The sequence below is a fragment of the Cygnus olor genome, chromosome 5, assembly GCF_009769625.2.
Source record: "Cygnus olor isolate bCygOlo1 chromosome 5, bCygOlo1.pri.v2, whole genome shotgun sequence".
Classification (NCBI taxonomy): Eukaryota; Metazoa; Chordata; class Aves; order Anseriformes; family Anatidae; genus Cygnus; species Cygnus olor.
The window spans coordinates 17034647-17096188 of NC_049173.1; the positions used below are offsets into that span (position 1 = coordinate 17034647).

General features: G+C 42.3%; 1 protein-coding gene across 2 annotated transcripts; it reads left to right on the top strand.

Moving 5' to 3' along the window:
• The first annotated feature begins 441 nt into the window (after window positions 1-441).
• On the top strand, window positions 442-50106 carry FBLN5 (fibulin 5). 2 transcript variants are annotated; one of them, XM_040558907.1, is made up of 11 exons: window positions 442-895; window positions 3042-3096; window positions 5560-5611; window positions 6755-6997; window positions 33220-33342; window positions 37365-37481; window positions 38480-38599; window positions 41171-41293; window positions 41816-41942; window positions 45095-45290; window positions 46800-50106. In XM_040558907.1, the coding sequence occupies exons 1-11, from the start codon at window positions 879-881 to the stop codon at window positions 46959-46961; spliced, it is 1335 nt and encodes a 444-aa protein (XP_040414841.1). In that variant the 5' UTR covers window positions 442-878; the 3' UTR covers window positions 46962-50106. The 2 variants fall into 2 exon arrangements, with proteins under 2 accessions (XP_040414841.1, XP_040414842.1); XM_040558908.1 differs by lacking the exons at window positions 442-895; window positions 3042-3096; window positions 5560-5611 and adding an exon at window positions 5405-5493.
• The last annotated feature ends 11436 nt before the right edge of the window (window positions 50107-61542 follow it).

A 61542-nucleotide genomic window follows, 5' to 3' on the forward strand; every position in this document is an offset into this window, starting at 1 on the left:
ATTTCCTTCCTCTTCAGTCATAACTGGAGATCTGCAGGAATTGTCTTTCCTGAGAAATTTCATTTCACAAGCTCCCTTAAGCACGGGGTCAACTTAAAAAGGGCCAGTGTTTATAGACAAACCATTTGCTTTTGTTTGAATGTTTAATTTGTTTATTCCTGTTTTCAAGTAATCCCTAAGCAATATAGTTCCTGTAGTTGTGATGGTTATGAATTCAAGTTATTCACCTCCCAGAGGGTCAGAACTTTCATCGCTATGCCATTGGCATGAAGCAGCGAGTGTTGCATATTTATCGTCCGAGACACCGGCTAGAGGGCCTCAAAAAAGCCTGACTTTTTTGTTCTCAGAACAAGGAAAACAATCCCTTCCCTTCTCCGGTCCCTTGATAAGAGTTTCTGTCCAATAACGGTGCTCTCTGCTCTGAGGCACATTTAACTGTGAAGTTTGCAGCGGGAGAGGTTTTCCTTCAAGCTGTTAGTGTTTTATCCTGGCAGGCTCCTCGAGATTGTTGTGAGGAGTCTAGCCAGTTGGTGAGCTTTGTAATCTAAACCAGCTGTCCCAGGCTGAGGCCCCCATTTGCATTGTTTAACATACTTAGAAAATGAAGTGTTCATTTTTAACATTCCTCCTCCAATTGGTTTAATGCTGAATTACAGAAGAGAACTAAGCAAAACCAGGTGCTTTCTCTGTATTCTCTCCAGTGTCTGAGGACGTACAGACTGCTCCCGATCTTCTCCATTACTTGCTATTTCATTCTTTGGACTATAAATGACTGAGGAACTGAAGTGCTAGCAGAGGGTAATGTTTGGAAACACTTTCTAGTTATTCATCAGCACAGGCTCTGGTTTTTTTTCCACCTTTCCCCAACGGTTTTGGACATGCAAGGATTAAAAAGGTAAGTGCTATGCATGAAACTTCTTTACTTACCGAAGGGAAACCTACTTGTGGAAAATATCTGTGGCAAGGATTCAGTATGCCAATCCACTTGCTAAAGCCATTTGCAAAGAGACGGGATCTCGATGGTCAGAGCTGGGGAAAGACAATCTGTCTGTTATTAAAGCTGTGCTGTCTCTGACGATTTTCTTCTTAATCTGTGCTTATATCCTACACTTTAAGAACCCCGATATCGGTGGGAGTGCTGAATTGCAACAGCAAACAAGCCCCCTGGCTGCAGTGATTGATTTGAAGCTAATTAGTTACTATTGCAGAAGTTAATTACTAGTTTAAAATCCTCTGCCTGCTGGATGAGCTACTGTGACCAGCTGAATAAAGCATTGATAGGCTGTGTTGTATGTCTGCTAATAATCCTTGAGCAGATTTGAGATCTCAAATAACGGGCAAACTGCGATGGTGGCTGCAGACAGAACACATATGAGGCAATAAGGTCACCCCCACCCCAGGAGGGAAGAATATATCATCTCGTAACAGCAGAAACTAAAGACCGCCTAGAAAAGTACGAGTTCTGTCTGACTGATTTTATGGCAGATTTTGCTAGTGTGTGCTGCTCTGCAACAGTGTGAAGTGCACCCGTGTTGCTACATATGTTAACATGCAGCTATAACCTGTTGTATTTCCTTCTAGTGCTGCTCTTGCTATGCACAAAGCGAGTGTGCAGACTTTATACCCAGTGCCTGCTTTAAAACATCTTCAAAAAGATTTAAAGAATCAATAGGTGAAGTGCAAGCCTAAATGGATAACGCTGCACTTTGAATGCTTTGCATCCGACTCTTAAGGAAAAGTCTGTGTAGAATTTGCTTTTCCTTGTCACTCAGAAGCTGCCAACAAACACGATCTGTCTCCTCAGCACTACGAACAACCATTTTAGGGTTTGTGTTTACTTTTCAGAGCTTGTGCCTGTTTCCACAATTCAAGCAAATGTGTCCAAATGTGTCGGTCTCTGCTTGTGCATGGTTTTGTGTGATGCATTTGTAGGTCTTGTTCAGCGGCTCAGTTTGCACTGGAAATCAAAGACAGCTCTAAGAGAGAAAGTTGGCAGCTTAGTGGAGTAGCAGAACTGAGACTACCTAAAATATCCTGCGTTTCCTGCGCTGGTTTTGTGGGAAATGTATACAATTGCCATTCAGAACTAGAATCCAAGCTAAGCAAGGTGGGGTTTTAATAGTCTTGAGAAGAAATTTTCTATAAGGCAGAGGCAAAACACTGAAATCCGTAGTACAGAGAAAAAAAGATATTTCTTGCTGTCCTTCCTGCTTTCCTGTCAGTAGATACTTGGAGGTGGGGGGTTGGTTGACCAGAGAACTTTCATGCTCCAGGTGAAGAGTCCCCTATACAGCCACAGAGCTCTGTTAGCGAGGGACCCTCTTCTTTCAGCTGCAGTGAAGAGACCCAGCAAGTCCCACTAGATGCTAAGATGACTGGGGAAGTCTCCACTGAAGATAGCAGCTTCTAGTAGCTGATGACCTGGCACAGTGTGTCTACTTGCAGAGCAATGTAGTACTGAAGACTGAGGAAAGGGACAGAATCTGGCCCTAAGAAAATGGATTAATCTCAGATATAGCCTCCTGGGGATGAAGTGCGGTTTAGCAGCTAGCGCAACTGGCGTGGATTCAGGACCTCCTGCATGACAAGCCTGCAGTCCTGCCAATGAGTTGCTCTATGAGGTTAGGCAGGGCCCATGTGCTGGTTTACCCATCTGTAAAATGTGCACAGTGTGCATGAAGAACTTGGATATTGTCGAAAGAAAGGTGTCAGAGAGAGGCAGAAATGCTTTACTGAATATTGTGCATTTGTTCATTAAGCAGCTACTGCGTGGGGTGGCATTAAAAGAAAATATTAGTAAATAGTTATGTACAAATCAATTCTGGTCCTGATTTCATAAAACCATAGCAAAATTAATGACTCTGAGATCTGAATCTGGCCCACAATTGTATTGTTCTCTCTCCAGAGGCCAAATTCATGTTGACAAAACTCTGGAATGCACTGAAGTGTCACTAGAGATTAACTTGTCCGTGTGTATTTAATTCTGTATAATGAGCCTGGATATCAGAAGGTTTTCAGCCTATTTTCTATGCACATTACAGGATACTGACTGCTTTCACACTGGCCGTCTGCCTTTCGAACCCTGGAAGAGCACAGGTGAGAGGTTCACAGAGAGATCTCTGTACTGTTTTATACCGAAGCACTATATGGCATGAGACTTAACTGGCTAGCAGGTGAATAGGAAGCTCTGTGGTCTGGGGTTTGCATGAAAAGGAAGCTGTGTGGTCTAAGGGTTTAGAGGGGAGGACTTGGAGCCAACAGGATTCTGGAGTTGAACATGGACTTAGCTTTTTGACTCATCCTTGCCAGCTCAGCAAAATATCCCTGCAGAAACCTGGACCTCACTAAAAACCTGATTCTGCTTCTGAACTGAACATGTCTGAAAAAGGAAATAAGAAAAGTCATCCCACAAGAGCAAGGACAGTTCAGTTCTGTGATGGGGAACACCAATGTTTGGAAAACTTAGTCACGTAAACAGGCATGTTCTGTGCATAGCAGTCTGGCAGAACCTTGTCTTAAGACTTTGTTTTTGGACTGCGAGCCTGAATGACTGCATCCTAGCTAGGGCTTCACTTTAATTTGTGCCCAAAGCCATTTTTGTTCGAGATGCAGGGCTTTTGAGGGTGGATGGAAGTAGAGCGGTCCAGTTCTTGAAATAGCAGAAGCATTAGTTCTTTGTGTTCTTGGGCTCCAAGTGGACTTTAAATTAGGAAAAACAGTTCCCAAAGGCATGTTAAGCTTGGATTCCTAGTTGATAATCCAGATATGCTCAATGTCCAGAGCTGTGTTTCTAAATACCTTTGCCAAAAGACTTTGAAAAGTAGTTGTGTTTTTCTTCTGTTAGGTTGAAAATTTCCTGCATGTGGCGTGCTTACTGATATTTTTGTGAAAATTGGATCTGTATGGGAAATGCTTTTCATGCCCCTCGAGAATTTTTGAGATGTCTTTAAGGGTTTGTTTTTATAATTTAAAAAATATTATTTCCAGTGTTTTTTTAATAGAAACATCTTGTACCATAAATTAATTTTGAAGTCCAAGCAAAAAAAAACAACTTGAAACCAAAATGATAGCAACAAATTCTTTCTGAAGATATTGAAACTGGTCATTTCGATATTGGAAACTTTTCTAGAATAAAGCTCAAGAAAGTTGTTGAAACCACTTCTACAGTAGTCTAAGTGTTTCTGAATCATGGTTTACTGTGGAAAAAATAATTTTGTTAAAAACTAACCTAACTTTTCCAACTAACCTGGGTGTAGTGCGTGCAGTACAGCACAGAAGAAAATAGGAAAAGGTTGGATATGTGTGTTCTCTAGAACATGAGGCTGATTATACGTTCACCCATCAGAATATCTTGACTTTCCCCACCATGGTATCAAAGTACCTTGTAATACCAAGATAAATGAAGGCAGAATTCCTTCTCACATGTTTGACACTATTAGCAGTGGTTCTGTGTATTTGGGCATGCAAACGGCAGGAGCAGTTCCAATAGTGCCATGTATTTTGTTTCATGTCCCCTCACAGCTCCTGCAATGGCCCACTTCCATTGACTAATCTGTCTCACACCTTGTTTCCGACCTACAATTTGCTACTTCTCCAAACACATGCAAAGTACTTTAAGGTTTTCCATTGATTTCTTCCACAAAGTCCAAAATGAGTGTCTTTAGCATTTAACAACAACAAAAAAGGGAGGAATCCTGAATATACTCCAACCCTGTGCCTTCTGGTTCCTTCAGTGCTTTTTGTTTTCTGGATGTCTCTTGCTCACCTGCCTTACCATAACCCACTCACTGGAAGGATCCCCTTGTGTCAACTGCATGGCCCACTGCCACACGGCTGAAGGCTCTGTCAAAAACTAGGGAGAGCAGCGAATCATTTTAATGGGTTTTGACAAAAGTCACTAGTTAGAAATGCTGAGGAACACGGATTAGGTGCTGAAGACTCCAGGTTCCAGCCCTGATAAAGACCAGCAGCATAGGATAGGAAGGAACAAGGTTTCCAGTGACTTTGTATGCATAGAACACATGTAGTGCACAGATATATCCTCTAAAAATCTAAATGTTTTGTGCGAACTAAAAGCCTTACTTTTTTAAGTTTGTGTTTTAACTATGGCTTCAGGTCAGCTGGCTAGCTTCTTGAGAGGTATGTACTGAATTGTCTACATGTGGAGTTTCAAAGCATGTTAGAGAAGTTAGCTAGTGCCTTTGAACTGATTCCCCCTTGTTCTGGCAAAAACAATATTCCAGAATAGAAGAATGCAGCTTCTGTGTTAATTCCTGGTACAGAGTGTGTGGCACATCAGGTGTTGGCTATCCCAGCAGAGAGTAACAGCCTGTAACCATCACCACCTGTGGGAATTGCCTTCTGAGTTAAGGGGCTATCAGGTGGTGGAGGTCTCAGGTTCACTCCTTGCTGCCTTTGGGGAAGGGACTTTATTTTGGCGTACTGAACATTTTGGTGTAGTGCTGAACGGTTTTACTAAGCGTAATAACCCAGGTGAGCATTTGACTCGCAACCCTCTCATTTCACAGTCACTGAGTGTCCTTTGTTTTCTCCTTTTAGCAACAATGCACTAATGGGTTTGACCTGGACCGTGCCTCTGGGCAATGCTTAGGTAGGATTTTAATTACATCATTGAATTTAAATAGGGGTTCAGAAACGCAGACTTTGTTAACTTTATGCTGCTGTTGGTATGTTTTAGGTGAAAAGTCCTTGCTGTGTGATAAATGTGTGTGTGTGAATAAATGCATGTGTATATATATAAATGTGTCTGTGCATTTACATAGCCCAAGGATATATCAGTCTGTGACATTGGGATACTAATTGGTTGTCGGTGCTTCTCAAATGTCTGTGATGCACTGAGATGAGTTTGGGAGCTCAGTCCAGTTGCCAAATAACAAGGGCTGCACACCTTCTTTCTCTTTCTCCTCCAAACTCAGTATTCTCCACCTGGAGGCCCCAGATAAAGTCTGTACTGCTCCATGTTGAAACTCCAGGACAACCATTGAGGCAGGTGTAGGGAAACACACGCTTTACCCTATAGCATCTTTTCATAAATGAATGTGAAGAGAGGCCCTCAGTCTCTAGGGCAGCATCTTCTGCATGAATTAAAGTCTCTCAAACAATGAGGGGGAAAAACAGCAGCAGGCTGCCTGCTCTGTCATGGCAGCCGAATGCTTCTGTGCTCTGAGAACCAAACAAATGTTCAGTTTGGGTAAACCACTTTTATCTTTCTAAATTTGATTCAACAACAATCTCAATTGGAACAAGAAAGAGGCCTGAACCACATCCCCAGATCTGAACATCCCTAACTTTTTCTGTGGGAGGGAGCTCGGGAGTTCCAAATCAGGATCCAAGTTTCACAGCTGGGCAAACCAAACCACCAGCGTTTGAAATCCTGATCTGCATGTTGTGGTTTGGACAGACCCACTAGCAGGAATAGGCGGTAGCATGCTGTAGCCATGTGTAAATCAGTGTTTAAACCGAACATTTATAGAATAACAAAGCAGGCTTTCCCCTCTCCCTTTAATGCTGAATTAAAACAAGTAGAACACAGGATATATGGAATATATGGGATGTTTCCTGATTTAGTGCAATCTCGCTTCAAAGCAAGGCTCCACAAAGAAAGATTAGCCCCGCCGTTCAAAGAGAGTATCAAATTTTTAGTAAAGTCATGAGGAAAAAAAATGTTAACTGTTTTTTGGATAGCTCACGCTAAGAAGCAGTCACTCATTTAACTTTTGCAATTTCCTTCCAGATATTGATGAATGTCGGACTATTCCTGAGGCCTGTAGAGGAGATATGGTGTGTGTCAACCAGAATGGTGGCTATTTATGTGTACCCCGAACAAACCCAGTGTATCGATCACCATATCTGAACCCTTACTCAAATATTTATCCACCGCCCCCAGCACCAGGCCCAGTTCCTAACTACCCTACTGTTACAAGACCTCTGATCTGTCGATTTGGGTATCAGTTGGATGAAAACAACCAGTGTGCTGGTAAGTAGTAGAAATCTTTATTCTGTATTCTATTTCTATTAAAGCTTGTCTGACATTGAAGAAACAATTGTCCTGCAATTGTCCTTTGGTTATTCTTGTGTTACTGAAGCCCAAGATGCTGAACCTTATTTTAAAGGGTGTGAGGTGTACATTCCATATAGTCATAACTCAGTGCAAGCTAAGATATTTTAGTCTGATTATTTAATCAGGAAACCCACTTCTATGAGAGAAATGAACTTTTTGTGACATAAAAAGCCATCTGATGGTAGGTGATTTGTTAGTTAATCAAAAGGATGCCTTTTACGCTTATGATTCTGTCCTTGAGAGAGAACATAGCCTGCGTTCGAAGTATTAGGCTGGGACTGAGAAAATACCGATTCAGTTCTTGGTTGTATGTGACCCTGTCCAGATTTCTGGACCTAGGTCTTTCAGCTGTAGATGGTATAAAAGAGTTGTTTTCTCCCATGCTTTGTGTTCTTCACTTAGACTGTGATGCCTTTGGAGCATGTCTTATCTAGAGGGTATTACACAACTCTTAGTGCTACTACCATTGTGACTATAGACTTCTTCAGCTGAGACTGGAAATCTCTTGTTCTAGGCACTGCACGAACACACAGAGAAAGAATTGCATCCCCAGCAGACCTTTGACATTTTCTTAGGACCTTGGTGTTCCCAAGTCTCCAATAATAATAATAATAAAATAAATAACTCTGTGTTCTTGTGTTGGTAGTTTTTCTATTGCAACTTTTGGCTAGATTTTGATTTCACTTACTCCGTTTTATACCAGGTTTACCTTGTACCTAAGCTGGTTCTGTGTTATGCAAATTTAAGGGAGATTTGGAATAAATCCCTTTGGTTTGCTTGCTTTTGATGATGTCATGTTACGAGGGAGTGGAGAGAAAACTTCTGAACTAAATCAAAGGAAATTCCACTGGCCAGGATATTCATTTTGATGCCAAACTTGGCTACAAGAGATAAGAATCAACCTAATCACTGGTGACTGCTCAGGGTAAATGCTGGAGATGTAGCTCACAGGTCTTCCACAAAGTTTGTCTATAACCACTGCTTCTGTGTCTCAGTTGTCCTAATGATAAAGTTACTTTTCTATTTGTTATTGTGTGTAGCTAACTTCTATAAAAGTTTTGGTGGTGGTTGTTTTTGTTGTTTTAAATAGAATTGGTCTCTGACAAGTAAAAAAGCCCAAAGCACAGGAGATGCACGCTTTCAGTAGAGAATTTTGTCTGTCTGTAAACTAAGGAATTGCATTTAACTCAGAACTTTTCTATTTGAATGCTGCTGCAGAACAACACGAGCTGAAACTGACTCGTCTTTTGGGCAGATTTTGCCCTCTTGTCTGGAATTTCTGGCAAGACTTGGTTTCCGATGATGTACTTCATTTGCTTCCCTGTGTGAGGAGACCATGACGTGTTACAGGAGATGCAGAAGCGTAGATTTAAATTCAGATTCTTTGGGGCACATTTTTCTATATTTGAATTATTGCTCTCATTATGTTCCAAGATAGCAGAAATGCATTTTCTAACTAGCACTAGTAATATATACTGTAAAATTTAATAAATAAACACCTGTTTAAATTTTTTTTTTTTACAAAGAGTTTTGAAAGCCTGAGATGTTGTGTTTGCTGTAAAAATAACCATGTATGCTATCCAGTCCTTTAAAAATTGCAGCTAGTCCTTCTGGTGTTAGCAAATAGATCATCTTAAGTTATGTATTGATTTGTAGGCTTTCGGGAGTGTTTTCATTTTGCTAACTTTGATGTAGATGAATCAGGAAATGGGACAGTTAATAGAAAAGAAGTGCTGAAATCAAAGGGGAAATGAAACCCCTATATTTACTGTCTGGCCTGCTGCACACAAACCATACAAATCAAAACAGGTGGATTTTGGAAACTTTGACAGTGTAACTTCCAGCCTGTAAAGGCTATGTCTGTTTCCATCCATGCTGGCAGAAATGTGAGGACTAATTCTTAAATCAGGGCTGTTCGCTTCTGTCACTTTAACTTTCAGATATGGGAATTTAATTGTGAGGGAAAGTTTGGTGAATAAAGACATTAACAAGAATAGATGGGAAAAGACAGACTGCTATTTGAGTATCACAGTTAGCTGGAAACAGTTTTTGAAAATCTACATCAGGTTTGAATTTGGGCAGATGGTAGGTCATATTTGTATTAGAGGAAGAAAAATGAAACTTAAAGAAAACAAGACCTGTCAGATCGAAAAGGTCTCTGCCAAGCTTAGATTTCATTTTTCATTTAGTGAAATCCCGGGGGATGTTCACTGTCTTGATGCACTATTTATTTTTGTGTCTGTGTGCCTTAGGATGGAAAGTGTAGGCACCAAGAGAATGGTGTGAAGTACCGCATGTCTCACTGCAGTGGCAGGAGAAAGGTCTCGTCCTGTTTCCAGGACTTCTGGCACTGTTAGCGGGGTCAATGTGCAGACTCGTGCATGAAGGCTGTGGAGGTGAGGCACCAGGGGACCTTGAGAGGGTCCCCAGGCAGCACCGGAATTTCACCCAGGTCATTCAAGAAAGGCTGAATCCACATGAGTCACGTCTTACGCTAAGCAAATTATAAGCGTTGCTCATGGTAGTGGTATTTCGGTCACTGTGTGCTTCCCTGCTTGTCAGCATTCAGCATGCTCTTAGGATATGAAGCACTTAAAGGGTTAATGTTGTGGTGGAATGGTTGAAAAGAGTAAACTGGAAGCTCTTCTTGCCCAGTAGCTGAACCACTATATAACTTACAGGTTTGTTATGCTGGTGTTCTGGCATCTCCTTCCAGCACCTTCTTTCCAAATAAAAAATTAGTCACAGGTATTTCCATTAAAGGTGATGAGACTTTTTTCTATTGACTTCAGGGGAAGCAGAGCTATTCTCATGCCAATGTTTCTGAGAAATATCTTTTTCTTTTTTTTTTGTCTGGTCAGATATGGGGTTACAGGTCTGGGCCACATTTTCTATGGCTAGGCCAACAGGAATCTTTACTTTCTCTTTGAATTCCAGTCAAAACAGTTTATTAAACACAGGAACCTGCCCTGGGAGATTTGCAGCCTCAGCTTTGAAACACTGAGCTTGTTCAAGAGACTTCCAAAGTGAAACAGGATAAAAATTTGATCTGGAAGCAGTATAAGACTTAACAAGCTCTAGCTCTTTTTTTTTTTTTTTTTTTAAACCTCCTCATTGCTAGAGCTGACAGAAACAGGGGAAGGCTGTGAGAGGGTCCCTGGCTCTCAGAAGAATGTGCACCCCAGGTGTTTCAAATAACATTCTACTCTTGAGGGCTGATATATTGCAACATAGCAAAAAAGAAGTACAAGCAATTTTTCTCCCTTTCCAGCTTTTTTGGCTTCTACCTTTTTAACCTGGATGGTCACAGACAGGGGTTAGGTGTCCATGTTCCTTCCCCATCACGTTCACTGCTCAACCTTACCAAGAATCTTTTCTGGAGATCTTTTCAAGATCTCCAGGTCTTGTCCCTTGTGAAACAAAACCTTTCCTGGCACAAGTGCCTGACACGGTGAGGTGTCTCAAGGACACCTGTCAGTGACCACTTTGCCCACTCCAGTGTCCTCCACATGGTGCAGAAGCAGCTGTAGCCACTTCTGGCAGCAGGCAGAGAAATACTTCAGTGATAATTGTTTTAAAATCTTCTGTGGGTTTGATTCTTGATGGATGGATGGGTATTTTTACCCCTGGAGTTGCTGAATGCCTTATGGCTTGTATGTATAAATGTACTGTGCTTTCAACTGCATGTGTAAATTCATTCCAAAGCAGGTTGAGAATGATTTACAGCCACAATTAATGCTGGAATAAAAGACCACATTCAGGAAAAAGCAATGAACAACCAGCCGAAGAGCACTGCTTGAACTGTTTGTCTTCCAATGCTACTTCTCTATAAATACTGAATGTTTAGCCATAATAATGACTTTTTGTTCGTGGCACTTGCTCTCGTAACTGCTGGCAAGTTTTAAGTGGAGCAAGGGCCCATGGTCTTGCATTATACATTCGTAAGCCGAGAGTTCTTTCCAATTTCCCTTCGCTCCACCTTGCTGTTTCCTGATTTACAATGATTTTTAAAACATGCCTCAAGCACAGATCCTTCTGGGCATTGTGGAGCGAACTGTAACGGGTGGACTCTTATTTTTGCTTTTTATCCTGTTAATACAGATGCATAATATGAGGAGATGATGCGGATGGGGAGGCATCTTAAGAGGGCTGAATGGAGGAATTTGAGCAAGCAATCAGACTGCAGAGACAGAGAACTACGTGTTAGGAAGGGTGTAAGTGTAAGGCAAGATGGGTATGACCTAGAGATGGAAAGGGAGGAGTCCAGTGGAGGAGGTAATATTTTTTTTTTAAATCTTTATTTTTGAAACAAAGGCTAGAAAGAAGAAGCACAAAAACAGGGGGAAATGGAAAGATGCTCTTTCCTAGCGTAAGTCAGAATTGTTCTTCAAGGCCTCCTCTGTGCAGCAGTCATTGCTTTACCTTTCCTCACTTCCCAGCGACTGCCAGGACTCCCGACATTCCACACCTACAGATCCCCAGCCCTTCATTCATGGAGTGAAACTCCTTCCTTCAAAGCATTACCTTAGCACAGATGGGTTTTAGATCATTATCATTTATATTGCTAGCATACCTAAAACCCACATCCAAGCCTGCAATTGTACTGACCTGACCTCCACTCAACCTCACGAAGAACAGCCTAGATGAGTTTTCAAGCAAAATAAAGGAACCAGATGTGTACATCTGGGGAGAGGAGAGGGAAATGAAGATGCAAGAAAGTGAAATGAGGTGCCCAGATCTTGTGGCAGAACCATGGCTGTGCCAGGGATAAAGTCCAGAGGTGTGCCTTAGCCACTAGGCCAGGCTGTCTTTTAATAGTAACCTTTCTGCAGTGAGCTCTGTCCTATTAGAAACAGGAGGAAGAAAAGGAGGGAAGTGCAGCACAGTGACTGTGCCCTGGAAGGGACTGTATAAAGGAGAAAACAAATGGAATCTGCTCCTGCCATTGTCTTTTTTAACCCCAGTTGGCTCAGCTCTGTGTCCTCCCCTTTTCTTCTTGATCTGAGACAATCTCTTGCTGTTTCAGAGGGCCAGTTCCCGGAGGTTTTTATGTGGTCCCTGTTAGACAGCACTGCGATCACGTCCAAATTAACCGGAAACAAAGCGATTGCGTGAGAATAGGTTCTGCAGGAAGTTCAGGGCAGCCTCTTGATAGGACAAAGAACTGGTGACATCTGATTAAATTAAGGGTCATGATATGTTGCCTTTATTCCTAAACCAGTTTTCTTGACAGCTTTTGTATGGGGAAATATAAATTTGGACCTCGTGCTGCCATTGTAAGAAGAGAGTTGCCTCTCAAGAAGGAGCTGTGGTTGGTAGCGAGGACTTGGGCTGGAGGATTTTGGACTTGGTTCCTGACTGCCATAGACAAACATGCTGTGTATTTTGGGACTCTGGCTCATGATGTTTAAACTGAAAAAAAAATCTCTTTCGGGGTTGTACAAGAATCATTTCAGGAGTGGATGACAGCTGCTGAGGTAGATTTCTGACTGCTATCATTTAAAAAATAATAATCAAGAGAAAAAAAGGCCCAGTTTAATTATCCGGCAACAGCAAAACTCGAAATAAGGTGTGGGGAACTTACTTCCCTAGTGCATCAAATTGGTTCGATATCATGGGGCATTTTTGTCTGTTTCTGCATAGACCAGAGGAGAGAAGTAGTGCCAGAACTTCACCAGTATTTCCCGTTTACTTCAAGAATACCTGTGCTACAAAAGCTTTTGGTGGTTATTTGATCCTGTTGTTTTTCAGTCACCATCTACTTATTCTGTGATCATTTCAAGTTCTAGCAAAATTCTTGATGGTTGTCCCTTGATCATCTCAAGTAATGATGAGAAAAGACAAGCCAGGTAAAATAAAGATGTGGAGAATATAAACTGTGTGCTCTAAGACAGGACCATATGCCAGGGGACTGATGGATATGATATGTGCTCTGTATGAACATCTATGATATTAATGTTGTATAGATGTACTTAACATAGCCCTGTCCCACTGGATAAACCCACATCATTCAGCTCCAGACAAGCACAGTTATAATTCTTTTGGGTCCAGAGCCTCAGTGCTTCTGATCTGATGGCTTGATCTATTCACAAGCCCACCAGTCTGCCTAAAGGTAATTGTGAGTTGACCATAAAATGTTCATGGATGAAAAGGTACATCTGAAACCACTCAGAGCTCCTTCCTCCCTCAGGAAACCATTGCACCAGCACAGAGGAGGGGTTGGGGCTGAGGAAAGGTAAGGCTCAGCCTGTCTCTACAGCAGTGTCCATCAGCAGGGTCATTCCTACTTTCCTTGACCCCTTGACCTCACCACCACCAAGCGTATCCTACCCCAGCAGAATTTACAAAGGAGAATGAGGGTGCAAACGCTGCTTTTCACTGAACGAAATGTGTTTGTGGTGGAGGGATTGGCTTGATAGAGAAGGTTGCTGTACGTGTCTGTAGCCGGGTAAACTGAGCCCTCTGTGGCTTGGATTATTCCTTCTGTCATTCCTTGCTAAGTAGGAGGAGCACGGTCTGGTGGTTAAAGCACAGGCAAGTGCTTCGTTTATTTGTGAAACTTCTACTACTCACACAGAAATGGATAAAGCTGAACCAAGAAATATAACATGCAAGCCAAGAAAGCTGGCATGTTATTAAGAAAACTGGCATCTCTATGTGGAGTGAAAAAAACAGGCTCCTGGGTATGGCAAAATGTAACAGTAAATGCAAGTCTTATTGGTCTGCACGTCAGTGCCTTTCAGGCATCGCTGGCTGTATTAGTGTGCAATGATGTGAGAAGGGAAAATAAAATAGGCATGGCTATGGTATAGTCCCAACTGAACTGCAATCAGACTGGTTAAATAGCTGCATAGTCAACTGGAGACCAAAACTCCTCTCAGCCCTGTGGTTACGGCCCCCATTGACTTTGCAGATCTTAGGATCTTGGAGCAGAAGTTCTTGCAGCGAATTCAGTAGGTTTAGTTTAATCTGTCTGAGCCTAAGGCACTGAACCCCCTCAGAGCAAGCTGAATCGGCTTATGGACAGGGAGTCTGGTACCATGCTTCCTTCTGCCTGATTCCTGATACCATGATAAGGGTTTCTTAGACATTGTGGGAGAAGAGCAGAGAACTGGTCACCTTAAAAACTGTGGCAGACAGAACCGTTTTCATTTGCTTCCAACTTCAGCTTGAACTCAGCTGTTTCTGTCTGTGGATGTGTCTTCACCTGCTTATTATTAGGGGGTCACTGAAAGCTTACTGTTTTTTCTGTAGTGAGACTGGGAGGGAAGCACAGTGATATGTGGAGGGGGACAGCAGAACAAGAAAGGGTCACGCTGCAAAACGTACCTGGGTCATATGCAGAGAGGGGTCATGGGCACAGAAAGGATAGTGTCCATGGCATGTTGGATGGCCAGGCAGCAATCCAGGCTCAGGAAGATTGACATTCCTGTAGACTGTCCTCTCTCTGTTGTGATGTGCTTCAGCTTTCTCTTTTCCTTGGGGCTGGGTGATATCTTCGGTATCCAAGGTGGCAAGAACCCAGAAATCCCATCTCCCTTGTGCTTTGAAGACTGCAGGGGAAAAGAGCGTCCAAGAGAAAGAGGTTTAGCCTATTCACTGGGTTGTGGTTGGTTTAATGGCCTCAGTAAAGCTTGGTGTCTCTGAATTGGGGGTTATTGGTCACTGGCTCTGAGCCAGACAATACATAGCCTTCAGCTGTCAGCAAGAGCCAGTTGGCAGTAGGCTCTATGTGACTCATTTCAGAGGAGCAGTACTCGTGCCCAGCCTGCCATATCCCCAGGCATGTGCTGGCCAGGGCAGGGCTCTGACCCCTGCTGTTAATCTCTGAATGATTCTTTAGACTAACTGCTAAAAACGGTTTGATACGTGGGGCTTTGTGGCTGCTTTGCCTTTATTATGTCTTACTTCCAGGGATTTCAGCAGTGCCAGATCAGTTAAAGCCACCATGTACCGATTAGCTCTGTCTGCTCTGGAGCAGATTGAGCGAGAGCTTTCCTTTGTGGATAGCTGTCACGCGAGGCAGACCCGCCAACCAGACAGTTACAGGGCTTAAGGAAAATCAAGTCACTTGATGGTGCTGGAAGACTGACAGACTTCACAAGTACCCTTCCTCAAGCCACTGGCCTTGTGGCTTGCTCCCCTCTCGTTTCCTTGCAGAGTCTGTTTTGGCTGTGGGTGACGGCTGTGGGTGACGGCCCATGCCTAGCGGTCTGCTGGGAGCCTCGGGGATGCTGCTTGCAGGAATGCCTCCTTCTCTCCCTCCCTTTGGCACGGCATGTAGAGCTCGCCGTGTCCTTCTTTAACTGGAAGGCTTATTTATTTTCGGTCCTGTTAATGGCACCAGCACTCTGCTCAGGCCCATGTTAATTGTTGCACGCGTTAGCAGCATCCACAGTGCCTAGAGATGGCAGCGTTCTCAATGGCTTACAAATCACCATTTTTCTTGGCCTCTCCCTTATATTTCTTGGGTCAGCTTTGTTTCTTTTCACTTGGTTCCAGCCTGAAACTGGCCGTGGTTTTATGTCACAATCAAGACATAAAGCCAAAATATATAGCAAATATGTATTGGCTCCCTTACCTGTAGAAATCAGCCAGACGGGTGGTATGCTTTGCCAGACTCTATAGACGGAGGTAACGTGCTGGCATTGCTCTTTTGTCTTGTCCCCAGGACACTGGATGAATGGCAGAGCTGCCACGCAGAAATGTGAGAGCTGCCTGATGTTGTGTACAGTTTAACATGTTCTGACCCCTCCATCTGCCAGTTGACTGGCTTCCCATTTTAGTACTTCAGTGACATGAGAGAATTTCTCAAAGGAAAGAGCTACTGGGAGGTGAATGGAAGTTACACTTCGCCAGTCTGACTCAGGGGAGAAGTTTTGGTGTTCTGCCTCGTGCCTGGGGTGTGCTGGCCTCTGGGGATGATGAGAAGGGCTGAGTTCCTCTTCAGTTTTGATACCAGCAAAACCCCCTCTGTTTTTAGTTCATCTCAGACATAATTTACTGTTGCAGGTGCCCTGTGGTAGAAGGCTGTGCTGCAGCGTAAGGAGAAAGATGGTCCGGTTTATGGGTTGAGGTGCAGGTCACGGGACAGCTGAAATGAAGAGCTGGGTTCTCAAGGCTTGGGTCGGCCCCTTGATCTCACTGACCTCCATCCTTGATGGAAGTTTGATATGTAAATGCCCTTTATTCTAGCCTACAGTCCTTTGCCACAGGCTGCTGGTACAACTTCTGACCTTGTTGCTCACTATTTTTTTCAACATTGATCATTTATCTGAGGTGGGTCCAGATTTTCAGGCAGGAGCATTCAGACCTTTCTGAAACGTAGGGTGTGTATGGAGTCTTCATCTGGGCACCTGGCAGTGTATGTATACAAAAGCACGATTCCTTCCGGAAATTTTCCTTAGCTGTGCTATTGCCCATCTCTACATTGATAACATGCCACTACAGGGAGAATAAATCCACTCGTGTTCACAAGGCATTCAGGTACTGAAAATGCAAGAAGTACTTCAGCTAAACAGAGAGCCTAGGAGGAGGGGGAGAGGAGGTCGTCGTAAACTTGCCAGGTCCAAGTGAATGTAAGTGAATCCATGCTCTGCTGTCTGAGCTGACACTGGTTTTTGTTCTTTTTTTTTTCCCCCCCACAAAAAATAATCATAAGGCTATTTTTCTCTAATATTTTGAGCTCTCATTTTCTAACATTTTGTTTTGTTTTGTGAAGTTCTTGTTTTCAAGCCAGCCTGAGCAAGTGAATCATTAGCTGGTGAGCCAGTAAATGGCTTGTTGGATCAAAGGCTGTTTTTGTGGTACAACCCCAACACACCTGTAGGTGACACAGAATGGGGAGACTGAACACCCAGGAATACACAGAAGTCCACAAAAGCTATGGTTGTGCTCAGGAAATTAAGGGACTGAAAACCCAGCAGTAGGTGAAAAAATAAGCAAATGCTGGGCTGTCTGGTGGGAGGCAGTAATATCAACAGCAGTGTAGCACTGGGCAGTTTCCCAGTGTTATAAGGCTTCTCATCTCAAAACACAGAGGGAATAGTCCTTTGATATGGTTCTAAGAATGGATCCAAACTACTGACATAAAGCATAAATACTACCAGATAAATGTAGATAAGTTTATGGAAATATCAGTACAGAGCAGCAGTAAATTGGGGAGCATTACTGAGGCTGACTGTGATTAAAGCAGTTAAGTATAGCGTAAAGCTGAGGGTAGGATGGCAGCAATAGGAACTGCAAGTGTCAGAGAAGCAAAAGTTGTTTGTGGTGGGTAGTACAAAAGAATGCTTATTCCTGAGCATGGCGTAATTCGCTGAAATGCGGGGAAATTGCTTTTAGACTGAACATAGCAAAATTCCTTAGGATACAGAGATGGGTCAGGTTATACAGGAACACACTAGGTATGTTACGGGGTGGGATGGTACTAAATGTATCAGCAGGAACACTTAAATACTGCCTGAAAAAATTGTTAAAGAGAAAGTTCTCTTGCACCAGTGAGGGTGGGACACATGTTAACGGGTATCTTTAAGTTGCTGTATTTTTTAGTCCTTTGATGCATTTCCAGCTTTCAGTGTGCATGGAGGTACAGAAGAAAGCTGCCTGCTTTATCAAGCCCTGTGAGGTTTGTTAGCATGGGTAAGGGCCTCCACCCATTACATAAGTTACTGTCACCATGATGGAGGAATGCAAAGCTGAAATAGCTCGGAGGAGTAGCCTGAGGTCTCCTTTCAGAAGAAGGAATCTTGGAGCAGCGCAAAGTGGGATTGCCAGACTGCCACTCCTTACTCCTGGAGCAGGAACGGGGCCAGGGAGGGGAGGTGTGGTCCCAGAGCTGTGGAGCACTGCTGGTTTCCTGCTATTGCAGCCCCTTTGGGGAGTCCCAAACCAGGCATAGGCCGGGGCGGCCTTGGATCTCTCGTTTGTTTCAGAGGCAGAATTCAGCAATACATACACCACTGGTTGCCAGCGAATCACGAAGCATTGCATCTGAGCTTTAACCCAGAAGCAGACTGGAATTATTTTAATCAAAAGCAGGGCCTACTCTGTGATGGAGCAGCCCATATTGACAGCTATCGGTGGGTTTCATGCAGCCTTCCCAACAGACGGCAGTGTGCCAGCTTTAGGAAGGCGGTGTTCTTCCCTGTTAAAGCAGTCCTATTTGAAGGTGTGTTTTTGCAAATCTGTTTTACGTTATTCAGCTAGTAAGCAGCATTTTGGAGCAAAATTCTCCGTAAAATAAGCATTGGTTTGCTTTTCTTGTTTGTTTTGTTTTGCTTGCAACATTACAGTTTGGCTCTTGAGCATTTTCAAGAGGTTTAACTAGTTGTAGATGAAAAGTGGAGTAAGAGAACAATAATAGGCTTGTACAGGGTTACACTTTGTGCTTGTATACACTGGCGAGGTCACCCCAGAAGCCCTCTCCAGGCTGAACAGTCCCAGCTCTCTCAGCCTTTCCTTATAGGAGAGATGCTTCAGTCCCTTCACCACCTTCGTGGCCCTTCACTGGACTCTCTCCAGTATGTCCATGTCCTGGGGACCCAGAACTGGTCACAGCACTCCAGCTGTGGCTTCACCAGCGCTGAACAGAGGGGAAGGCTCCCCTCCCTCCGCTCGCTGGCAATTCTTTGCCTAATGCAGCCCCGAGTGCCATTAGTCTTTGCAGCAAGGGCACTTTGCTGGCTCCTATTTGAGCTGGTGCCTGCCAGAACCCTGAGGTCCTTTTCTGCTAACCTGAAATTTTAATTGGAAAAGTGAAAATTTTATCACCATATTCCCTGGGCAATTTTCAAAACCTGCGTGTAGATTTGAGCCCAAAGAGCTATGGCACCGAAGTGTCATACACCACCAGTAAATGTAATTAGCAGCTGACAATGTGCTTTGCATCCATTAATGATCCAGCTGGTCATGTGCATTCTGAAGCTGATGAGGGAATTATATCATCACAAGACACAAAATACCACCACGCACTGCTCCACTGAAGTCTCAAGCTCCCTGCTAGAAGCTTGAGATGTTAAAACCACTGCAGAAATGCACGATCCATCGGTAGTTCATTCCCTCTGACCTGAGAGGGCCCTGGAATGCTGAATTAACCCTGTCTGCGGTATTTGGTTGGAGATAAGAAAACCACAAATGGTAAAACTCAAGTCATGCTAAGGATTTGCTAAACGTGGTCTGTGCTGGAGATTGTGCCTTTTAAAATGTCTGCTCTCTTGTATGACTAGGTATGACCAGAGTTCTTGTGCTAGTAAGGGGCTAATGAAGGCAGGTAGTACAGTAAGGGCGAAAAAGCAGGATTTAGCTTTTCACTAGAGCAGGTCCTCATGACGGAAAACTCACCGGGATGTGCCTTCTGAAGAGTAAGAGGAGGAGTTTGCTCCAGGAATAGCCACAGACATGTTCCATCTGGTTGGGAACATCACCTTTTTTTGTTTACTTTTTTTTTTTTTAATTATATGAACAGAACACGTTTTTTTTTCAGGCCAGGTCACTTGGAATTGAACCATTTTGGCTTGAGAAAGCTCAGTGTGAGCAAACATCTTTCTGAGCTCTTGTAGGGCCTGTGAGAGCTGTGGGGACTTCCTGTGATGTTGGCAATACGACCAGCCGCTTCGTAATACAGCCAGCCACAGTGTCCAGCCCTCAGTGCTCACTGGAAATTTCTGAATTCTGGTGCAAAAAGACTTACCTTGAGGCTTTGGGGGGAAAAAATCACTCAGATCTGTATGTGTGAGTAGGGCAGTACCTATTCTAGCTGTAGCTGTACAGTACCCATTGAAATGGGTTTTCCACCTTAACAGTTTCTGGTAATTTAAGCAGAGATGCACAAAATATTGCCAATATGAACCATGCTGATAACAAGGTTTACAACTGAGCTGTGTACAAGCTTTCTAACATCAAAGTTAATGTTTTCGTTAAGACACATGTTTATGTTAGGACAGATTAAATCAGAAGTTGTTCTCTTGAATTTACTGGAAACAAAGGCTTGCAGAAGATGAACTTTGATCTCAGTCTGCAGTAGAATTTGGATTTTTACAGATAAAGATTTTATTGTGGTAAAAGAATGTGGTGCTGTCCTCAGTTAAATGAAGATGCTTGTCTGAAGCCGTGAGGTAGCTCAGGGTACTGAGGAGTCATGTCTGTTTGCTTAGTATTTTCTCTTAGCTGGCGAGAGGATCTTACTGCTTGCTGCCTTCAACCATCTCGTGTGAGTCTGGGGAGAAGATGAAGCCTGATCCATGTCAGCGGTGCACATGGACAGGAACAGGCAAAAGCTGCAACACAGGAAATTCTTTTTAGACATAAGGGGAAACACTTTCACTGTGAAGGTGGTCAAACACTGGAACAGAGGCTCATAAAGCTTGTGGCTAAAGGTTGTACTTTTGGAGAAATTGAAAACTCAGCTGGAGAAGGCCCCAAGCAACCTGACTGAGTTGTTCCTGCTTTAAGAGGAGCCTGGAACCGGACAACTTCCTTAGGTCACCTGTGACATGCCTTGTGCAATGGCTCTGTGAATGCAGTGCCTGAAGTGCAGGCCACTGTGTCTGGTATTGGAGTTAGCCTTTAATTTACCTGTGCCTTAGACTCCAATAGACTTTGAGCTGTAGCATTGATTTAGCACAGGCTTTGAGCTTTATAATTGATTTTAAAGTCCTGAGAGATCTTTGGGTGGAAGCTGGCATAGTGAAATACAAGCAATGATAAGCAAAGGAATATCAGCTTCTCAGTGGAGTGAATCCTTGGTTTCACTGAGTGCAAATCCAGTCAAGGCCATCCAGATCAACACAACTGGTTTGTGGCAGAATCAGTAGAAGAAAAGAGTCATACAGAATCACAGAATGGTTTGAGTTGAAAGGGGCCGAATGGTTTGAGTTGAAAGGGGCCTCTTAAAGCCCACCCGGTTCCACCCCCTGCCATGGGCAGGGACACCTCCCACCAGACCAGGTTGCCCAAAGCCCCATCCAGCCTGGCCTTGAACACCTCCAGGGATGGGGCATCCACGGCTTCTCAGGGCAAGAAGATCTGCGCTTATCTTGATTTATTTAGTGATTGACAGGTCAGGGCCAGGATTCCTGCAAGTGTGAAGTAATTTTTATTAGATGTTTAATTTGCTGCAGTTTCAGCCTTACATCTTGGCCTGCCTGGGAGTTTCACAACCACCCAGAACCTGTTATGTTCCTGCTCACAATTTGAATTTTTTGGGATTAAACAAAACACAACTTTCTCTGCCTCTAAAAGCTGAGCAGATTTGCTTTGAGCTCTTATCTCACGATTTTACAAATGTTGAAAGCTTGTCTTTATTTATGCTTTAAAGGTAACTGAATGGGTTTTAAAACAGAGAGAGAAAGAGGAAGGGAAAAAGCCCTTTGAGATGAAACACCTCTTTTTCCAGTGAGCCATGAACTGAGTGTAAGGAGGGCAGGAGAACTGCCAGTAGACATCCACATCACACACTGATTGGAACGAACCAAACCTCCCATATCCACACAGTTTTCCCTTATCCAGGAAGGTCTGCAACCCAGTTGGCCAGCAGCAATTTTTGGAACATTGCAAGGAAGAATTCCAAGCAAATGTGGCTCAATCATTATAAAACAGTCGATGCCAAATCTGAGTTAAAACCAGTTATTTGAGCAGGGATTATAGGCATTTTCCAATGATCACCACCACAGAAATAAATAAATAGATGGCTTGCTATGTATACACTCAAAGGGGAATATTGCCCAACATGCATAGCTCTTTGCTATTAACAGTAATGAGGACACAGCTGTCTGAGCCTGGAAGCCAGTACTTGCAAAGGATAATTCTCAAGGATTTTTCTTCTCCGCTGGCTTTTGTCCACTACCCATTCTTTGTGTACGAAAGAGCCCCAAAGACCCTAACATTTATACAAGAATTACCTTGGCTTTGCGGCACTTTTGAGATTGTTATAAAGTGTGCTGACACATGGACAGATTTGAAACTCAGATGAAATATGAAAAACAGTCTTCTCCTCTGATAAGCTCCTCCGCTCCCTCAGTGCCAAGCATAACACTCCCTTCACAGTCAATTGCCGTGGCTCTCAGAGCAGCTGGCAAGGGCCGCTGCCATGGGCCGGGATGGGAAGCTCTCCCTCCCAAGGAGAGCACAGCTTCTAACCCTGCCTGCAGAGCTCGGGGCTGAGTTTGGGCAGACAAGTGATGTGATTTGAGTCAGGTGTAGCTGGTCAGCTCTACAGAGCCTCTAAAGTAAAGACAAAACTGCTCCAGAGGCACATGCTGTAAGCACCAGGTGTGTGGCTGGGTAATTTTTCCTGGTTTTATCAGCTAGGTTCAGGGAACGGGGGATGAGGTCTTTGATTGCTGGAGGAAGACAAAACACTGCAGTCTTCATTGTGTGTGCTTTTGACTCACATAGTTTAAGTGGAATGAGACCATGCCACCTCCAGCAGGAACCTCCTTGTATCCCCAAGCCAAAGAGCTTTGAATCCAGTCCATTCCTGAAGGAGATGCTGGTGATGGTTGCTGAAGTTTAGTGACAGATCAGCAAGTGATGAATCTCATACCTCTATTCCTGTTCCCTATAAAGGAGATCCCTTGCGTTTTCAGGTCTACAATACTTCCACAGTTGTCTGCAACGTGTTTGAGCAGTAGTTAAAGCTTTTGACATGTGATTTGTCAGAAGAGGCTGCATTTTAATGGAAGAAACAACCCTTCCAATAAAAGTTGTCATTATACCTTGCAGGTGGATATTTGCATCCCTCTATTTTCATTGTGGCTTTAATTTCTGAATCCATTTGGATCGATTTCTTTTGCTGTATTAAAATAAGGCTGCTCTCCTCTTTACTGGTTATTGTGGTCTACTTGCAGTCTCAGACCTATTCAGTCTGCCAAAACACTTGGAAAAGGAGCTCTTAATGACTCAGTTAAAATGTACGGTCAAGAAGTTCACTTATTAGAGGAAATGTAAACTGACCACCAATTGGCTAAACCAGCTGGCTGGACTGTTTGTGCTAGTGATTTCTCAAAGCTCCCTGGGGAGCGAAAGCAGGAATAGCATTCTCTTCTTTTAGTTCTCTCATGTTTTGTTCCTTTACAGGAAAGTCTTTGAAATAATTCATTGGAGGAAAAGCCAATAGGATTTCAGAGATGTTTAAAGGCTTTATAAATACTGTTTGAAACTCCTATAGTTTTAGTATAATCCTTCTAACAGGATCTTTAAAAATTATCTCATAGAATTGCAGAGAAAATATACAATTCAGCCATAGAAAAATTCCCCTTTTCAGTGTTAATGGTTCAACTGCCGTGAAATTTTGTTAGCCTTCTCTAGAGGTTTCTGTATGAGACTATTTGAAACAATGCAGCATAGGAGTACTGTAAGGACTTTTTGCTAGAATTATGTTTTAAAGTCTCAGTTGCCTGTGCATTTGCTTGCTCTGACTGCACGCCTTTTTCTTTTCCATTGCAGTAGAAAGTGTCACTTACATAATCTCCTAGCAGCTGGGAGTGTTCTCAGTGCATGCTCATTGGCTCCTCTCACCACTATACCAGCAGATCTCAGCATAGCATATGATCGTATGAAACAGGTCACTTTGAGAAATGGATAATACACCACTAACATTCCATTTATTCAGCTGAAAAATATTTGCTCCCAGTGAAGATGAAACCAATGATGTGAGCAGCAGCTGCTTGGTACCTCCTAATGCAGCGGGTTCGGTGTAAGCATTGGAATGCTGGCAATTCTTTACCCTGCTCCTCAGGATACTCAGGTACTCTTGTTCTGCTGCACCACAGCTACTTGGAATAGCTTTAGTGCAGAGGGAAATAACTGAGATTCCCACAAAACATGTTCTGTGCAACTAATGGTCAATACGGTTGGACTTGGTGATCTTAGGGGTCTTTTCCAACCTAAACGATTCTATGATTCAATCAAAAAAGTCGTAAATACAGAGAATAAATGCACGGACTTCCCACGTTTAAGCAAAGCTTTTAATTGCAAGTACTAGTTTGTCTCATTTCTGATGCCAAAATTAACATGCAGACCGTGTATTTGTGTGGAGGCACTCAGGGAATATTGGGAACAGTCCATGCAACCAGACATGATCTTATACCAACAGGGAGCACTGGGAATTGCTGGAGGTGTGGAGCTGGGATTGTGCAAGCTGATGCTGAGCCGATGAACCATGCACAGCACTGTTGTGAGCAGAAGAGGAAGAGGCTGCCACCCTTCTGTCCCCTTGCTGTACACTTATACGCATTGCTGTCCCATAAATCTCAATCACAAAAGCAGAACTAGAACTGTGCTCAGAGAGCAAAGTCCTTTCACAGTTAAGCTGCTGTTTATCATCTTTGAGTAATGCTGAAAGTGTGTTAGCTAAGGAAATGCTCTGACAGCTGGCAGGAGATCTAGAACCTGTGACACATGTTGAGCAATTTTCAGACCAGGCAGAATGAGCAGCAGTACAGATTCATGGCTCACATTAGTATCCCCTTCCAGGCTGACCATCTATTTGAAAAGAATAATAATAATTTAATCCTTGTTTACCAGTCGACCAATAACATAATGCATGTGGGATACACGTAGGAAATTAATTCAGCAATCAATGGCCAGTCCTCAGACACTGAACTATGCAATTAAACAGGTGTTTGGGGAGTTGATTTGGGATCGTGTCCAAGCTCCACAGGGTCGGTCGTCCTTGGAAAAAAACACTGACCCCACACAGCAGCAGTTTGAGTTTGGCTTCAGTATGCACTTTAGGAATGTGGCATTGTTATTTCTCCCCTTTTCTTATCAAATATAATTATCTCAAGAAAAAAAAAGAAAAGAAACTTGAAAAAACATGTGATTTCACTGAGTAAAAATCTACTACTGAGGAAATTATTTCTTAGTGTCCAAATAAGGAGTGGGGGAGAATTTTGGGGAAAGTGCTCTGTTCCAGGGATTTTTGGAACTGATACCTATGTTACCAAGCTCGGATGTTTAGTCCTGGCCTGTAATTATTCCTACAAAAAATAGACATCCAATCTTTGTATTATTTTAAAATGGAGCCCTGAGGGTTATAAATGACTGAATGAGCTCCGGTGTTTGAACAGACAGAGATTCTGGAATGAGCTCAGGGCCTTGAGCCTCTCTGCAAGAAATGTGTATCTCTAGGGTGGTGTGAGCTCCTGGGGTTGTGCTGGTACAACAGCAGGACAGAAATACAGACTGAATAAATAAAGAAGCATGGCCCCCAGAACAGCCCTTCCTAGTAGAAGGGGGAAGAAAAGCTCCATCACAAACTCCTTTTGCTCTACAAGACCAGTGCTATCACAATTGTTGGATTAATCTTCAGCCTTACTGCACTGAAACCTGTGGTGCTAGCGGCTCTCCAATAATTGTGATGGCAAAAACATGTCCGCTTTTGTCAATGGTTGGTCACCAGAATGCAACACAGCCACAGCTACTACTGTGACCCACAGAAATCTGTGGCATGATTATCAGAATTCATTACTTAAGAAAGGAAGTCATGCATGCTAAACATGTTCCAAATAGAACAAAATGTAACAGTCCATCTGTGAAGCAGTGCACATTGCCAAAAGCATATTGTCTTGGAAATCTTCTGTCCACATTGGCTTGCCTCTTGAATACAGTGTCCAAGCAAAGTTTCTGTTCTAATCACCAAAGTCTCCAAGAATGTGGTTCTAGCTCAGAGATGGGAACTCCATGTCCACCTCTGAGAGCTCTCTGCTCGGGGTGTTAGCACCTTGCCAGGCAGCAGGGAAAGGAGCTGTCACAAAGGGAGTGGAACAGTCTCAGCACCCTGAGCATGGACCTCACTTGTGGAGAGGTAAAGTGTAGTCACCAATACCACCTTTCAACACACGTGGATGGACAAGGCAATGGTCTCCCTTGTTGCTGTAGTGGCAGGTGCAAATCATCTTGGGGTAGAGCTTCTGCAGTAAGCTGCAAGATTTTCACATGCGTGTTCTCTGTCAGGTAGTAGGTAACCACTTGCTCATAAAGGCCAAAATGAAATTCATCAACATATTTAACTTTTTTTTTTCTTTTAAAAGTAGCTTTTTGTTAAGAAAGTCTTTTCCTGAAGAGCTCTGATATGGCAACTGAACTGATTAGCTAATTTTTAGGGCAGTATTTCAGTTAGCAATAAATCTTTAGGACTTTATTTTGTGCTGTATTCTTTAATGCATAAAGTCCTGTTTTTCTGAGCACAAGAAAAACAAACAGTGCCTTTGCTTACAGTTTTGAACCTCATCTTCCAGAGAGCCGTATGTCCTAAGCACCTTCTCTTTCCTGCTGTATTTCCACTTCTTGAACCCACTCATCTTGCCAAAAACGCTCCTAGTTCCTGAATGTCCACTTCCTCTAAACTGCAGTTGAATCGACTTTGATTCAACTACCCTTGGTAATAGCTTGCATTCTTTCTCTTCGTCGTGTTTCATGCTTCATAACAATGTAATCATTCTGCGTGTCCAGAAGGAAAGGTGGTCGACATGCCCAACATCTGTAGTCTGACAACTTCCAGCATAAGAATGCTATCAATATTTTTTTCTGCAGTTGCTACAAACATCAGATGTATAATATCTCTCACGCAAAATTCAATGTATTAATAAAATTACAAATAATTTTTTAATGAAAAGTTGTATATGGGTACATTTAAATCTTTGCAAAGGAGAAAAAATTTGGAAGAACTTCACAAATTCCTATCCTGTTTTTAGTAATTGTGGCCATGCAACCTTTCCCAGCAATTGGTGTTTCAAGTGCATGATTATTGCTACAGCACATTTCAGAGAAGAAACATCATTCAGGTACAAAGCCCTGAAGTAATAGAACATCTACCATGTGCTCTACTATGTTTTCCAAATCAGTAGTACTGCTAAAGTTTGCACCTTGTTTTTATTTTGAAATTTTCTACTAAATGTCCAAACTTTTCACTCCATTGTCTTTTGCTAGATTTAGTAACTGTCTCCAGCTACAAATTTTGTTTCGATGCAGATGTTTAGAGATCACTGTCAAAATACCACGAACCTTTTCTTAAATAGATTAATAAATGGAGTGTTATCTTGCTATGAGACAAGCTTTCGTGACTTGGAAGTACTCTTTGGAGATTTCCCGATCTTTTTGCAATATTGCTATTTGAAGTGCTGACACCAGAAATGTATTTCTGTAATTATTTTACTAATGCAATATACAGTGGTAAGAACAATTTCCTGTGTCTACTCAGTGTTCTCATATTTATGTTTGTCCTTTTAGCAATGCTGTGTCAGGAAAAGTTCATTTTCAAATGATTATCATTCATGACCCTAGAGTTAATTTCATGACGAACAATTTTTACTGTTGATATGTGACCTTGCATTTGTCTGCCTTGAAATGAACTTTCAAATATGCCCACCATACCCAGCAAATTATCTTTTGTATGAGTTCTGTTCCCTTTTTAGTTCTTAACTCCACCAATTTGTGATTCTCTGCATTTTATTCCAAATGTGGAAAGCAGCGGACCAAAACCAGATCCTCGGTATCTTGTAGCCACTCACGTTATGATTCCACATATATGATTCTCTCTTGAAATTTCTGGTCTGGTTTTAGCCTCTTTCATATGACCAGCATTGAATATGTCTGGTTTTAATTCAATGGGTTGGTGTTTTGTTTTATTTCTTACGCTGTGATTTCTTGTATTAGTACTGATATAAATGAGAGTGGACTCAGTCCTGCATTCTTTGTGGCCATGAGGCGGTATAAAACAGCACTGCGTGTTAGCCTCCGTGGTGAGATGTGGTAGTGTTCTGCAGTTTGATATCTAGGCTTTTTGACTTCTTTCTGACTATGCAATGCCTTGATTTTGTGTATGCATGGTTTTTAAATTATTTATTTACAGACAGTGAATTAAATATTTCATTCATTGTTCCATGATGCCACTAAATTCTAAAGAATCTGTGAAGATTACTGCTCGCTTTTACAGATGATAAACTGCAAAGCTAGAAATTTGCATGCTAAACACAATTAGTTCATTTATTTATTTTGACATTGCAAATGATATCTACCCAGTCACTAGGCATCTTGCCATCCATTAAAATACAATCTGTACCAATAAAAACAAAGCATCAGCACATCACATCCCACAAAAGACAGCCAGTCAGCCAGAAATGTAAGAAACCACTCTCTCCACCCTTCCAATCCCCAAAGGAAACCCCAGTGCCTCAGCCACCTCACCTCTGTCAAAATGTCAAATAAACAGAACATCATACCCCAGGGTTGCTAGACCAAACCACCGCAGGCATAAATTATTCAGACAGACACCCTGAGCTAAGGGAGAGGGATGTGGTTAATTAGGGAGTGTTTGGGCTCAGGATCTCGCAGCAAGGGCTTTCTGACAAATGTATGCGGAGATCCCTCCTACTTATTCTCCCATTCAATCAGTAAACCAAAGGTCTTTAGATCTCGTGGCTCTGAGTCATGGTGCTCGGTGTTCATTCTAGGTGGTATCCTTTAGGAGCAGAGAGCAGTGGTGTGGAGGGGCCTTGTGTCTGTTCTCGGTAGTCAATTGGGAGGTAACAATGTGTATTGTTTCCACTTCAGGTCAAATTTTATTTTCAGTCTGGACTTCTGCCCTTGTAACTAGCTGTGGGAACAGTAATATCAACAACTAGAAGGTCATATGAGAGAATAAGAGATTATGGATGACTGCTAATTTGATAGCACACAGCAGCACAATCAACCAGAGTTGGCCAAGCATTCCTAGGCAAGGGAAGTTTTGCACAGGGATCCACCCTGCCCTGCCTTGGTTCCCTAATGTGGCTTCAAGCACTGAACAGCTGCTCTCTCAAAGTTGGGAACCTTTAAGAAGACACCCAGGGTCACCGTTCACTTGGGCAAATTTGGATTTATTCAAACCGATTTGGTATTGTGACTATCTTTAGCGTCCTGTTTTCATAAGTAATTTCCAGCAACAGTCCCAGTCTTGTCTGTAAGGGCAAAAAAAAAAGGTGTAGTAGCTAGATAACTTGTTCAATCTGCTACTTGGAAGCTACTGAATTGTTAAATCAATGCGTTGTTAGGGCAGGGCAGTAAGGCTGGGAAAAGCATGGGAGAAACGAGTTTAGCTGAAAGGGCCAGTAGTGCCCCTGCGGTCTCCTGGTAGAACATAACGCTTCTAGAATGATAATTAATCTTCTACTTTGGCTCTCACCAGCCAATGTAGAGGCTGCATGAAATTTCTGAGAAATTCTTACAATAAGGGTGGGTTGTACTGGGCTACACAAAGGCCTAGAAGTGAGATAACACCTGCGGCCTGTTCTGGTTTCTGTCTTGTTGAGCAGTCACAGGCTAAGCCCTTAATTTCTTAGCCTTGAATTTCCCAGTTAGAATCCAGGGGCACTGATAAGTATTATTAAGTGGGACATTGCAGGGTTTTGTAGTACAGTTTAATTTGTTCTAGGATCAGAAGGCTTCCAATAAAAATGGACTAACTATGAACCGGCTCTTAGGATGCAGGTTATGTTTTCTAAGGGTCTTGGAGATCAAAGGCACTAAAAGCAGGTTCAATATTATGAAAACCCTCCTTCTATACCTGTGATGGCTGGCACCAACTGATGCTTTCACAGTACTGATGCTGAAATCATTGAATATCGCCATCTCTGAACATTTTGAATGGGGGACAGTGAGGTTTCTAGGGTTTCTCGCTTGCTTACTTCACTTTAGTAACTGTTCTTCTCTCCAGAGGATTATACCTAACTCTGGGGCTCAGACAAGTCATTGTGGGATTTCTTTCTGTGTTGAAGTCTGCAACACAAATTATGCTGGGTGAGAGGCATTATTCCAGGCTCCAGAGAACTGTATCTCAGGGACTACTTGACCACAGGTGCCCATATACAACTGAATACAATAGCCAATTGTATTACGTAGTCCTTATAATTTTTTATTCTATGAATTTGTCTTATCTGCTTTGAACCTACGGACAACTTAGTGTCATGAGCATTTAGAATCACAGTTTTAGAATCACAGTTTTACTCTACTGTTATATATATCAGAGTATATATATATATATATATATACATATGTATATAGTATATATATATATCAGAGTATATATATATATATATATATATATATACACTCTACTCTTATATATATCACCCATGACGAGGGCAGAGATGGTCGGAATGGGCTTTGAAGTGGTATTTCCAGAGGATGAACACATCTTGTGTTTGAATGGGACAGAAATAATAAGCTGTGCAACCAAAGTAAGGAATGATTTGCACATTATTAACTAGCTGTCAGGTTGTTTCCATTTGCAATTTTCCACTCTACAAAAAATGCCCTGGGAATGTTTTGATATAGTTTCTACGCTGGCACTTAAGTCTAGTGAATCAAATGTAGGCGGTCTCTCAAAGTTTTATTGCTGGTTTTCTACCCACTTGATTTTTAACTTATTTTTTTTACTTTTAACTTATTTTTTCTCCCATCAAATGTCTAATTTTGACTTTATTAACCACAGCAGTTGTCGCTGTATGTCACACTGTGTAAATGGGCACCCTCTGTCTCCCGGCTCTGATATTCTTCAAGAGGATACCTAATGGTTAGCAAATCGTTGCACCGACATTTTTCTCCGTGTGCAGACATTGGCTTTCACTTAATGAGCCCATGTAATGTAAATAACTCCTGGCAGACAGGCTGGGATTATACTCTGTGTTTGAACTGAGAGGGCTGCTTGCCAAAAATTATTGACCTGATTGCATTGCCTGGGCCTGTCAGAGTTTAATTGTGCATCACGGTAAAGAGCAATCTTAGAGAAAGGTGGAGACATAATACAGAATTAGGCATGTGCACTCAGGCCCAGGTAAAAACATATCTGATGCTACCAGCAATGCTGTTTATACCTGTTGCGTAAAACTTCATTAATTACATCAGTGAGGTATTATTCAGTGTAAAATGAGGGGAGTCAAGGTGTTCTGCGTAGAGGACGTCAAGCTGATTAGGTTTTCTTAGGGAGCAGAAAATCCACAAGTTTGTGCTCAAATGGAAATGTCTCCTCTACCACTGTGAAAGGTGAAGACTGGGAGTAAGCAAAGAATCAAATCACAGAGTCACGGGATGGTTGAGGTTGGAAGAGACCTCAGGAGGTCACCTGATCTGACCCCCTTGCTCAAGCATAGCCACCTATAGCCACTTGCCCAGGAACGTGTCCAGATGGCTTTTGAATATTTCCAAGGAGGGAGAAATTGCCTTGGTAGATAGTAAAGAAAAGAGGAGTGATGCCTTACTTTTACTGAATGAGTGTTGCTCATGTAACTGCTACAAAGATGTCTTAGGAACAAAATTGATCCCACAGCCACCCTTGCTTTCTCTGCACTGCAGCCAAGTGGAGGATTTGTGGTCTTCAAACAGCATTGCTGCCATACCTGGTGGTGAGACCGTGACGCTCATTTTGTCTCCATTGGGCTTCACCTATTAATAATATGGAAAGCAGTGGGCATTAAAAATGAAATTTTTTTTTTTTTTTTTTTTTTTTTTTTTTTAAGTTCAGGGTACTCAGGAAACAGAAGAGTTGGCTAGATCCCAAGGTTTTGCTCTTCAAACAATAAGCAAACATGACAAATTGGAAATTTTTTTCATTTAGAAAACATTAACGTCATTCTTATGAAATTTATGGTTAGATAATATCTGTGTTCAAATAGTACCAATTATGTGTGATATGCTGTACGAAGGGGGGGTCCAGAATTTTTAGCCCAATCTCAGAAGCAATAGATGACCTGAACAACGTATCAATGTATCTTTATAGTCTAGACTTCTTATCTTACCACTTTCCTACTTCCCCCACCAACATATTTCTGACAGAGTTAATTACCTCTAATTGTGCCACTCTTGTTTTCTTACCAGGTTTGACTTGCCATAAATTACTGATACAGATGTTGGCAAGATAAGAACCCTAGACTCTCCCCATATATATAATATGTATGTATTTATTTATGTATCAGAACATGTTAGATATGCTACTCTGCTAGACTGGATCCGTTAATTCATGACTGCTAGGATTTTCCAGCTCACTGAGACATAATTCCTGCCCTCTGCCACCTGCTCCAGCCCAGTGCATTTGTGAGATACTTTTAATCATGACCCTACAAAGTCTGGGTTAATAAGAGTCAGGGAGGGATCAAGGGAGTAGAATTACTCAGATGACATAGTACTTCAGCAAAGGCCAGTGCACAGTATGCTGAAATAAAAAATAGTTTAGGTATCAATAAATAAAACATAGAAATCTGAGTTGGCTGAAAAAAATGACACAATTTATCTTCTGATATTTCCATTTCTGACATCTAGAGGCAACCCAATGCCAGAAACATCAGGGAAGAGACTGAGCAAGGAGGGATTCAAATTGAACTTATGACTCTGGAAGGCATTTTTAATCAGTTAGGTTCCAGTGTCCTGGCTTATATAAATGTAGGAATGTTATTCACCTCCTTTGCAAAAAAAAAAAAAAAAAGGAAAGAAAGAAAGCCCACAACAAAAGCACCCTAAGGGGTTGTAATAAAAAACCAAAGACATTAAAAACAATAAGGTTGGTTGAAAAAAAAATAAAAAGAGTTTTATTTTCAGGAAATTGATTCCAGGGAAGTATACCTTTTTTTTTTTTTTTCCTTTGGCAGGTAAAGGTTGATATTGACTTAACCTTATGTCAGAAAAATTGCAGTGAGATAGTCTGTGTTGGTGGGGGTAGGAAGTAATATTTTGTATATGTCTGAATTTCATGACAGTGTTTGTGCATCTCTTGAGCCCCCTGCTTGTCTCTTACTCTGCAGCTGGATTGCATAGCCCTTTCAGCAGCCATTCCCTAGGGCTGAACACTGTCCTGTAGCATGGAAATCCCAGGTCAGTGACAAAGAAAATGTGGAAGTAATGAAAAGCATCCCTTTCCCGAGGCACTCTGTGACACACTGGGTCATCTGCAGAAGGGAGAGATTTGATGAGCACACTCAGTTCCCACAGCCCCCAGACATTTGTTTTCATGAATTTTACTTCAGGTTATAGTAATTCTCTCTGCTCTGCCACACTGGCTCCTCACATAGACCCAGTGTACACGTTGCGACTGTGAGTCCCTGTACAGTTTGAACAGCCTCCTGTTCTAATTTCTAACACGTTATCGCTTTATTTCTCTGTTGCAGATATTGATGAGTGTGCTTCAGATTCTCACCAATGTAACCCCACCCAGATCTGCATAAACACTGAAGGAGGATATACCTGTTCCTGCACTGAAGGCTACTGGCTGCTAGAAGGCCAGTGTTTAGGTAAAAACCTAAGATTTATAAGATTTGCGTATCTGCATCTGTTTATGTGCCTTTGAATAGCTGGAATAATTTCACTGAGCATCTTTGTCAAGTACAGAGTTAAAGCTTTGGCTACACAGAAACTAATGTCTTTCATCTTCACAATTGCCAACAGCACGCTGGCAGAGAGACTCCCTCATGGAACAAAAATGTAGATGTGAATGCCATATGACAGCATCCATGTTACACAGGGGATTTTCATATTCCCAGTCTGAAGGATTCCCTTTCATATAAGATCAATTGTTAGGACACATACAAAAAGATTTATTCCCAAACAGACATGTCCTTTCCACACAGTTACAGTCCAGACCAGCAGAGATAACTATTTCATACCGAGAAACAGGCCCATAAATCCCTAGATTCAACCAACCCTTTTGCCTGAGGCAATAAAAAATGTAACTCTGAAATGGGTGCCATTTCTGCAGCTTCCAAGCAGTTTTATTTTGACTTCTTATTTTCCTTTCAGCAATGTCCTGTTCATCCTTTTAGCTCAGCCTCTCTGAAAAAACATCCCTCAACAAACAGCATGGGAAAATCTTCCAGCTCCTCTGTCCCGTAGCCCATTCCCCTCACTTGATGTGCCCATGGGATGATGAAGTGGATGTTGATGTTAGGTACAGCTCTCTGAGTGAGAGACAGGACACAACAGCTCTTTTTGTATTTGCTCTTTATTTTTTCCCCCCAGGCGTGGGCTGTTTGCCTAGCAGCTCTCCGGAGCGGGACTGTCTTGTCACAACACCTCAGCTGGAAGGAGAACAGGGTTTCCCTGCCCATTTAGTCCTGGAGCTTCTCCAGCTGTTTTCCAAATTTCTCCTCCCAAATACCAATTCCAGTGCAGGACTGCATTGTGGCTGCTTTTCTAAATACTGCAAGCAGCTGCTCTGCAACTCACCTGGCAGGCACGGGGTGGCTGGTGGGGACAGAGCTGATCCACATCCGAATGGGGGTCTGCGTAGCTGTACCCGCTTTGGGGAGTCAGCGTCTTGTAGTTCCCCTGGGTTATGAAGTCTCCCAAGTCCCCTGCACCTTAATCTCTGGTAATTCTTCTTCTCCTGGAAGCCTCTGTACTCCCTCACAGCTCTTAGTGATCACATGATAAAGGGGAACTGGAGGTGGAGAACAGCTCATGGGTGCGGATGCACTGAGTTAAGCCCAGGCTGGGGTTGCATTGGCATATGTGGTAGGGAGGGGATGAGGGAGCGGGATTCTGCTCTACATTGACTGTTGTGTTACCCATTTACTTCTCCCAGTTACAGCCCAAACTTAATGACTGTGTGCAGCATTCAGGGCTTGGACACAGATCTAAAGCACTTTGCTGCTTGATGGATATACCAGAGAACTGAAGTGGCTTCTTTGCTGAACTGATTTGAGTATCTGCTTATAGCATTTAGAATAAGCAATAACACCCCAGTGTTATCCACTTAATGTAAGCGTGGGGTGGATTATTACAAGCCAATGCAAAGAGCTAGAAGCAAATTTTGTTTAAAATCTCTGTATTTTAGTGTGTCAAAAGAGTCTCAGTTTTCCATACTTTCCACTGGCCTTGGAGAAGGGATTTGTGCTGGCATAAGGCAATAAAAGGCCATTTAATGTAATCAGAGGTCTGGACTGAGTTTTTAGAGTTACAAAAAGCTAAACTTCTATCTAATGTAATTATCCCAGTAATGCTTACACAGGAGGAGCCAGTACAGCAGTGTCCACAGGAACCACCCACAAGAAGAAGCCTTGAAATAGTCCTTATTCTCAAAATGTAGTGTTCTTGAGATAACAGTCCTGCAAAATCCAAAGCATGTATTTAAAGTAATACACCAGAAAAATGAGATATTAATTTATTTAAAACCACTGTCACTTTTTGCAGGATTTGGACCAAGCCTAGTGCTGGTGTACATACCACAGCTGACCCTGGCTTTTTGGTTATCTTGCAATTAAGAATGTACTGAGACATAAAAGCTAGTAACAGTGAAACCTAGTGCCATTGTCCTTGTTATTTTACACACAGAGAGTATTTCCAAAACTTTTGACATTTTCAGAAAGCCTTTGTGAAACTTACTATGGTAAAACTGCCCTATCAAGGCCAACAAAATAAACTTGAATTACAGGATGTAGCTACTTATAAAACAGATTCACAACATTGTTGTTTTTATGGTATTACCACATCATGTAAATATTCCAGTCATTCAAGAATTCATTTTCCCAAAACATTCTTAATATTTAACACCAAAACAGGAAGCAGTTAGCTAACAAATAATGAACTGCTGGCATTCATGCAGATATATATGTATACATGTGAACCATAGGGAGAATACTGTCATTTTGATTTTCTTATGCATTGGAATCTCTCATAGGGGTCACTTCACCAAAAGCTGTGCCTTCACACTTTAATCACAAAACCTTATTTACAGCAAACTGACTGCAGATTTATACACTTGGTTTCCTACTGCAGAAACTTTATTTCACACCTGTAGAACTGCTTCAAACTAAACTCACGCAAAACTGGTTTAATGGAAAGTAGAATTAGACTCAGCAGATCTGCTGAAAGGTGTGTGAAAGCTGCAGAAGATCTAATTCAGATACTACAGCTTTCTGAAATTGCTCAAAGCTGTATGAGCTGGCTTTCAGTCTAGAGTGCAAGCAATTTCTAGCTAACAGAAGTTGCAGCATCAATGAAAATGAGTGCAGGCATCCTTCTCTTGAAGCAGGACTCTGAGGAAGCACATGTTTGAATGATGTCATCTTCCTAGCTTAGCATTTCATTGATTGAATGCCCTTATTTCATACCCTCCTGAGAGCCTTAGGAATGGACATTCAAAACTGTCCCTTCTTGCACGAGTCTTTCGGCAGACAGGATTGTTATTTTTCCAACTCATCCCCAGACTTTTACATAATTATAGTTTTTCCATACACTCTTCTGTTTTCAAATTGGCAAAAAATAATACACTGCTTCGATAAAACATTCCATCACGGCCGTATTTACAGAAAGCATTTATATAAAGACTGTCTTCCAGTACCTGCTTTGTCATCTGCTGTCATTACAATGACTCTAGAGATCAGCAGGGATGGTTATTGAATGAGGAGTAAGACGTGCTCTGTGATCTTATTTGAATTGCCCATAAGAAAAACCTAAGCAGGAACTCAATGTTTAGAACATTATTGGAAGGCTGCAAAGTTTTCAGAGTAGCCATAAAAAAAAATCTCCATAAATCAAAAGCCAGTTTATACCAAAGGAAATGTAAAGCCTTGGACAAGACAACTACTCCAGTTCCTAGGCCAGGAACAAAATTTTTCTAGCGCTTCCATCACACATAACTTACAGCATTTGTTTGTGCTTATAACAGTCAACTGCATGTATTTCTAATGCTGCATTTCAGCCCGAACTGCTATTTCATTTTGGCAGCAAATTTATTGTTTACATTTTAGTATGTCAGTTAAAGATTCATATAAAATGTGAATGTGACTGTTGGAGAAAAGGGTCTTTAGAGAACTCCCTGTCTGGGGAAAAACAAACAAACAAACAAACTGCGTTTAGTAATAAATACTTCTTGCTTTTTTAGTGAGTAGCTTTGGTATATGTGGAGATAAAAGATATTTCCCTCTTGATTCTGACAAAACTTTTCAAAGAGGTTGGCTGTACTTGTGTTGATGGGCTGTACTGGCTATCAGGTAGGCTTTGAGGTAACGCTTACAGGGACTGACTGGGCCTTCCGATGATGTAGCGTTGAGCTGAAGATTACATCAATGATAATCAGTTTATAGGACCGACTGACAGACGTCAGATGTGGAAAAAATGCATTACTGTATTCTTTTGAGCAGAGACATGATTAACTATAATTGGGTCTGAACACCTACATGTTTGGCTGTTAGGTCTGTAACCACTGTGCTGGGTCACTTCTCTGTTACTGGTACTACTGATTCGGTGTGCTTGATGCTTTTTGTCTGCACATGAAAATGCAGATCACTCTACTTTTTCTCTTTCTCATTTGTAGACATAGATGAATGTCGCTATGGCTACTGCCAGCAGCTCTGTGCCAATGTGCCCGGTTCCTACTCCTGCACGTGCAACCCAGGCTTTACCCTCAATGATGACGGAAGATCATGCCAAGGTACTGTGTATGCTGTACCGTAACTGAAATCTTTGGTCCCAACCCAGCAACACTCTTAAAACTTGCTTACTTTTTAGCATACAGGTAACCTTCCCAACATCGCTTTTGAAATGTTGACAGGTTTGTCTGTCTGAGATATTTCTGTAGCTCCCATGTGACCATATGTTTGTCACCACAGTACCTAGGAGGGATAGAGGTGTGACGTGAGCAGTGCATCCATAGAGATATGCACAAGGCCAAACCCCCCTAAAGACACTCACTGAAATTACTGAGATTTAGGCACTGAAGTATTTTTAAAATCTGAGGCTGTGTGACGCACCTGAGACAGGGAATCTCTGTCAGATGAAAAATTAGATCCGAGGCTCCCAAGCTCCACATGAGGGTCCTGAGCACCTGACCACCTTTTGCTGTGATGTGCTACCTGAATCCAAGTTGACACAACCTCTCCATGAAGCCTCTCCTTAGCTAAGCAGCAATGCAGAGCATCTTCCCACATTCTCCAGGAAATGGTCTGTGCTAATTATGTGAGGACCTTCCAGAAGCTGCTAATGTCCTAAAAGGGAAAAAAAAAAAAAAAAAAAAAAAAGGCTTTGTCATAGCCCTAGGTTTCCATAAGGACCATTCCTCATTGCATTTAATTCCTCAGGTATATGCTCCTGCATTTTGTCTCAGGTCTGTTATGACAAAATCAGTTCAACAATTTTAAAATTACAGGATAAAGAGAGAAGTCTTTGTAATAAAATTTTCACTCCATCTTCCATGTTACTCTTTTGAATGAAGATATTCCCCAAATCCTTCACTTCCATGCATGTTGTGTTTCCAACATGCTCTTTCCAAACATCATCTTGAATCAAAACAAACATTACTGACTTGGTTATGTTTTTCAGAACAAACCATTTTTACTGTACAGATAATCTCTTTCAAATGCTTTACAGTAATGAATTGAAAATAGAGTTTGGGGAGAAGTCATTGATGCAATGAGCATTGGTTTCCCACAGATGTGAACGAATGCACAGGCGAAAACCCTTGCACTCAGTCCTGCGTCAATACCTATGGCTCTTTTCTCTGCCGTTGTGAACCTGGCTATGAACTGGAAGCTGACGGAGTTAACTGCAGTGGTAACTGTCTTCAGTTATTTATTGGGTCTGGTTTCTTTAATTCTATTCCTTTCCCGAAGTATTGTTTTGTACATGCTTTTTTACAAGTCTTCTGCTTTGGTCTATGGTTAGCAGCAGGAGAGCTGCTAATCTGATTCTTCCAGTTAAACTGCACAGCAAATGCCCAGAAAAGCACGATGGAGGATGGCTGCAAATAGTTTTAAAGAAAAAAGCTAAATATTAAAAAGCTCCAAGATAACAGCAAAACATACAAAACGCTTTCTAGTGATAAATGGGAGCCTTATTAAAGCAAGTAAACTAGGGACGGTCCTAGAACATTCTTCTCTGATTAAAGAAATAGTCATGCATAAAGCACTTTTCCATTTGCCAGTAGAAGGCATGTATTCCTCTTGCTCTTACAACTGCACACTTCTGTCTGAAACATTCCCTCTTTTCCCCTGGATGGTTCTGGCTGCACTTCAGAAGTAATATATGGTTTCTTAGCAGAGCTGATATGTTCAGTTCATAGCAGATGAAACTGTGCTTATGTCACTCTACTTTTCCCTCTCTTGTTTTTGTTTTTATTTTATTGCTTTATTTTAATTGAAGGCCAAACTTATTTCTGTGCTTAATGTTCCCACAGCCTGATAAAATTAGAGAATCCAGCCAATATTTCTTGGAAGGAAAAACACACTGGAAAATACTTGTTTTTTAATTTACAGTAAACAGATGTAACATGCTGTTTCTGAAAGAGAAGACATGTGATATGCAGTCTGTATATAGATTAGTGTTTCTGAAGTTGTTCCTCCATGCAAATCTCCTTATTACGAGGGAGAATACAAAGACCTAAATCTCTAAAGGGTCTTAACATATAGAGCTGCAACACCTAACTTAAGATTTCTGCTTTCCAGTAGAATTTCTGCTTCTAAATTAGACTTCTCTGCCTTTTTACATGCTCCTGAGCTAGCCGGGGGCCTGAGTCAGCTAAGTTGGGTGCAATACCACACAAACATTGCCATTACAAAATGGTGCCGGGAGAGGTTATGCTTAAACCTCATTTGTGGCTGAGAGTTAAGCCTGCAAAAGGGATTTTCCACCACTCAGATTTAGGGCAGAAAACCATCTCTTGACCCTTCTGCACAAGCAAACACTTGTTGGAAGTGGGTGAGATTCCTCTGAATATGCTTCTTTCACTTCACAAGCAATCACTGGACATCACTGAGGCTTGCAAAGGGAATGGCCCCTGCAGATGCAGTAGCCAGAAGCACTGCAGATGGGTTTGGATGTGTCTGCCCCATGTGGTTCAGCAGCAGCAATGTGAGGCCTTGGGGCTTTATGTACCTCCAGCACTTGACAGCGGCTACTCACAGGTTACTTGAATCTGATGGCGCTGGAGGGCTGGGCTGGGAGACCTAGAGGGGGTGGGCAATATCCCAGTCCCCTTATGGAGTGCTTTTCTCAGTGAACTCGCTGGAGCAAGCCACACACTAACAGGACTGTGTAGGTGTAGAGTTCCCTTCATCTCTCTTTTGATTGTGTGGTTGCAGACATAAAGCCACTTAAGCATATTTGGACTTCAAATACTTTCTCAAGTGCATCTGTACAAAACAACAGAAGTGTGTAAATGGTCTAAGCCCAATTTAAAGAAAGGGAAATTCAGTCTGAGGAGTAAAAGTGATTTGCCTGGGAGAGTCAACATGTCAGAGCTGGGAATACGAACTTGGGAGTTCCTGGCTGGGACTCTGGCTTTTGTTTCTTACTTCCCCTGAACGGAGAAATAAGGAAATGATTAACAGCAGCCTCCCTCAGTCTAGCGCCTTTGCATGTGTTTTCTCCTCAGTCAGCCATGCCTCCATGTGCAGCTCAGAAGTTCATCTTTCTCGCTTGAGCACAGTTCTGCAGAATATGATGACTGATCAATTCATGAGTAAAAGGGGAAAAGAGATCATTTTCTGCTTTTAATCAGAGGTTGGACAGCCTGTTTAGCTTCCTGGGTATCTGGGAGATCTCTGGGCCTTCCAGTAGGTCTGACCCAAGCTGGGATGAAGTCTGAAGTCTTGCTTGGAATGCCTTGCAAGTAACTGGCTAGAGGCTAAGAAACATAAAACAGCCAGGGCTGGCTGCAGGATTTCTGCTGGGACCCATGTGGCCCTGGGAAAGGGAAGTTTGCTCTCCAGAAAAAGAAAAAAAAAGAAAGAAAATGAAAAAAAAAAAAAAAAGAAAAGCACCAGCAAGTCTCTCCGTACAAATTACAGTTGCAGATTTGTTGTTGGAGTACCACTATCTCTGACGTAAAACAGAACCGAAAACACAGCCAACTGGTGACAGGTATTCAAAAAGAAAAATAAATATAAAAGAGCCATGCACTGTGTTGAGCAGCGGCCTTGGTTTCCCTAGGAAAAAAAAAAAAAAAGAGGTTTAGCCAAGAACCTGTTTAACAGTATTTTGCCAGGCTGCCTCAGAGCTGTAAGGAGTTGGAAGGTGCCAAACTCCAGCTGGGGTGATAGGCACGTAGTCTGGATGGCCCCTGCTTGTGGGACTGCTCTTTTGACTGTGAAGCCAAAGACTCTAAACTGTGTTTTACCATTGCAGACATGGATGAATGCAGCTTCTCAGAGTTCCTCTGCCAGCACGAATGTGTGAACGGGCCTGGTTCTTACTACTGTATCTGTCCTTCGGGCTATAACCTGCTTGATGATAGCAGAAGCTGCCAAGGTAAGAACATTCCAGCACCCAGAGGGACTAGAAAATAGGTCCTGTGTCTGGAAAGAGGTTTTCAAGGACTGAGATGCTTGGTCTTGGCATTGCATAAGTGATGTACTCATAGGGGCCAATTATGTGATTCTGGTGAGAACATCATCACACGAGCAGTCCCACTGAGGTCAATTGGTGTAAGGAAGGCTTTACTGCCTAAGGAACAGCTACACAGTAAAGCCCTCAGATGCCTTCCTCTCTGCTGTACATCTCTCTTTAGTTTTCACATTCTGTAAGGTCAGAAAGCTTGAGCAGCCAATTTCTTTCTTATTTTTGCAGCACTTAGCATATGGAATCACTCCAGTAACGAGAAATGAATGGAGTAAAAACTGGTCTTAAAAGAGGGGCCGGTTATCAAAAAGCCACTTCTCATGGTGCAAGAGCATTACGAATTTGGGGGCAATTCCTTACGATGGACATAGTAGTAGAAGAGCTGTGTCTTGCATATACTTCCCTGCTTGTCTTTCTCTTCTTGTGTTTTAGATATCAATGAATGTGAAACTAGAAACTTCACCTGCACTCCACAGCAAACGTGTTTCAATATCCCAGGAGAATATAAATGTTTAGACCCAGTAAGATGCGAGGATCCTTATATCCAGATTAACGAGAAGTGAGTAACATACCCATAGCCACAAAAGCAAATTCTGTCTGTGTGAAGCATATCTAGTGAACCTAACAAGCTGCATTTTTGCAACACAACCATGAAGTGTACCTAAAGAGCTATAGATATGCGCTGTTGCTGCATTTACCATTAGTAAGCTTTATACAAATAAGAAATTGCAATTCCTTACCAGGTCACCAGGTGGGATATGATATGATACTCAGATGTGTGGGAAGTTAGACTGGAAAAACACTTATCAGTGAGAAGAAAAACCAGCAAGGTTTGTAATGTAATGAGACATTTACTTACATTACTAATTGACTTCATATATGCTCAAATGCAGCCCATTTGTTAATATGAGTATTTCCTGTAAATATTAACTAGCTCATGTTCAGGAAGTACTTTAAAAACATTAGATGCTACTTATCGCAGGGTCCAAGTAGTTTCCTGCTGCTTAAAGGCTAAATGTGCTGAAAAGTCCACAGACTGATTTGCATTGTCTGCAAATTGGGTATATCTGAATGGGGCTATTAGCACTGTTCCTGTTTAAATATGGAACTATTTGGGCAAACAAATCAGGGGGAAGGCAGCACATTTCTAAAAGTTGCCTGATTCTTTCACATTTTTGTATGTACCTGCCTGGGGCTCAAAATGTTTCAGCTCCAGCTAGGTCTCTAAGCATTGCAGGCCATAGAATTTCATCCATAGTGTTTGCACTAAACCCAATTACTTAGGATTACTTGGTAGCCTAATGTATTTTATAGATAAGCAAGAGATGAAGAATCCACTGCTTCCCATGACAATGAATTAATGTCTTTACATTGCTTTCTGAACTAGGACAGCTGAGGAATGGACAAGTTCTGTTCTGCCAGTTCTGGCTCTACCTATCTTCAGAGGTGGTAGAATCTTAAACTACAAGCTGAAATGTTTAAAGTCTATGTATCTAAATTCCTCAGAGCCCAACTGCGGAGTACTTACAAATCATCTTCCACCAAAACTCTTGATCTCTGAGCTTTGTATTTGGTGGCTTTGGCTCATATCTAGATGTGACTGCATTTAATTTGTGGCATATGTCTAGAAGTGGTCAGTATAAAAGACAAGCAAATTCTTTGCATCTGTGCTCTCTGTGGAAGGGATTGGGTGTTTGTAATGCCAGGAACTTTTGTATGGAGGATTTGCCAGAGGAATTGTCTGAAGTTGGTGTCAATAGTGGAGGTTATAGAAGAAATAGGGGGGAAAAAAAGCAACTAGTTTCCATCCAGTAAATTCCCTAACATGGATTTTATAAAGGGACATCCTGCCTCACAACTTTATTGGAGTTCTCTGAAGAATTCAGCAGCTTATGGCTAAAGGGCATAGGTTGATACGGTCTGCTTGGGTTTTCAAAGGCTTCTGAAAAGAACCCTACTTTAGGCTTCTATGGAAATTAAGTAGCCATAAGTAAGTGAGCAGCCCCTGGCACAGATGAATAAGAGGTTGAAAGATAAGAAGAGAATTGCGGAAAAAGCCTCAATGACTGCAACAAAAATGGCAGATGAAATTCAATGCAGAATAATGTAAAGTAAAAAGACTGCCAACTTCAAAGGAGGCTGTAGAGAGGTGGGGGTTGGTCTATTCTCCCACGTGCCTGGTGACAGGATGAGGGGGAATGGGCTCAAGTTGCGCCAGGGGAGGTTTAGGTTGGATATTAGGAAGAACTTCTTTACTGAAAGGGTTGTTAGGCATTGGAATGGGCTGCCCAGGGAAGTGGTTGAGTCGCCATCCCTGGAGGTCTTTAAAAGACGTTTAGATGTAGTCCTTAGTGATATGGTTTAGTGGAGGTTTTGTTAGTGTTAGGACAGAGGTTGGACTAGATGATCTTGGAGGTCTCTTCCAACCTAGACGATTCTGTGTGATTCTGTGTAAATGAAGAGCACTGATCTGATCATAGTCCAAGTGAGGTTTGAGGACTGTTATAGGTAGTTGCATAGGCCGCCATACTCAGTAGAGGTCAGAAAAGCAATCTGAAATTGAGGTATGGAATATCCTTAGAACACGTGCCATTGTGTACCCATATCTTCAAGACCATGCAGTTCCATCCCCTCCTTTCAAGAGCAATGTAATGTAACTGGACAAAGGTTCATAAAGAGCCACAAAGATGGTCAAAATCATGGAATATATTCCTTGTGAGAAGCAACTAAGTTAGGACTCTTCAGCCATGACAGGATCAAATACAAAAACCTGAGTTGCGTGTGGAGTATAAGCGGGGATTGACGGTCTGCTCCCAAGAGCTGAGGGCATCAAAGTCAGCAAGGGGCCATGCACTGCTTGCCAGGGGCTGTGGAGCCACACGATACCACGGATGCCAAATGTTCCTGGGGGTGCAAAGGGAAGATGGACAAGTTGATGGATAAGAAATGCATTGTGGGCTAACAATATAGAATCATAGAATCGTAGAGTCATTAAGGTTGGAAGAGACCTTCAAGATCACCTGGTCCAACCATCACCCTACTACTACTGTCACCCTCTAACCCATGTCCCTAAGCACCACGTCCAACCTTTCCTTGAACACCCCCAGGAACAGTGACGCCACCACTTCCCTGGGCAACCCGTTCTGAGTTTCCTGAGTCACAAATGATTGGAGGCTGTTGGGGTGGAAGCATCATATGCTTAATTTGCTATTCTTCCTTAGGGCTCTGGATTTGATGCTAGAGCTTTGGTTTGACCCAGGATGTCTCCTTGTATGTTTTTGTGTACTATATAAAAGATTCTTAAACAGCTAATATAATATTTATGTAGCACTTTCAGTGAAATGATCCATTAATTAATTCTGGGGACAGTTCAGTTTAAATTACTATCAGAACAAACATGTAAAAGGTATTCTACACCTGCAGAGCTGCCTTAAAGACAGTACTGATTTTCAAGTGAGCTAAGGAGACATGGGATGCCAAGATATTTTGGCAAAGCCTGGAAGACAAGAAAAAGAAGGCAGGGATATAAGCAGACTGGAGTAGCACAGAGGATACTAAAAATAAGCAAATTCATTACATTTTCATTGATTCTTTTAGCTGTTTGACAACTTGATTGATTGATTGATTGTTCTTTGCAGCTGTATCAGCATGTAAAGAATGAAGTAATACAGGAATTTGTAACCACTGATGACAATCCTCTCTCCCTTTTAGCCGCTGCATGTGTCCAGCTGAAAACCCTGGCTGCCGAGATCAGCCATTCACCATCTTGTACAGAGTCATGGATATTGTGTCTGGGCGGTCAGTGCCTTCTGACATCTTTCAGATGCAAGCAACAACTCGCTACCCTGGAGCCTATTACATCTTCCAAATCAAATCAGGGAACGAGGGCAGGGAATTCTACATGCGGGTAAGTCTGGTGCTGGCTGGGAGAAAACCTGGAGTGTCTTCTTGTTAGCTGAATTTCTTTCTGACAGCAGAACTCTTCTTTCACTGAATACCATTCAAACCTTCAGTATGAGACATTTTTACATGCAGACATGCAGGTCATTGTGCTGGTCTGGCTTTGATATTCACCTTAAGTGATGTTTGGTGGCTACTGATGGCTCCCATGCTTCACAGAAAATGGTTGCATGACAGATTTCAATAGATCTCAAAACATGTTCCTCATGCGGGCCTCAGTATAAAATTTTCAATGTTAAAACTACATATATATAAATAAAAAATGTTTTGAAATTCCCAAAATGACAAGTGATCCAGGAATGATCATGCACATCTCACAAGTTCTTTCCTGTTGTAAAGCCATTACTGATCCCACTGACCTCCCCTTGTCTGGGCTGACCTGGCACTTCCTAAGGCTCCGCTGATGAGCTTCACCGCTCAAGTCTGCTTTTTTTTTTATATATATATATTTATTTACCACATACCCATTAATTTGTCACCTAGACTACTTTGCTCGCACAAGCCGTCCTTCTGCTTCACTGGCAACACGTTCGTGTGTCAGGTTTGTAGCCAGCAGGTGGTGCCTATTCCTTGTTTTGAGAACAGCAGGAGCAGGCAGAGAGGGAAGGGGCACTGGGAATCACAGGGCCCCCCGGCTGCTGCATGGTGGGCTGCGGTACCGGGGCCACAGCCTGGCCCTGGTCTGCCCGGCCAGTTCCTCCTCACCATTTTCTTGGGTTTCTATTATCAAATACAACATAAATGCTCCTTTTCATGGTAAAACAGGTCCCACTTTATGTACATAAGCTTCTGTTGGAAACCAAATTACATTTGGTTTTAACCTCAGAAACTCTAATTTTTAAATTCTCATAATCCACTGTTCTGGCCAGATATTTCAAAGCTCTGCTTCCACTTACTAAAGGACAGATTTTCTGACGTGCCTTCACATATTTAAAGCTCTCTGCAGAGGGTGAGGTTTTGCAACATTAACATACGCAGTTGTACAACCAACCCTGATTCCACTCATAGAGAAACATCTGTTCTCAAAGCCCTGGTAACATAACCCCTTCTTGGGGTTTGCTGCTGCTTCAAAGTAATAATAGATTTTGTATCAAATTAAATAATATCTGACAAAAAAAATGTGATATTATTTGTACATACTCCAAAACCATGTTTTCATCTTTTCCCACTCAGACAATAGCAAATTTCTATGCACAATAGCTTCTTTTATGTGCAGGGCTCCCAAAGGCTTTAAAAACTGTAGAAGGTGATAGTTCATACAAAACACTGATGTGGAGCCAAACGCTGAAATGAAGCTCTCTCTCCTGTGAATTGCAGTAGCTTCTAACAATGCAACAGAAAATAGTGTTATTTTGGCTGCTCGAGGACTGTGGACATAACGTGGTCTCACCTGAGATGATAGCTTTCATGAACTGTTTTTGGAAATCTCACCTGCTTCCTCTTGCTTTGCGTACAGCAAACGGGACCAATCAGTGCTACCCTGGTGATGACCCGTCCCGTGAAAGGGCCCCGTACTATTCAGTTGGACTTGGAAATGATCACTGTTAACACCGTCATCAACTTCAGGGGAAGCTCTGTCATCCGGCTGAGGATATACGTATCACAGTACTCATTCTAACCCTTGAGTTGGTGCCCTGTAAACATTAAAACAAAAGACACGGTTCCTCCTCTGCAGAACTCTCTCCTCAGAAGCCAGTACGTATAGCAGCTCAAAACCAAGTCAGTATTTCCACAGACCCAGCGACCTATGCCTGTCTGAGGAGGGAGCCTCTTCATGCACAGCCCCTACCAGGATGCAGTCCTCTGGAGGTGTATCGGCAGCAGATCCCATATGATTCTCTATGCGGTCATGTATTTTAAGGACTCATTTTTCCATTGTAAACACTTCTAGGGTATGAGTCTACGTTTCAAAGACTGTGAACCTTCGTAGCTCCAAGGCTGCTTAGCAAAAAGCACCAAAGAAACTGAGGAAAAAGCTGGCTTTTGCAATCTTGCCTGTTTTGTTGTTTTGTTTTTTTTTTTTCATTATAAATGGAAAGCAGACAAACAAGTAGAACCTTCCCCTCACCCCCCCAAAAAGTCACCTGTTGAAACAAAGGATCTTAGAAGTGCTAATTTACATTCCCAGTTATCTTTGAAATTATCAGTCCGGCACTTTGTCTTAATTCACCCTGCATTTGTCTTACTTTCACCTGTTTTTCTTTGATTCTATTTTATACTTAAAATTCATTGTAAATTCAATCCAAAATACATGTTGTACTATGTAATCTTCTACTTTCTAACAAAGTGTCACATCTTTGGGTTCCTTTCTGTATTAAATCTTTCTATATAACAGAGTTCATAGAAATCTATCACTGGATGGCATGTTTTACAATGTTTAGGGTGTTACGCTTTGTTACAGCCAGATTCTTTGGCCCAGGCCTCCAATGCCAGAATAGTGTCCAGGGGCTTCAGAGCAGATGAGAATTAGAACTTTCACCTGGTTTTCAGTGGAATAATTGCAAACAGTTTGTAATGGTTATAAGGTAACAGTACTAACTTTGTAGTTAAGGGTGCAGCCGACCTGTTCAAAGATCCCTTGGCTCAGACATGTCCAAATTCCTTCAGAGAAAAAAAAATGTTCTGTTCACACAGAGTCTTTCTCCTACATTCCTAACATTGGGGAAAACAAGCTGGAAAAGACTTGGAATGGTTGTATTGTTCATGCCTCTGCCACAAAGCAGGCCCAGCTATACCAGTACCCAGACCTCGAGTGATGGGATCCCACAGTTTTCCATAGGTAATGGCTTCTCAGGTATAACTGCTGTAACCAACAGAAAGTTTTTCCTAAAGTCTAATCTGAATCTCCCCTGTTGTAATTTAAATCTATTCTTTTCAGCCTACTTCCAGTAGAAACAGAGAACAGTTTATCTTCCCCATGCAACAGTCTTTAACATGTCTGAAGACTGTTGTCATGTCTCCCCTCAGACTGTTCCTCTCTAGTCTAAACAAACCCAATTCTTTTGGTCTTTCCTCATACATCACATTTTCTGGACCTTTGATCATTCTTGTTGCTCTCATCTGGATTCTCTCCAGTTGGTTCACATCTTTCTCAAAGTGCAGTGCCCAAAACTGTGAAAAGTATTCCAGCTGAGGCCTCACAGTGCTAAGCTAAATATATATATATATAGATATTTAGGAGTTTGAAAATAAAAATAAAAATAATTGTATAGTTTGGAGGTATAATCCTCACCTTGTTGAAGCCATTGGCAGGTCAGTGTTTTATTTTGTGAGAACAAGGGTTCCTATACTTTGTTATTAAATTTCTCTGAAGCAACGGCTTTTGCTTTTTTCCCCTACTTTTTCCTTATTGGCTTAGTTGCTCTCCAGCATTGCTAGGACAAGAAAGATAACCTTTGCTTGGTCTTTTTGAGGACTGAAAGTTCTTAATGCTACTTGGGAAAGGGAGTTATGTAGATTATAATGAGAATAGGCTGGAGCAGAGTAGAAGCATTATGTGAGGTCTTCATTAAAGTGGGAGTATTAAATGGGAGTATACAGACTCAGAAAGTTATCACAACACAGGCTGCATGGCACGATCAGAAAAATGACTCTCTTGTTCCCAAAAAGCTTAAAAGTTAGCCTGGGGTTGTTTTTCGTCTAGCTGTAGAAGTGACTGCTCTTTTTACTGGTACTTAGCTTGATGGAAGCCCTGATGCAATGGCCCACAACAACAAAATGCTAAATTGAGTGTGCTTTAGCAGCTTCCATTCCTTAATAAAGTTTCCTCCTTGCTGATGCAACATCCCAGGGTCCTGTGGCTCAGAGCTCTGTACACAGGCTGCCCTTTATTATAAAAACAAAACAGCTTGAGACTGACTTTAGTGGGCCAAGCGAGGAGCAGGAAACCAACAAGTTTTGTGAGAAGCCAACCTGGAGGAGATAAATGTAGAGGAAATGTGCAGAGGAACATCAGAAACAGCAATGTGCTTCCTGAGTGTGTCCAGGCTCATCATACACCACTGTCTTGGAGGAGAAAATAGAGATAACCAAGAAGGAGGAATGGCAGTTTATAACCACGGGCTAAAGCTGTGCATGGGTCCCAGGTGAAGGAACGGAGACATGGGAAACAAGCAGGCTCTGGTGGCCCAGAAAGCAGATGTGGGGCAGGCAGGATCTTAAACTAGGGGCATTAAACTCTCAATGTGCTGAGGGTTTTCCCAGTGCTTAAAAGCCTTTCTTCTCCTGCTTTGTGCCCATGTTATCGCTTCTTTGTGTCTAGTGGAGGAGTCCTCTCTCCTGCCATCACATCGCCTCCTGGAGACGAAGTGCACTCCGTTAGATATCAGACAGTTCCTCACTTCTGGGCTGTTCTCCCATGGCCCCCACATACCAACCTGGTTTAACCCTAATTCAGAAACATTAAAAAAAAGAACACAGAGGAATTCTATAACAAAACACTTTGTTGAAAGAGTAAAGCTTGAATGCCTGGTTTTAGCAGGGTCCAGCAAACACTCATAAAACAATATTACACTTTCTATGTAAACATTCTGTGCTTTAAACAAAGAAGTGAAAAGTCTGGAAACAAAGGAATTCAGCCACTTCTCAACTGCTATAACATCTTTCATCACTCACTATCACTCCAGCCAACTTTAACTTCGCCAAAATATATGCCAATCTCAGAATAATAAATTACTAGCAGTTTATAACTTCTAAACTCTCCATTTCCTATTCAAGGGTCTGTTTTCAATAGACCATCGCAGGCTCATATATTACAGCAATTCTCACCAAATAAAAAAAAAAAAAAAAAAAAGGAATATGCATGTAAGGTTTTTACAGGATTAAAGTTAAAAATGCAAGCTTGCAACTGCTGTGTGCATACATGTTCTCCTTGGAGGCTGGGCCACCCTACAAATAGATAGAATCCCAGCTTCAGGTCCCATCAGAAAGTGATTGTTTATTCCCATTAGAGGATTTTCTACCATGAGGCATGTTACCACATGGTTCACAGACAATGTTCTGGCCAACACCAGATGAGGTGCACCAGCCTGGGCCTGGGTACGTGCAGCTCAGGGTGACGGGGCCATGGCAGAGCAGGGGAGGGATGGCTTTCTTCCTCGCCTGCCTCTTGGCCATCACATCTGTGTAAACACAGGTCCTCAGCAAAGGGATTGCCTCTCAGTACGTGTTTGTACAGCACCTATTGCCAACGCAATAATTGGAATAAAAGTAAATAAGAGCAGAAATGACAGAAATCCTTGATACAGATCACAGCGACTGGGAGGGAGACCATATTCCAAGAAAGGAGCCAAGTGATTCATGCTATTTGGGCTAGGTGCCAGGGGGAGAAAAATGGCAAGAGACAAATGACCCAGTGCTGTACAGTTGGATGGGTCCTACCTAGCATATTTGTCTTTGAAATATTTCTAGGGGACTGGCTAGTTTTTAATGCAGACAACAGAATATTATTTCAGAGTTTATTATTTTAAGAGTTTGCTGGATCCCACAGAATCACTTTTCAACTTGTGCTTCTCTGATAGCAATAATTTTGGTGTGAATAGCTAAGTTTCTTGGAGTGCCTGGTCACCCACTGTCACCGAGGTAGCATTCATTGCCATTCCTGTAGGGCTCTCCCTTTTTCAGCTGGGGAGCCTGTAGCCATATTTGCCTTCTGTTGGCCCAACCTTTGCAAGAGTCAGCTTTCATTGGCTCAGAAATGTGGTATTTGCATCAGCACAACTTATGTATTCATTTCTCTCTACCTAGAACAAGCAGAGCAATAGGATCAATACAGTCTGTGGTCATTTGAGTTTTCCAATCTGGCTTATTCACAAAATTTGCTACTGAATCTTTTCTGTAGCATGTAGCTGTATTATAACCTCATGAAAATTCCATAGTACAAAGTTGTTTCAAGAATAAAAAGAAATAAAAGTATGCCCTAATGTTATTTAAGCCTGAAAGGTACCATTGTTGAAATAAATCTGGATGGAAAACCCCTCAGCTGGTGTTAATTTGCATGACTGCTACTTTTCAATGGAAGGATAAAAAGTATACTGAGGCTCTGCCCTGCGTGCGTGTAAAGCACTGTGGATGTTTCTGTATACACGAAGAATTGACGTAAGCTAAAACTAGTGGTAATGTGGCTCTGCATTTGGAAGTTAAAGAGTTTTAAGGTAGTATGATGCAAGAAAATTGTGTTTTCATCTGACATGAGCACTTATAAGTGTTTTAAACCGGTCACATTCTGTTGTTTTAGATCTTTGAACCAATTCTGACTAGCTCAACCCAAAAGCAGGTGCCATGCATGAAAATTGAAGCTGATGGTTATCATTAGACCTTCTGCAGAAAGCCTGCCCAGAAGGGCGACCTGTGCTGAAGAGGCAGTACAGTAGGGAGTGTAATGGTCCAGAGTACTTATGCGGGGCTGTCTCTGACCCTGCAGTTGTTTTCCTCACCTGTTTCAGTGCAGAGTGCATCTGATGTTTGTAAGTGTGCACATCAGGGGTGGACATCTCACCCACTGCAGATTTTATTAGTTCAAGCTTCTGAGATCCCTGTAGTGATTTCCACTGGCCAAACTGATCCCTGTGTACTCAAGGAGTATCAGTGAAGTCACATGAGGGAGCGTTTGGGTACCAGGCAGACACACTTCCATGGCTAAGTGAATAACGATGCAATAACCTTGATGTAAGAACTGAGGAATGTAGCTGGGTAGAAAAGGGATCTTTAGAAAACACTTCAGACACCAAAAACTTCCCAAATATTCAATCTCCTTCAACTCCCTACAGGGTCCCAGTATCACTCACTCTCCCTTTTGAGTTTGTCCTGGACAAGTGATCTCATTATGGTCATGCACTGCAAGCACATGCTGAGTGCACCCCACCTCTTCTCTAGCACTACCTAACATTTTTCACTTTGCTTTTTGGAGACCATTTGTAGGTTATGTGTCGCTCTTGGTCTCTGACTGACCTCTGTTGCTTTTCTCACAGCCAAGGCAGATCCTTTATTTCCCTGCAAGGTTCCTCTGCACCCATCATCTGTAAAAGTTCTTTAAGTGTTTTGCTGGAAAGGCAGGCACCATGGTGGCCCACCTGCTGCTTCTGTACCCTCTCTTTGCAATGCCACCAGGCACCCTTCCAGCAAAGCACTAGGTCTGATGGTTGAAAGGATTGCCCAGCCTGCTGCCAGAGCCTGGTTTCATGAAGAGGATTTAAAAATAAACAATGCTTCCCTCCCACTCTGAAGGTACCAGCTGCTCTCTTAGGTCCTGATGAATCACTTTTCTCCTGAAATTGGGTCTGCATCATGCTGTCCTGACAGTAACATGGCTTTCTAAGAAGCCTGATAAGGCTATGTTTATGCAATACATCCTTAGGATCTTCACACTCCGGATGGGGTTTTCCCTGTTTCCAAGGAGTAATTGGCCAGACAGAGTGCAATGTGATCACGACTGTGCTGAAGTCAGTGATTGCTAAGCACCTCACATCAGGTCTGGATCTAGCCCAGTTTTATTTTAAGTCTTGAATCTCAGTGTCAGTGGTATAAATGTAAACAGATATGTATTATTTTGACAGTAGAGTTGAAAGATTGTTTCTAGTAAATAAATAGTAGTATGACTGCACTATCTCTCTGTGGGAACTATCTTTGGGTACTTCAAGATTTTCTGAGACAACCTTTGGCACTTGAAGATTCTCTCTGGTATTTCAGGCCACACACTGATGTGTTTCCATGAATGATTCCTCACCCCTAGTCTTCAAAGGTCAACCCAGACACTTGACTACACATTTTCAAACTATCAATCTACATGCAAGCCTTTGCAGAGTCATGGCTCATACCTCGTTCATAGAAATTGTTCCTTGAGTTATCTCTGTAGTTTGTAAGGGATCACGTTGACTTCCTCAAGGCTCTGTTCGTGGTGCGTGCACATGTGTTTTTCAAGACGAGAACCTCAGTCTGGAGACTGTTCATCCACAACTTGCTGCAAATGTTCTGTATTCAACAAGTGAAATCATAGCTACAAAGGTTAGTTTTGACAAAATCCTTAAAACATATGGTGGTGGGAGTTTTTCCTGTCTGCCTCTGCATAATACAAACACAATTCAAAAGTCCACCACCAGAGTTCTCCAGTATGCATAATAAATCATTGTTCTTAAGAAATATTTCACCCAATAAACTCATTCTGTAGATTATTTGAAATACAAACAAAGAGGTAGAAGGCATGCCAAGATTACACAGATTTGTTATTCAAATCAGTATCCCCAAACCTGCATCTAGTTAATCATTTTAAAAGATTTCTTTGGACTTTGACATCTGATGTCATCCGGGTAGTGAAGGGGGGACAGAAAAACCAGCTGCTCCCTAAAGGAGCTGCTCCACAGAGATCCTGGGACTCCTACAGCAAGCAGAAAGAGCTGCCAGCCCTAGCCAGCACCCCAGGTCAGTAAATGAGGCAAAAAACTGGTAGAGATCAGTCCTTAGCTGGAGGAAAGAGATCTTCATTGACTTCTTAATGATGCCAAATGGACATTTACCTACTAGCGTGTATAAAATTTCTCATTGTGTTTATATGTATACAGAAAATTTTAAGTGACATTCCCAAGCTGTGGCCAACCACACGCGTACTACCTGCAGCGAGCTCTAGCGTAACCCTCTGCCATTCAGTGTGAGTTACAACAGTGTGACAGCAGTCATTCCCATAGATTAAAAAATTAGAATTAGTGAGGGATAAAATTGTAACTGAACCAGAAAGTCAACAAAAAAAGAGCTTTGTCTTTAGTTAACTTTCAGTGCTTTGGTTATGATATCATTGCTGTGGACAAAAATAATGAATCAGAAACCCAAAATACCAAAAAGGAGATTATGTCTTTAGAAAGATAAGCATCCAAGTAGCCTATAAACAGCTCTGGAATGAAGATATCCTACATGAAGTCTGGAAAAGGAAGAATTAACTCCTAGAAATCCAGCATCCTTGTCTCCTACCAGCAGGATTAAGCAGAGATGAGCCTTACCAATGTACAAATGAAATGGCTGGCTGACATATGGACTACAGAAGAGGCAGGCATGACCAGAGACAAGAAAAGTATAAACCAAGATCATGTAGAAGTACTAAGGAATGGTCTCAGTATGCAGGGTCTCTGAGAAAAGTCTTCTCTCTCCTGCTGTACTTGAAGCATTTTAATTTTGTTCAGACCTTTGAAAGACAGAAAACTGCTCACAGTCATTTCAATAAGAAAAAAAAAAAAAAAGGAAGGTTGCTTTCATCTGTTTAAATGGAGCATCAGTTTTCAAAAAAGCCATGCTGCCTGGCCAACCTGTCACCCAATGAGATGCACTGGACACTGCAAGCCTATAAGTATAATTTAAGGTATAGCACATTCAGTACCACCTTATACGACCAGTTCCTCCTGCAAACAGTACACGTGCAGAGAGAAGGATTCACTGCCCAGCTTGACAAATGCTCCACAGAATTTCTGCTTCTGCTTAAACACTCATTTCCCTAATCCCTGCTTGCAGGCTGTCCAAATTAATAAGCATGTTATATTTTGCAGTCATAATTATTTTCAAAAGAGAAATATTGTAATTTAAAATGAACGGTTTCTATGACCCTCATCCTGCCACTTTAACCTACAGCCATTTTTTTCTTTGCAGCAGAAAATGAGCTTTCAACTCTTGTATTGTTTTATGACTTGTGAACAATTTATATTGAATATGCCAGCAAGGACTATCTTAAAGCTTTGTTTTTTTAATTAAAAATTATTGATAACAAAAATATAATTGAATTATGGCTTGTTTTGATTATTTCCTGGTTTAATGGTGATCACAGAGCATCATTGTAAGCGTTCTTGTCAGGATCAGCCTGGACCAGTGTAGACAGGGATTTGTGCAGTGAGCATGAGCCTATGAGCAGAATTTGGCTTAGCTTTGCAGAATAAGTTAGTCTCCTTAACAAGTAGCATTAATATGAGGTAATTTGGGCTGAACTGGTTTCCTTATACATAAATCATTAACTAGTAGCTAGTTCTCACTCCCACCTGCACTACATAGCTTGTGATTTCAGTACAAGAAAGGTTTTTCCACCCACACACTATTCAATGACCCATGCCTAATGGAGTTTTGGTGCTCGTTGGTTGGGTTTATACTTCACAGGCGGAATGTTCTTATTTCAGCAAATTGCCAGGGCAGAGGAGGCTGGATCTGGTTTGTTTTGTGGGAAGTGAATAAACTTATGTCACACAGCTGCTCTCTCTCATTCTCATCACACAATTCACTGCAGAGATGAGGTAGGTAATAGGACATTGGCTGGGTGTTTGATGTTTTACAAGGCACTCAGCTGATAAAGATCTCTACAGCTGTTTTGAACTCAAATGAACTGCTGCTGCTCACTTGCAGTTTCACAAGGACACTTCACTTCCCTTCACTGCCCTGCAAACACTTTAATTCTGCATCACAAGCTCAAGAAATACTACGCTGAAAGGAAGCCGGCTAACACGCAAAGCAAAAGATGAGAGGCTGAGTGCAGGAACTCTGGGCTGAAACAATTCAACCAAGAAGCAACTGAGTCTCTAGAGTTGCTCAAAGAAATAAGAAAACAGGCCTGTGACCCATGACCGAAGCTTTCTGGGTGTTCAATCCCCAGCAAGGTGCCTTGGTAGAAGTGGACTGACCAGGCAAGCTCCTGAGCTGCTAGGCCTTCTGCTCACCTTGAGAGAAAATGGCCACTAGGAAACAAAGCTACCTAGATTTCACCATTAGCATAAGGCTCCAGTGACCTAATTTGAGGTTTTCAGACTTAATTCACTGTATCCTTCTCCCTCTAGATGCTTCCAGTCTGCTTTACAGGTTGCTTTCATTACACGTGCTGTTGTGTTTGTCTTAGATGTGGTTGCATGTGGGATTGAATAGTGTCACTCCTTCCTCTATTTTTGCTCTTTTCACAACACAAGAATAATCTGCTCCTACACTGTCCCTGCAGACAAGGATACCTCCACTCAGCAAAAGCTCCCACGGGGCGCAAATCAGAGCTCTGCGGTAATGGTACCTCTGGAGATGACTTGCAAGTGTGGACGGGAAAAGCAGTTTGCGCTTTCTTTTCTGTCAGTGCCATCTAGCCAGATGGTAAAGGACACTGTGCTGCTGGAGAAACAGGGCTTGGCTGGGCTGTAAAACTAATATCCTGCAGGGATTTAAACTCCTGCTGCACTTCCTTAAGGGTAAGATATGAACCGTGTTTCCTTGAGAAGTCCCATAGACTGTATTCTGTGCACCAGAGCTTCTGCCTTCTTCTCCCCTCTCTGTTTTTGGTGGCACTGGTTACTCCTTGGGCCCACAGGTGTTGCTGAATGCTGTTAAACTGTCCTCCATGTCAGCCAGCATGTAGCCATCACCACACTGGTGACAGAAAAAATGAGTCCTGTATGGTTGTTCCAGGGAGCCAGATGGCAGCTCCACATCCCATACAGGTGAGTATTTTCATACAAGCACTTTCTTGCACTAGTAACTCATTAGGACAGCATGCACGATCCGTGTCTCATTCATTCCACTGCAAGGGTTCATAGTCTGTACCACTCTTCATAAGGACTCTCCCAAATACAAGCTGATATGCTGATCTTTAACAGCATTTTTTGTGCTTTAACAGCATTTTCATGCTGTTAAATGTCATTTTTTTTCTCTCTAGCAAGTGTTATTCTTCTTTTCCTGGACTTTTGCACAGTTTAGTCAACATATCATTACAGAATGATCACCAAGGCCCCTTAAAAACAGTTGTGAAACACATCCTCCTTCTGTCTGCTAATAAAACTCTTTGTCAGGCATGGGATCGCTGTATCAGGTTAGCGGAGGACAAGCAGTTTGTGGCAACCAGTGCACTAGCTGAGAAATGTTTGATTAGGTTTTCTAAGATCTTGAAGAACAAGTTCAATAAATCCTTACTAGCTTGAATGAGTGCACCTTTCATGTCCCACCACATTTTTCATTATGTCACTTGGATACAAATGCACGTGTTTTTAATGTGAAGTTAATCCCTGAGCTGCAGTGAAATGATTAACCCTTCACCCTTGAATTCCTTGCTACCATACGATCTAGTTCTTATGGAGCTAAAAGTTAAAGCAATAGTGACAGCTGCAAATGCTTGAGTTGAGTGGATATTTGTTCATTATGCAAGGCTTTAGTCATACATATATATGTTTTTGTCTTGGGGAGCACAGGTAAGGAACATGGCACAGCTACTGTGTCCTGCAAATAAATATTTGTACCTACAGCTATTATTGCTGACTCAGGATTCTTGAAAGTAATCTTTCTAGAAAATACTTTGAAGAACAGACATCCTGCAGTTTGCAGCTATTAAACCTTCTGTTAAAACACAGGTTCATGACACCTGTGGCATTCAGCTCGCATGTAAGATCAAGATGTACCAAGAAGGTACAACACACTTAAGTCTGTTCATTACAGCAGATACTGAAGGAGCTGCATGTTCTAATCTCACTGAACGTTTATGCATAAAACCAAACAAATTAAATACGCAGAATCCTCTGCCTTGGGGAGAGGGGTCATATAAGGCTATCCTTATTCATGCACTAAAATCAGTAGTGATATGGGTGAAGGTTTTGACTGTGGCACGTTTGCTTTCCCATGCCTTGGAGCTTGCTGGGTGAGGTGCAGTGAATGCTGCAAGAGGACCTGCAAAGTGACTACCAGGAAGATAGGCAGCAGGTTGGCTTTGCCTTATTTCTTGTAACTTAAGGGTGCCGTGCATTGGTGTGCTTGTCTGGGAACATGGCTGAACTCTCTGCAGCTGGGTTAAAGCTTTAAAACTAGGGTAAAGTCTGATGGTAACCTCCGGTTCTGCTTGTGTTATTGCTTATGTGTTTTAAGCCAGACTGTCCTGTTTTTATCTCCTTGCCTCCCGCTGAATGATGTGGCCAAAGCTCTAGCTAGAAGGTCAGTGTGTGCTCTCACACTGAACTGAGTCATTTTAGATGTAGAAGCAGCCTTCCAGTTTCTGTGGGTGACCTGTTACTGGCCTGCATTGATGTCCCCTCAGACTTCCTTATTTCCATGGTGCTGGCAGGCTTTAAAGTGGTGTGATTTCTGGGGTGGCTTTTTGTCCTCAGCCCTTTTAAGTGAGGTGAATGAAGTTTGTTTTCACCTGAAAACAGACGGGGAAAAAAAAAAGTTTTACAACTTGTTTGTTGACTTGGTGCCTTTCAGGAAGGACCTTCTGTGTGCTACCCGTGCTCCAGTGCGCAGGTGACACATGGATGGCCCCAGTGTCCCAGGGAGAAGAACATCTACTTGTCCTCAGACAGGCCTGTGTCTTTTTTTTTTGGAGAGAGGCCAGCTCTGAGGCACTGATCAGGCCCTAGTGAGATGATGGCGGAAAAACGCCGGGCAGGGCAGTGACACCTGGCCTCCAGGTCCCAGAAAAAGGAGGGGAGGCATGGAGCTGGCAGGCGTTTGGACATCTCCTGCCCCTGAGTCGGCTGCCTGCTCCGCCATTTGCTTGGGCTGGCCAGTACCCTGGCCTGGCGGAGACCTGGAGGACCCAGAGGGCTGCATCTCGTCCCCTTTTCCACACTGAAAGAGGTGGTTTGGGACAGTGTGATAAGCCAATAGGCCTGGAACAGTGTTTGAGGAGTCACCCCAAAGCACCCCAGCAGGTCATACTATCCCAGCCTGGGGCGAGAGGGCCTCGCAAATAGCCCTGCATCAGTATTGGTATTGGGAAATGGCTGCTCCTGCGAGGTTTCCACTGGCCTGGGCCAGAGAGCAGTGAGAAGGACAGACTGTAGGAGTGACTGTTTCCAGCTCCCCACAGCCCCAGTGCCTGTCCCATCCCTGTCCCCACAAAGGTGCCTGATGCATGGGGCTGCCCGACTCCTCGCATGGGGCTGTGTGGGGATGGCCTGGCTCTCCCTCGGCCCCTGGCTGCCTGGCGGCCATGCTCCCTGCCAGCTCCCTCCTCCTCCCCTTGCAAGCGGGGGCGTAGCGAAAATACAAATACGTACGTGCAATTAAGCACTTGCCTGTGTTTGGACCTTTCTGTCCAACCTATTTCCAAGTGCAGTGCTGAAAAACCACAGGTTTCCACTTGTAGCTGGTCACAGCTATCACTCTTTGACATGCTTTTGAATCGGAGGAACAAAAATAGTTCTGTGAGATCTATTATGTCTCTGGCTTGTAAAATACAATACTTTCTTACTAGGTTACACTAATATTTCGTAATTCATTCTTAATATTATTCTTCAATAAAGCTCTGCACAAACAGTCTATCCCACAGGAGGAACCTCTGCCAGATCCCAGATGTCAAACACATTTGCTTCAAATACATGAGTTCGTGACCTTTTATGTTTGTTAATGTGACGCCATGGAAATTATTTATAATAAATAAGCTTATTTCAGAGTCAGGTGCTCTGCAGAGCCTTTTTCAGTGATACAACAGTCCTTCCTGAAACAGGTCTTTCCTGTTTTGTTTTTGTCCCTTAACAATGAAGTTTTGGGAACAATTTGAAAACCTGTTATTGAATTGAGTTCAACTGCTGCATTGAGAGGTAGACAGGAAGTTAAAGATAGCTCAGATTTCAAACCTTTCCTGAAATCGGCTGCAGATAATGTTCTTCCTTTCTCTTTTATCCTTTACCCTAAAAATTCAGTTTTCAAACAACAGATTGTATGGATCCAAACAAATGCTAAATATATCGGCTTAAAGCACCAAATTTACTATGAAACTATTGGGATTGTTTGGATTCAAATGGCAGATCGAAGAGATTTTTGCATGTAAGATGTTCCTTTTAAAGCTGAGGTAGTACCACCCACCCACAGCCTTCAGGTTCAACAGCTCTAGAAAATCTCTGAAGGTGTCAGTGTGTTGATAATGTAATTCTATCATCTTTTTTTCAGCAGACATGACAACGTCCTCACAAACCTGTGTGGGACCATTTCCTGTATGAAGAGCAGCTGGCTCTTAATGAAGCCAGACAAGAAAAAGACGCAATTGGAAAACACTCACAGGAACATGGCTTGGCTCTGCTTTGTTCTATTGTCAGCTGTACATTAAGGTTTATAAAGTCTCCTGAGTTTATTGGATTCATCATCTTGGATTCCTAGACAGTAGCAACAGCAAGAAATGTCTCCTGAGAAGGAAACCGAACCTTTTGCTCCTGCATAAACATGCAGTCCTGTTTGCCACTGCAGGCTGAAGCTGATGGCACGAAAACTCCAGTTTAGATCTAGCACAGACCCCCTCCATCAGCGGTTAGCCAGCCAGGAACCTCACCTTGCTTTGTGCTAGTTTTGGGCTGACGGCTATTTATGACATGAAGACTGCCAAGTAGCTGAGAAGCAATTGTTGCAGCCTGCACAGATGCCACAGCCAAACATCTGAGGGACTGTCTGTGGAGAGACAGGACCAAAGTGTTCTGGTGCATGAAGGATGAGCCCACCTCGGACTTATTTACCAAATGTATTAATGACGTGTTTGTGCACAATGAAAATCTGCCTTATAGCATGAGACAAGATAAACCAGGCCAGTAAATCTCTTTTCAAATCTACAGTACATCAGATCTAAATGAGAGAAAGAGGGCTTAATTTGGACGACAAAATATCTTCATGTAATTTTTCCTCTAGGCATCCTAGCAACACTTTCAAAAGATGCTGGACATGCTGCAATAAAACTTCTCTTCTACAGCACTGTGGGAGGAAGCAACTGGCTGCAATCTCAGATGGTGGACAGAATTACAACAGGTTATGTCAGGAAAGCATGACATTAAACGTACATTTGAAAAAAGGAGAAAACAAAAAACAATAGTCACCAACTGAATTATAGCAGCTTTCTGTCACAAAGTGTGTGGACCCCACCCAGCATCTGTGGTAGAGGAGGGAAGGTGTCAGTTAAACTCAAAGGTTGTAATGGGAATGGAAAAAGCCAGTCTCCAGCCGAGAGTAGGACAGGGAGGATGAGAAATACAGTTTCATGTTTCTCCCAGCAAAACCTCAGGGGATAAAGATTACTGCTGCAAAAACTTCCATGGTAGTAAAAGTCTCTGGCTGCAGAAGTTGTTTATAACAAAGGTGTATTAACCACTTATAGACTTCAGCTGAAAAGGACTCTGACATTTCACTGAAATCTGAGTTGCAGAATCCTTTTTTTTTCTCTCTCACAAATCCTCTGCATATGAAAACTTCATTTAGTGGCTACACAGGGAGTTTGGCTGTGAGACACTGTA

Excerpts from the sequence above, each read along its gene's own strand:
- FBLN5 (XM_040558907.1), top strand. Across the intron at positions 3,097-5,559 it reads CGAACCCTGGAAGAGCACAG|CAACAATGCACTAATGGGTT; the intron begins GTGAGAGGTTCA and ends TTCTCCTTTTAG. Across the intron at positions 38,600-41,170 it reads TGACGGAGTTAACTGCAGTG|ACATGGATGAATGCAGCTTC; the intron begins GTAACTGTCTTC and ends TTACCATTGCAG.